We start from the raw sequence: 72,089 nt of genomic DNA, 5'->3' as shown, positions 1-72,089 counted from the left end.
TGGTCCAATCCCGGGTTTCGGCAAAATGCTTTTTCTTCACCGTTTACATTTTAAGGAGATATTAAACAAAGCACATGGACTGATCATGATCAAAAGGCCTAAAAATCTTAACTATCTACAGAAAACAAAATGTTAAAAATTTGAGAAACGGTAACTTTTTCCTTTTGAACACATGAATGTTTTTTAGTAATTTTTCCTCTATTTTGTTTTATTTCAGATTGACTTAGCTGTAAGAGAATTAAAAGGTAACCAGATAGCTGAAACAGACAGCACTTATCAGACACTAGCTGAATGATTATAGTCAGCTTGTTTGACTTTGAAACACTGAGGCATTACTGAGACAAATGTCCTTAAAAAAATATGCTGTGGACAAAGTCAAAAAGGCAAAAAACACAAGCTCCACGCAGGACCGTCATCTTTAATTTGAAATATAGGAGGTTTCTACTTTAATGGTGAGACAAAGCATCTACATATTTGACATTGCTCCAGTGAGTAGAGCCCACTTAAAACTGTATGGGTTGCTTGTCTCTGCAAGCAAAAGCTGGGCACTAAACTGGCATACTTGCAATGCTGGATGGTTCAGAGTGAAAACACCTATAGGCTGACAATAGTAATTGCAGGTGTTGATTAACTCATTGTGCAAAATAATTTCTAAAATGTGGTCACTTTGGGAGGTTTTCTGCTGTTTTGGTACTCTGCAAATTTCATCTGCAAGGTATTCCTGCAAAATCTGCATTGCAAAACCCAAATAGGGCTCTTCCTTTCAAAGCCCTGCTGTGTGGCCAAACAGTAGTTTCTGAAGAAATGTGGTGCATCACCGCATTTGTGAGAAATCTAACATTTCTAATATCAAAACAAAATAAATGGAGGTTTAAAAATTAATGCAGACGAAAAGTACGCATATAAAAAATGTTGTTTATTAACTTTTTTAGGGTGGTGTGACAAGTTTTTAATCACAAGAAATGATAACATTTCTGCTGACTACCATGGAAGTAGTTAAGTTCCATTTGCATATTGAAGTCAGGATGGCCGAGCGGTCTAAGGCGCTGCCTTTAAGTCGCAGTCTTCCCTTGAGGTGTGGGCTCAAATCCCACTTCTGACATCAACATTTAATTTCAAGAAACTTTATCTTCATTTATTGATTAGATGAGGTCAAACAAAACTTAGTAATGTGGTTTTGAAAAATTTCCTGAGAGTCTTTGGAGTGAATCTGAATTTGTCCTCTCAAAAAAGAACTCTAGGAACATCAAACAGATTTTTTGTGCATATGTCTGTTGTTCTTTTGGCACTAGAAAAATCCTTTGGACAGTCAATGAGGAGGGACTATTTCACCTCTTTGTGTTCTCTGTCCCTATTAGGGTAGGGAATCAACCTTCTACAGTGCTGTCATGAAATATATCTAGAAACGGATTTGCTGGTAAGTCTACTTTCATAGTTTTCACCTCATACATCAATAGACCATAACGATACTTAATAAACAAAAACGTAACAAGTAGGTAATCATAGTTTAAAAAATGTGAAATGCCCATGTCATTCTGACATGTTTCAGCACATTTTGGGACAAATGGTCTCACTTTTAACATTAAAAATCAATAAAATATTTTCTCTAAATTTTTGTCTCTTTTTTGCTCCAATTGTTTGCATCTCATAAAAAATAAAACTTGATGTAACATTATGCATGCAAATTTTGTTTTATGAGCGACCATGACCTATTCTAGAAGCACAGGGTCAGAATTATACTGGTGCATGGAGACAAACTGAAAATGTAAAAATTCAATGGCAAAATTGCTGTCTTTTTCTACTCATTCACAAATAGTTAATGAATGTTATTAAATATGTACAGCAAAATGGAAGGTGTTTCAAATAGAAATCATGCTTCAAAAAACAGTCAAATGAAAAATTATAATATATCCCTCCAGGTGTGACACTTGACATTTGCAGAGTGTCAAACCCCCCAGAAAATGTATAGTTATGGCCGAAATATCTCAGTTGCGAGAGCGTTAGACTGAAGATCTAAAGGTCCCTGGTCCAATCCCGGGTTTCGGCAAAATGCTTTTTCTTCACCGTTTACAAGTGGTTCAAATCCCACCTCTGACATCAACTTTTAATTTCAAGAAACTTTTTTCTTCATTTATTGATTAGATGAGGTCAAACAAAACTTAGTAATGTGGTTTTGAAAAATTTCCTGAGAGTCTTTGGAGTGAATCTGAATTTGTCCTCTCAAAAAAGAACTCTAGGAACATCAAACAGATTTTTTGTGCATATGTCTGTTGTTCTTTTGGCACTAGAAAAATCCTTTGGACAGTCAATGAGGAGGGACTATTTCACCTCTTTGTGTTCTCTGTCCCTATTAGGGTAGGGAATCAACCTTCTACAGTGCTGTCATGAAATATATCTAGAAACGGATTTGCTGGTAAGTCTACTTTCATAGTTTTCACCTCATACATCAATAGACCATAACGATACTTAATAAACAAAAACGTAACAAGTAGCTAATCATAGTTTAAAAAATGTGAAATGCCCATGTCATTCTGACATGTTTCAGCACATTTTGGGACAAATGGTCTCACTTTTAACATTAACAATCAATAAAATATTTTCTCTAAATTTTTGTCTCTTTTTTGCTCCAATTGTTTGCAGCTCATAAAAAATAAAACTTGATGTAACATTATGCATGCAAATTGTGTTTTATGTGCGACCATGACCTATTCTAGAAGCAGGGGGTCAGAATTATACTGGTGCATGGAGACAAACTGAAAATGTAAAAATTCAATGGCAAAATTGCTGTCTTTTTCTACTCATTCACAAATAGTTAATGAATGTTATTAAATATGTGCAGCAAAATGGAAGGCGTTTCAAATAGAAATCATGCTTCAAAAAACAGTCAAATGAAAAATTATAATATATCCCTCCAGGTGTGACACTTGACATTTGCAGAGTGTCAAACCCACCAGAAAATGTATAGATATGGCCGAAATAGCTCAGTTGGGAGAGCGTTAGACTGAAGATCTAAAGATCCCGGGTTTCTGCAAAATGCTTTTTCTTCACCGTTTACATTTTAAGGAGATATTAAACAAAGCACATGGACTGATCATGATCAAAAGGCCTAAAAATCTTAACTATCTACAGAAAACAAAATGTTAAAAATTTGAGAAACGGTAACTTTTTCCTTTTGAACACATGAATGTTTTTTAGTAATTTTTCCTCTATTTTGTTTTATTTCAGATTGACTTAGCTGTAAGAGGATTAAAAGGTAACCTGATAGCTGAAACAGTCAGCACTTATCAGACACTAGCTGAATGATTATAGTCAGCTTGTTTGACTTTGAAACACTGAGGCATTACTGAGACAAATGTCCTTAAAAAATATGCTGTGGACAAAGTCAAAAAGGCAAAAAACACAAGCTCCACACAGGTCCGTCATCTTTAATTTGAAATATAGGAGGTTTCTACTTTAATGGTGAGACAAAGCATCTACATATTTGACATTGCTCCAGTGAGTAGTGTAACGCTAGGGGTACCTAAGATAGAGAGTGGACCCTCTGGATCGCGGATCCGGAGCCCCAGGGTCGAGCACGCCAGGTGAAGACCGACCCCTATACAGGGATCGTTTGGGGCAGGACCACAGAGGACGGAGGCGCGACAGCCGGAACCAAATGGGACGGCTCCACGGACAGAAGGAGAGGGAAGGTAATGGTACGTGGGAGGACCTAGACGGGCAGAAGGAGGAGGACGGCACCGGAGATGGGAGACAGTGCACAGGCAGGCTGGGAGGGAAGGACGCAGGAGACAGAGAGCGACAGGGAGTGTCAGGCGGAACGCGGAAAGCTACAGTAGAACTGTAGAGGCCAGAGAGTGCAGGAAAACTACACGATCGTCAGGCGTCCTCCTAACTGCGAGGACGCCTGAAGTACAGCAGCCCCCGGATGCTCGTCACCCAAACCCGCCCCTCGGCGCCGCCCATCGCAGGGGAGACCAGGCCCGCCCCTCAGCGCCGCCCATCATGGGAGAGAGAGGAAAGACGGCGGCGAGCGCGAACCAGGGGGCGGGAAGGAGGAGCCGAGGAGAAGAGGAACTGACGGCGGGCACGTGACCGAGCGGGAGCGCGCAGGTGAGGGGATGCCGCAGCGGCCGCCGCAGCGAAAGGGGCATCGGCGGGCTTAACCACCGATGTCACAGTACCTCCCCCCTTACGGCTTCCCTTAGCGAGATTGGCCAAAAACTTTTTTAGAATGCGAGGGGCGTTGATATTCTCCCGGGGCTCCCAGGACCTCTCCTCGGGACCAAAACCCACCCAATCGATAAGAAAAAGGGTCTTACCCCGGGCTTTTTTCATAGCCAAGATGTCCTTGACCTCGAAGACGTTATCAGAGATGGCAGGAGGAGGAATGATGGAAACCGGTTGGAACCGGTTCAGGACTACGGGTTTCAGGAGCGAGACATGGAAGGCGTTGGGCACCCGGAGCGAAGCAGGCAACCTTAGTTTGTAAGCCACGGCATTAATACGTCCAATCACCTCAAACGGTCCAATGTACCGAGGACTCAGCTTGTAAGAGGGAACTCTCAGACGGATATGTCGAGTTGAAAGCCAGACCTTGTCACCAGGATGGTACGGGGGTACGTCCTTCCGTCTCTTGTCTGCATGCTTCTTGATTCGGTCGTTGGCACTTTTGAGCGCATCCCGGGTCTCTCTCCAAATCTGCGAGAATTTTTTAGCAAGAGAATCAGCTGCGGGTACCTCGGTAGAGGTAGAAAAAGGCAATGGAATATTTGGGTTCTGACCGGTTACCACAAAAAAAGGTGACCTGGTGGTAGATTCACTGGGATGATTATTGTGTGAGAATTCAGCCCAAGGTAAGAGCGCCACCCAGTCGTCTTGATGAGCGTTGGTAAAGTGACGTAGGAAGGTGGTTAACCCCTGATTAATTCGTTCCACTTGCCCGTTGGTCTGAGGATGATATGCGGAGGAAAAGTCGAGAGATGTACCCATAAGCCGGCAAAGTGCCCTCCAGAAGCGGGAGGTGAACTGGACCCCCCGATCCGACAGAATCCGCTGAGGAAGACCATGCAGCCTGAAGACCTGGTGGATGAAGATCTCAGCCAACTTTGGGGCGGACGGTAGTCCCGATAAGGGAATAAAATGGGCCATCTTAGAAAAGCGATCTGCCACGACTAAGATGGTGGTACATCCGGCCGAGCGGGGCAAATCGGTCACAAAGTCCATGGCGATCTGTTGCCAGGGGGCTTCAGGAACTGGCAACGGATGAAGAAGACCGGCGGGCAAGGTCCTAGCCACCTTGTTCTGGGCACAGATTGTGCAAGAGGCCACGTAGTCCATCACATCCTGGCGAAGCGTGGGCCACCAATAATACCGGGAAAGCAGTAAGAGAGTCTTCTTGGTCCCCACGTGTCCAGCAATTTTGGAGGAATGTCCCCAGCACAACACCTCTATACGTTTGCCTGGAGGGACGAAGGTCTTACCGGGCGGAGGGGTAGCAAAATTCACAGGAGCCACGGTGATCATCCTGGAAGGCTCGATGATACAGGATGGGATTTCGTCCCTCTCTGAAGACTGCAACGACCTGGAAAGGGCATCGGCCTTGATGTTCCTATTACCCGGTCGGAAGTGAAGTTGGAAGTCAAAGCGGGAAAAAAACAAGGCCCACCTGGCTTGTCGGGCATTGAGCCTTTGGGCGGATTGCAGATAGGCCAGGTTTTTGTGGTCTGTGAGGATGGTAAAGGGATGTACAGCTCCCTCGAGTAAATACCGCCATTCAGTTAAGGCCATCTTAATGGCCAGTAATTCACGGTCTCCAATGGAGTAGTTGCACTCCGCCGGTGAAAAGATTTTAGAGAAAAAACCGCATGGAACCAGCCGTCCGGACGAAGCCTGCTGGGACAAGACCGCCCCAGCTCCAGTGGAGGAGGCATCCACTTCCAGGACAAAGGGTCTGCTGGCCACAGGCCGATGCAAAATGGGTGCTGAGGCAAAAGAACGTTTCAGAGTTTGGAAAGCTTCCTCCGCTTCAGGGGACCAGCTGTTGGTCTTCGTTCCTTTACGGGTCAGGTTCGTGATGGGTTTGGTAACCGTGGAAAAGTGAGGCACAAACTGGCGGTAATAGTTTGCGAACCCAAGAAACCGCTGGATGGCCTTAATCCCCACAGGACGAGGCCACTTGAGAACCGCATCGAGTTTTTCGGGATCCATGCTTAGACCGGAGTCGGAAACGACATATCCCAAGAAGGGTAGTGACGACTGCTCAAAAAGGCATTTCTCGATCTTGGCGTAGAGTTGGTTCTCTCGGAGACGATGCAAGACCAAGCGTACACTCCTGCGATGAGAAGGCAGATCGGGGGAGAAAACGAGGATGTCGTCCAGGTAGATGACAACACAAGAATAGAGTAGATCCCGGAATACCTCATTGATAAATTCTTGGAACACAGCGGGGGCATTGCAAAGGCCAAATGGCATGACTAGATATTCATAATGCCCGTCACGAGTATTGAAGGCCGTTTTCCACTCGTCCCCAGCACGGATACGGACCAAATTGTAGGCTCCCCGCAGGTCTAACTTCGTGAAGATCCGGGCTCCTCTCAACCGGTCAAAAAGCTCCGGAATCAGCGGAAGAGGGTAACGATTCTTGATGGTGATTTTGTTCAGGCCCCGGTAATCAATGCAAGGCCGCAGTGATCCATCTTTCTTCCGGACGAAGAAAAAACCTGCGCCTGCAGGAGAGGAAGACTTTCGGATAAACCCCTTGGAGAGGTTTTCGTGGATGTATTCCGTCATGGCAGTGGTCTCGGCTGGAGAGAGAGGGTATGTTCTACCTCTGGGAGGAATCGCTCCAGGCATCAGGTCGATGGGGCAGTCATAAGACCGGTGCGGTGGCAGGGAATCCGCCTCTCTTTTGCAGAAAACATCAGCATAAGCGTGATATGGCACAGGAAGACCAGGGAGGTCTGTAGGCTTGCGCTGAGGCTGGGGACGAACCAGGTTACGTAAACAGCTTGCATGGCAGGCGTGCCCCCAGCGCAGGATCTCTCCGGAGCGCCAATCGATAACAGGCTCATGCCGCCTGAGCCAAGGTAGCCCCAAAAGAATGGCGTGGGACAACTGAGGCAAGACATAAAAGGCAATCCTTTCAGAGTGGAGGGCGCCAACTTGCAGGTTTACTTCAGTGGTTACCGAGGTGACGAGCCCAGGAAGAGGTTTGCCGTCAACGGAGGTGATTGCTCGAGGATTACTTAGGACGACCACGGGAATCTGGAGCCTGTCCACCTCCTCCTGGTGGATGAAGTTGCCTGCCGCACCCGAGTCCACATACGCCTCCACAGAGCTACGCCCCCGTCCTGAAATAAGCAGAGCTGAAACAGTAAGTGGTAGAGAGGGGGTAGAATCACCTAGGGGGCCCTCTCCTACCTGGCCTAGGCGGATGCGTTTCCCGGTCTCTCAGGACAAGTGCGTATGAAGTGGTTGGCCCCTCCACAATAGAGACAGAGTCCCTTGGACATTCTCTCCCTACGCCGTTGTTCAGACAACTTGATACGATCAACTTGCATGGGCTCAGGAGCGGTGTTACTAGGAGGGGCAACGGTGCGCGGAATAGGAGCTTGGTATAACCTAAAGGACCTCTTCTCCCTAGCCGACTCTCGGGCGCGCTCCTGAAAACGCAGATCAATACGAGTAGCCAAGGAGATGAGATCCTCCAGGGTGGTAGGGAGGTCACGCCCTGCCAACTCGTCTTTGATTTTACCAGAAAGTCCTCTCCAAAACGCACCAACCAGGGCTTCATTATTCCACCCCAGCTCCGAGGACAAGGTCCGAAAACGGATGGCGTATTGCCCTACCGTAAGGGACCCCTGGCAGAGGTTAAAAAGGGCCTCAGTGGAGGAAGCAAGGCGTCCAGGTTCATCGAAAACCTTGCGAAATGTCTCCAAAAAACACTGGATGTTGGTCACCACCGGGTCATCCCTCTCCCATAATGGATTCACCCAAGCCAACGCCTCCCCCTCAAGGTGGGAGATTATAAAGGCCACTTTAGCACGGTCCGTAGGATACTGTTGGGGCGAAAGATCAAAGTGCAACCTGCACTGATTTAAAAATCCCCTACACAATTTTGGGTCCCCACAGTACCTGGGTGGTTTACCGAGACGGGGAGGGGGAGTAGAGACGGTGTCCCGGGCTAGGGTGGAAGCGGCCGTAGAGGACTGCAAAGAAAGCAGCCTATCATCCACGGAGGCCATATACCCCAAAATGTGAGACTGAGCATCGTGCTGTTGTGCGAGCTCCTGCTGGAGACTGACTAATAGGGGTGCGTGTGCTGGGTCTGCGGTCTGAAGAGCGGAGAGCCGGGTGTCCATGGACTTCATGAATGACATGATACGGTTCTGATTTTCTCTAAGGAAGAGCAGTTCCTTTTGAGTGGCAGCCGCGGCACCGGCGGGGTCCATGGCCTGACGATACTGTAACGCTAGGGGTACCTAAGATAGAGAGTGGACCCTCTGGATCGCGGATCCGGAGCCCCAGGGTCGAGCACGCCAGGTGAAGACCGACCCCTATACAGGGATCGTTTGGGGCAGGACCACAGAGGACGGAGGCGCGACAGCCGGAACCAAGAGGGACGGCTCCACGGACAGAAGGAGAGGGAAGGCAATGGTACGTGGGAGGACCTAGACGGGCAGAAGGAGGAGGACGGCACCGGAGATGGGAGACAGTGCACAGGCAGGCTGGGAGGGAAGGACGCAGGAGACAGAGAGCGACAGGGAGTGTCAGGCGGAACGCGGAAAGCTACAGTAGAACTGTAGAGGCCAGAGAGTGCAGGAAAACTACACGATCGTCAGGCGTCCTCCTAACTGCGAGGACGCCTGAAGTACAGCAGCCCCCGGATGCTCGTCACCCAAACCCGCCCCTCGGCACCGCCCATCGCAGGGGAGACCAGGCCCGCCCCTCAGCGCCGCCCATCATGGGAGAGAGAGGAAAGACGGCGGCGAGCGCGAACCAGGGGGCGGGAAGGAGGAGCCGAGGAGAAGAGGAACTGACGGCGGGCACGTGACCGAGCGGGAGCGCGCAGGTGAGGGGATGCCGCAGCGGCCGCCGCAGCGAAAGGGGCATCGGCGGGCTTAACCGCCGATGTCACAAGTAGAGCCCACTTAAAAATGTATGGGTTGCTTGTCTCTGCAAGCAAAAGCTGGGCACTAAACTGGCATACTTGCAATGCTGGATGGTTCAGAGTGAAAACACCTATAGGCTGACAATAGTAATTGCAGGTGTTGATTAACTCATTGTGCAAAATAATTTCTAAAATGTGGTCACTTTGGGAGGTTTTCTGCTGTTTTGGTACTCTGCAAATTTCATCTGCAAGGTATTCCTGCAAAATCTGCATTGCAAAACCCAAATAGGGCTCTTCCTTTCAAAGCCCTTCTGTGTGGCCAAACAGTAGTTTCTTAAGAAATGTGGTGCATCACCGCATTTGTGAGAAATCTAACATTTCTAATATCCAAACAAAATAAATGGAGGTTTAAAAATTAATGCAGACGAAAAGTACGCATATAAAAAATGTTATTTGTTGACTTTTTTGGGGTGGTGTGACAAGTTTTTAATCACAAGGAATGGTAACATTTCTGCTGACTAGCATGGAAGGAGTTAAGTTCCAATTGCATGTCGAAGTCAGGATGGCGGAGCAGTCTAAGGCGCTGCGTACAGGTCGCAGTCTCCCCTGGAGACGTGGGTTCAAATCCCACTTCTGACATCAATATTTAATTTCAACAAACTTTATCTTCATTTATTGATTAGATGAGGTCAAACAAAACTTAGTAATGTGGTTTTGAAAAATTTCCTGAGAGTCTTTGGAGTGAATCTGAATTTGTCCTCTCAAAAAAGAACTCTAGGAACATCAAACAGATTTTTTGTGCATATGTCTGTTGTTCTTTTGGCACTAGAAAAATCCTTTGGACAGTCAATGAGGACTATTTCACCTCTTTGTGTTCTCTGTCCCTATTAGGGTAGGGAATCAACCTTCTACAGTGCTGTCATGAAATATATCTAGAAACGGATTTGCTGGTAAGTCTACTTTCATAGTTTTCACCTCATACATCAATAGACCATAACGATACTTAATAAACAAAAACGTAACAAGTAGGTAATCATAGTTTAAAAAATGTGAAATGCCCATGTCATTCTGACATGTTTCAGCACATTTTGGGACAAATGGTCTCACTTTTAACATTAAAAATCAATAAAATATTTTCTCTAAATTTTTGTCTCTTTTTTGCTCCAATTGTTTGCATCTCATAAAAAATAAAACTTGATGTAACATTATGCATGCAAATTTTGTTTTATGAGCGACCATGACCTATTCTAGAAGCACAGGGTCAGAATTATACTGGTGCATGGAGACAAACTGAAAATGTAAAAATTCAATGGCAAAATTGCTGTCTTTTTCTACTCATTCACAAATAGTTAATGAATGTTATTAAATATGTACAGCAAAATGGAAGGTGTTTCAAATAGAAATCATGCTTCAAAAACCAGTCAAATGAAAAATTATAATATATCCCTCCAGGTGTGACACTTGACATTTGCAGAGTGTCAAACCCACCAGAAAATGTATAGATATGGCCGAAATATCTCAGTTGGGAGAGCGTTAGACTGAAGATCTAAAGGTCCCTGGTCCAATCCCGGGTTTCGGCAAAATGCTTTTTCTTCACCGTTTACAAGTGGTTCAAATCCCACCTCTGACATCAACTTTTAATTTCAAGAAACTTTTTTCTTCATTTATTGATTAGATGAGGTCAAACAAAACTTAGTAATGTGGTTTTGAAAAATTTCCTGAGAGTCTTTGGAGTGAATCTGAATTTGTCCTCTCAAAAAAGAACTCTAGGAACATCAAACAGATTTTTTGTGCATATGTCTGTTGTTCTTTTGGCACTAGAAAAATCCTTTGGACAGTCAATGAGGAGGGACTATTTCACCTCTTTGTGTTCTCTGTCCCTATTAGGGTAGGGAATCAACCTTCTACAGTGCTGTCATGAAATATATCTAGAAACGGATTTGCTGGTAAGTCTACTTTCATAGTTTTCACCTCATACATCAATAGACCATAACGATACTTAATAAACAAAAACGTAACAAGTAGCTAATCATAGTTTAAAAAATGTGAAATGCCCATGTCATTCTGACATGTTTCAGCACATTTTGGGACAAATCGTCTCACTTTTAACATTAACAATCAATAAAATATTTTCTCTAAATTTTTGTCTCTTTTTTGCTCCAATTGTTTGCATCTCATAAAAAATAAAACTTGATGTAACATTATGCATGCAAATTGTGTTTTATGTGCGACCATGACCTATTCTAGAAGCACGGGGTCAGAATTATACTGGTGCATGGAGACAAACTGAAAATGTAAAAATTCAATGGCAAAATTGCTGTCTTTTTCTACTCATTCACAAATAGTTAATGAATGTTATTAAATATGTGCAGCAAAATGGAAGGCGTTTCAAATAGAAATCATGCTTCAAAAAACAGTCAAATGAAAAATTATAATATATCCCTCCACGTGTGACACTTGACATTTGCAGAGTGTCAAACCCACCAGAAAATGTATAGATATGGCCGAAATAGCTCAGTTGTGAGAGCGTTAGACTGAAGATCTAAAGGTCCCGGGTTTCGGCAAAATGCTTTTTCTTCACCGTTTACATTTTAAGGAGATATTAAACAAAGCACATGGACTGATCATGATCAAAAGGCCTAAAAATCTTAACTATCTACAGAAAACAAAATGTTAAAAATTTGAGAAACGGTAACTTTTTCCTTTTGAACACATGAATGTTTTTTAGTAATTTTTCCTCTATTTTGTTTTATTTCAGATTGACTTAGCTGTAAGAGGATTAAAAGGTAACCTGATAGCTGAAACAGACAGCACTTATCAGACACTAGCTGAATGATTATAGTCAGCTTGTTTGACTTTGAAACACTGAGGCATTACTGAGACAAATGTCCTTAAAAAAATATGCTGTGGACAAAGTCAAAAAGGCAAAAAACACAAGCTCCACGCAGGACCGTCATCTTTAATTTGAAATATAGGAGGTTTCTACTTTAATGGTGAGACAAAGCATCTACATATTTGACATTGCTCCAGTGAGTAGAGCCCACTTAAAACTGTATGGGTTGCTTGTCTCTGCAAGCAAAAGCTGGGCACTAAACTGGCATACTTGCAATGCTGGATGGTTCAGAGTGAAAACACCTATAGGCTGACAATAGTAATTGCAGGTGTTGATTAACTCATTGTGCAAAATAATTTCTAAAATGTGGTCACTTTGGGAGGTTTTCTGCTGTTTTGGTACTCTGCAAATTTCATCTGCAAGGTATTCCTGCAAAATCTGCATTGCAAAACCCAAATAGGGCTCTTCCTTTCAAAGCCCTGCTGTGTGGCCAAACAGTAGTTTCTGAAGAAATGTGGTGCATCACCGCATTTGTGAGAAATCTAACATTTCTAATATCAAAACAAAATAAATGGAGGTTTAAAAATTAATGCAGACGAAAAGTACGCATATAAAAAATGTTGTTTATTAACTTTTTTAGGGTGGTGTGACAAGTTTTTAATCACAAGAAATGATAACATTTCTGCTGACTAGCATGGAAGGAGTTAAGTTCCAATTGCATATCGAAGTCAGGATGGCCGAGCGGTCTAAGGCGCTGCGTGTCTCCCCTGGAGGAGTGGGTTCAAATCCCACTTCTGACATCAACATTTAATTTCAAGAAACTTTATCTTCATTTATTGATTAGATGAGGTCAAACAAAACTTAGTAATGTGGTTTTGAAAAATTTCCTGAGAGTCTTTGGAGTGAATCTGAATTTGTCCTCTCAAAAAAGAACTCTAGGAACCTCAAACAGATTTTTTGTGCATATGTCTGTTGTTCTTTTGGCACTAGAAAAATCCTTTGGACAGTCAATGAGGAGGGACTATTTTACCTCTTTGTGTTCTCTGTCCCTATTAGGTTAGGGATTCAACCTTCTACAGTGCTGTCATGAAATATATCTAGAAACGGATTTGCTGGTAAGTCTACTTTCATAGTTTTCACATCATACATCAATAGACCATAACGATACTTAATAAACAAAAACTTAACAAGTAGGTAATCATAGTTTAAAAAATGTGAAATGCCCATGTCCTTCTGACATGTTTCAGCACATTTTGGGACAAATGGTCTCACTTTTAACATTAACAATCAATAAAATATTTTCTCTAAATTTTTGTCTCTTTTTTGCTCCAATTGTTTGCATCTCATAAAAAATAAAACTTGATGTAACATTATGCATGCAAATTGTGTTTTATGTGCGACCATGACCTATTCTAGAAGCACAGGGTCAGAATTATACTGGTGCATGGAGACAAACTGAAAATGTAAAAATTCAATGGCAAAATTGCTGTCTTTTTCTACTCATTCACAAATAGTTAATGAATGTTATTAAATATGTACAGCAAAATGGAAGGCGTTTCAAATAGAAATCATGCTTCAAAAAACAGTCAAATGAAAAATTATAATATATCCCTCCAGGTGTGACACTTGACATTTGCAGAGTGTCAAACCCCCCAGACAATGTATAGATATGGCTGAAATAGCTCAGTTGGGAGAGCGTTAGACTGAAGATCTAAAGGTCCCGGGTTTCGGCAAAATGCTTTTTCTTCACCGTTTACATTTTAAGGAGATATTAAACAAAGCACATGGACTGATCATGATCAAAAGGCCTAAAAATCTTAACTATCTACAGAAAACAAAATGTTAAAAATTTGAGAAACGGTAACTTTTTCCTTTTGAACACATGAATGTTTTTTAGTAATTTTTCCTCTATTTTGTTTTATTTCAGATTGACTTAGCTGTAAGAGGATTAAAAGGTAACCTGATAGCTGAAACAGACAGCACTTATCAGACACTAGCTGAATGATTATAGTCAGCTTGTTTGACTTTGAAACACTGAGGCATTACTGAGACAAATGTCCTTAAAAAATATGCTGTGGACAAAGTCAAAAAGGCAAAAAACACAAGCTCCACACAGGTCCGTCATCTTTAATTTGAAATATAGGAGGTTTCTACTTTAATGGTGAGACAAAGCATCTACATATTTGACATTGCTCCAGTGAGTAGAGCCCACTTAAAAATGTATGGGTTGCTTGTCTCTGGAAGCAAAAGCTGGACACTAAACTGGCATACTTGCAATGCTGGATGGTTCAGAGTGAAAACACCTATAGGCTGACAATAGTAATTGCAGGTGTTGATTAACTCATTGTGCAAAATAATTTCTAAAATGTGGTCACTTTGGGAGGTTTTCTGCTGTTTTGGTACTCTGCAAATTTCATCTGCAAGGTATTCCTGCAAAATCTGCATTGCAAAACCCAAATAGGGCTCTTCCTTTCAAAGCCCTGCTGTGTGGCCAAACAGTAGTTTCTGAAGAAATGTGGTGCATCACCGCATTTGTGAGAAATCTAACATTTCTAATATCCAAACAAAATAAATGGAGGTTTAAAAATTAATGCAGACGAAAAGTACGCATATAAAAAATGTTATTTATTGACTTTTTTGGGGTGGTGTGACAAGTTTTTAATCACAAGGAATGGTAACATTTCTGCTGACTAGCATGGAAGGAGTTAAGTTCCAATTGCATATCAAAGTCAGGATGGCCGAGCGGTCTAAATCCCACTTCTGACATCAACATTTAATTTCAAGAAACTTTATCTTCATTTATTGATTAGATGAGGTCAAACAAAACTTAGTAATGTGGTTTTGAAAAATTTCCTGAGAGTCTTTGGAGTGAATCTGAATTTGTCCTCTCAAAAAAGAACTCTAGGAACATCAAACAGATTTTTTGTGCATATGTCTGTTGTTCTTTTGGCACTAGAAAAATCCTTTGGACAGTCAATGAGGAGGGACTATTTTACCTCTTTGTGTTCTCTGTCCCTATTAGGTTAGGGAATCAACCTTCTACAGTGCTGTCATGAAATATATCTAGAAACGGATTTGCTGGTAAGTCTACTTTCATAGTTTTCACATCATACATCAATAGACCATAACGATACTTAATAAACAAAAACTTAACAAGTAGGTAATCATAGTTTAAAAAATGTGAAATGCCCATGTCCTTCTGACATGTTTCAGCACATTTTGGGACAAATGGTCTCACTTTTAACATTAACAATCAATAAAATATTTTCTCTAAATTTTTGTCTCTTTTTTGCTCCAATTGTTTGCATCTCATAAAAAATAAAACTTGATGTAACATTATGCATGCAAATTGTGTTTTATGTGCGACCATGACCTATTCTAGAAGCACAGGGTCAGAATTATACTGGTGCATGGAGACAAACTGAAAATGTAAAAATTCAATAGCAAAATTGCTGTCTTTTTCTACTCAATCACAAATAGTTAATGAATGTTATTAAATATGTACAGCAAAATGGAAGGCGTTTCAAATAGAAATCATGCTTCAAAAAACAGTCAAATGAAAAATTATAATATATCCCTCCAGGTGTGACACTTGACATTTGCAGAGTGTCAAACCCCCCAGACAATGTATAGATATGGCTGAAATAGCTCAGTTGGGAGAGCGTTAGACTGAAGATCTAAAGGTCCCGGGTTTCGGCAAAATGCTTTTTCTTCACCGTTTACATTTTAAGGAGATATTAAACAAAGCACATGGACTGATCATGATCAAAAGGCCTAAAAATCTTAACTATCTACAGAAAACAAAATGTTAAAAATTTGAGAAACGGTAACTTTTTCCTTTTGAACACATGAATGTTTTTTAGTAATTTTTCCTCTATTTTGTTTTATTTCAGATTGACTTAGCTGTAAGAGGATTAAAAGGTAACCTGATAGCTGAAACAGACAGCACTTATCAGACACTAGCTGAATGATTATAGTCAGCTTGTTTGACTTTGAAACACTGAGGCATTACTGAGACAAATGTCCTTAAAAAATATGCTGTGGACAAAGTCAAAAAGGCAAAAAACACAAGCTCCACACAGATCCGTCATCTTTAATTTGAAATATAGGAGGTTTCTACTTTAATGGTGAGACAAAGCATGTACATATTTGACATTGCTCCAGTGAGTAGAGCCCACTTAAAAATGTATGGGTTGCTTGTCTCTGGAAGCAAAAGCTGGACACTAAACTGGCATACTTGCAATGCTGGATGGTTCAGAGTGAAAACACCTATAGGCTGACAATAGTAATTGCAGGTGTTGATTATCTCATTGTGCAAAATAATTTCTAAAATGTGATCACTTTGGGAGGTTTTCTGCTGTTTTGGTACTCTGCAAATTTCATCTGCAAGGTATTCCTGCAAAATCTGCATTGCAAAACCCAAATAGGGCTCTTCCTTTCAAAGCCCTGCTGTGTGGCCAAACAGTAGTTTCTGAAGAAATGTGGTGCATCACCGCATTTGTGAGAAATCTAACATTTCTAATATCCAAACAAAATAAATGGAGGTTTAAAAATTAATGCAGACGAAGAAAAGTACGCATATAAAAAATGTTATTTATTGACTTTTTTGGGGTGGTGTGACAAGTTTTTAATCACAAGGAATGGTAACATTTCTGCTGTCTAGCATGGAAGGAGTTAAGTTCCTATTGCACATTAAAGTCAGGATGGCCGAGCAGTCTAAGGCGCTGCGTTCAGTTTGCAGTCTCCCCTGGAGGCGTGGGTTCAAATCCCACTTCTGACATCAACATTTAATTTCAAGAAACTTTATCTTCATTTATTGATGAGATGAGGTCAAACAAAACTTAGTAATGTGGTTTTGAAAAATTTCCTGAGAGTCTTTGGAGTGAATCTGAATTTGTCCTCTCAAAAAAGAACATCAAACATATTTTTTGTGCATATGTCTGTTGTTCTTTTGGCACTAGAAAAATCCTTTGGACAGTCAATGAGGAGGGACTATTTCACCTCTTTGTGTTCTCTGTCCCTATTAGGGTAGGGAATCAACCTTCTACAGTGCTGTCATGAAATATATCTAGAAACGGATTTGCTGGTAAGTCTACTTTCAAAGTTTTCACCTCATACATCAATAGACCATAACGATACTTAATAAACAAAAACTTAACAAGTAGGTAATCATAGTTTAAAAAATGTGAAATGCCCATGTCCTTCTGACATGTTTCAGCACATTTTGGGACAAATGGTCTCACTTTTAACATTAACAATCAATAAAATATTTTCTCTAAATTTTTGTCTCCTTTTTGCTCCAATTGTTTGCATCTCATAAAAAATAAAACTTGATGTAACATTATGCATGCAAATTGTGTTTTATGTGCGACCATGACCTATTCTAGAAGCACAGGGTCAGAATTATACTGGTGCATGGAGACAAACTGAAAATGTAAAAATTCAATGGCAAAATTGCTGTCTTTTTCTACTCATTCACAAATAGTTAATGAATGTTATTAAATATGTACAGCAAAATGGAAGGCGTTTCAAATAGAAATCATGCTTCAAAAAACAGTCAAATGAAAAATTATAACATATCCCTCCAGGTGTGACACTTGACATTTGCAGAGTGTCAAACCCCCCAGAAAATGTATAGATATGGCTGAAATAGCTCAGTTGGGAGAGCGTTAGACTGAAGATCTAAAGGTCCCTGGTCCAATCCCGGGTTTCGGCAAAATGCTTTTTCTTCACCGTTTACATTTTAAGGAGATATTAAACAAAGCACATGGGCAGATCATGATCAAAAGGCCTAAAAATCTTAACTATCTACAGAAAACAAAATGTTAAACATTTGAGAAACGGTAACTGTTTCCTTTTGAACACATGAATATTTTTTAGTAATTTTTCCTCTATTTTGTTTTATTTCAGATTGACTTAGCTGTAAGAGGATTAAAAGGTAACCTGATAGCTGAAACAGACAGCACTTATCAGACACTAGCTGAATGATTATAGTCAGCTTGTTTGACTATGAAACACTGAGGCATTACTGAGACAAATGTCCTTAAAAAATATGCTGTGGACAAAGTCAAAAAGGCAAAAAACACAAGCTCCACACAGGTCCGTCATCTTTAATTTGAAATATAGGAGGTTTCTACTTTAATGGTGAGACAAAGCATCTACATATTTGACATTGCTCCAGTGAGTAGAGCCCACTTAAAAATGTATGGGTTGCTTGTCTCTGCAAGCAAAAGCTGGGCACTAAACTGGCATACTTGCAATGCTGGATGGTTCAGAGTGAAAACACCTATAGGCTGACAATAGTAATTGCAGGTGTTGATTAACTCATTGTGCAAAATAATTTCTAAAATGTGGTCACTTTGGGAGGTTTTCTGCTGTTTTGGTACTCTGCAAATTTCATCTGCAAGGTATTCCTGCAAAATCTGCATTGCAAAACCCAAATAGGGCTCTTCCTTTCAAAGCCCTGCTGTGTGGCCAAACAGTAGTTTCTGAAGAAATGTGGTGCATCACCGCATTTGTGAGAAATCTAACATTTCTAATATCCAAACAAAATAAATGGAGGTTTAAAAATTAATGCAGACGAAAAGTACGCATATAAAAAATGTTATTTATTGACTTTTTTGGGGTGGTGTGACAAGTTTTTAATCACAAGGAATGGTAACATTTCTGCTGACTAGCATGGAAGGAGTTAAGTTCCAATTGCATATCAAAGTCAGGATGGCCGAGCGGTCTAAATCCCACTTCTGACATCAACATTTAATTTCAAGAAACTTTATCTTCATTTATTGATTAGATGAGGTCAAACAAAACTTAGTAATGTGGTTTTGAAAAATTTCCTGAGAGTCTTTGGAGTGAATCTGAATTTGTCCTCTCAAAAAAGAACTCTAGGAACATCAAACAGATTTTTTGTGCATATGTCTGTTGTTCTTTTGGCACTAGAAAAATCCTTTGGACAGTCATTGAGGAGGGACTATTTCACCTCTTTGTGTTCTCTGTCCCTATTAGGGTAGGGAATCAACCTTCTACAGTGCTGTCATGAAATATATCTAGAAACAGATTTGCTGGTAAGTCTACTTTCATAGTTTTCACCTCATACATCAATAGACCATAACGATACTTAATAAACAAAAACTTAACAAGTAGGTAATCATAGTTTAAAAAATGTGAAATGCCCATGTCCTTCTGACATGTTTCAGCACATTTTGGGACAAATGGTCTCACTTTTAACATTAACAATCAATAAAATATTTTCTCTAAATTTTTGTCTCCTTTTTGCTCCAATTGTTTGCATCTCATAAAAAATAAAACTTGATGTAACATTATGCATGCAAATTGTGTTTTATGTGCGACCATGACCTATTCTAGAAGCACAGGGTCAGAATTATACTGGTGCATGGAGACAAACTGAAAATGTAAAAATTCAATGGCAAAATTGCTGTCTTTTTCTACTCATTCACAAATAGTTAATGAATGTTATTAAATATGTACAGCAAAATGGAAGGCGTTTCAAATAGAAATCATGCTTCAAAAAACAGTCAAATGAAAAATTATAACATATCCCTCCAGGTGTGACACTTGACATTTGCAGAGTGTCAAACCCCCCAGAAAATGTATAGATATGGCCGAAATAGCTCAGTTGGGAGAGCGTTAGACTGAAGATCTAAAGGTCCCTGGTCCAATCCCGGGTTTCGGCAAAATGCTTTTTCTTCACCGTTTACATTTTAAGGAGATATTAAACAAAGCACATGGACAGATCATGATCAAAAGGCCTAAAAATCTTAACTATCTACAGAAAACAAAATGTTAAACATTTGAGAAACGGTAACTGTTTCCTTTTGAACACATGAATATTTTTTAATAATTTTTCCTCTATTTTGTTTTATTTCAGATTGACTTAGCTGTAAGAGGATTAAAAGGTAACCTGATAGCTGAAACAGACAGCACTTATCAGACACTAGCTGAATGATTATAGTCAGCTTGTTTGACTATGAAACACTGAGGCATTACTGAGACAAATGTCCTTAAAAAATATGCTGTGGACAAAGTCAAAAAGGCAAAAAACACAAGCTCCACACAGGTCCGTCATCTTTAATTTGAAATATAGGAGGTTTCTACTTTAATGGTGAGACAAAGCATCTACATATTTGACATTGCTCCAGTGAGTAGAGCCCACTTAAAAATGTATGGGTTGCTTGTCTCTGCAAGCAAAAGCTGGGCACTAAACTGGCATACTTGCAATGCTGGATGGTTCAGAGTGAAAACACCTATAGGCTGACAATAGTAATTGCAGGTGTTGATTAACTCATTGTGCAAAATAATTTCTAAAATGTGGTCACTTTGGGAGGTTTTCTGCTGTTTTGGTACTCTGCAAATTTCATCTGCAAGGTATTCCTGCAAAATCTGCATTGCAAAACCCAAATAGGGCTCTTCCTTTCAAAGCCCTGCTGTGTGGCCAAACAGTAGTTTCTGAAGAAATGTGGTGCATCACCGCATTTGTGAGAAATCTAACATTTCTAATATCCAAACAAAATAAATGGAGGTTTAAAAATTAATGCAGACGAAAAGTACGCATATAAAAAATGTTATTTATTGACTTTTTTGGGGTGGTGTGACAAGTTTTTAATCACAAGGAATGGTAACATTTCTGCTGACTAGCATGGAAGGAGTTAAGTTCCAATTGCATATCAAAGTCAGGATGGCCGAGCGGTCTAAATCCCACTTCTGACATCAACATTTAATTTCAAGAAACTTTATCTTCATTTATTGATTAGATGAGGTCAAACAAAACTTAGTAATGTGGTTTTGAAAAATTTCCTGAGAGTCTTTGGAGTGAATCTGAATTTGTCCTCTCAAAAAAGAACTCTAGGAACATCAAACAGATTTTTTGTGCATATGTCTGTTGTTCTTTTGGCACTAGAAAAATCCTTTGGACAGTCATTGAGGAGGGACTATTTCACCTCTTTGTGTTCTCTGTCCCTATTAGGGTAGGGAATCAACCTTCTGAAGTGCTGTCATGAAATATATCTAGAAACGGATTTGCTGGTAAGTCTACTTTCATAGTTTTCACCTCATACATCAATAGACCATAACGATACTTAATAAACAAAAACTTAACAAGTAGGTAATCAGAGTTTAAAAAATGTGAAATGCCCATGTCCTTCTGACATGTTTCAGCACATTTTGGGACAAATGGTCTCACTTTTAACATTAACAATCAATAAAATATTTTCTCTAAATTTTTGTCTCCTTTTTGCTCCAATTGTTTGCATCTCATAAAAAATAAAACTTGATGTAACATTATGCATGCAAATTGTGTTTTATGTGCGACCATGACCTATTCTAGAAGCACAGGGTCAGAATTATACTGGTGCATGGAGACAAACTGAAAATGTAAAAATTCAATGGCAAAATTGCTGTCTTTTTCTACTCATTCACAAATAGTTAATGAATGTTATTAAATATGTACAGCAAAATGGAAGGCGTTTCAAATAGAAATCATGCTTCAAAAAACAGTCAAATGAAAAATTATAACATATCCCTCCAGGTGTGACACTTGACATTTGCAGAGTGTCAAACCCCCCAGAAAATGTATAGATATGGCCGAAATAGCTCAGTTGGGAGAGCGTTAGACTGAAGATCTAAAGGTCCCTGGTCCAATCCCGGGTTTCGGCAAAATGCTTTTTCTTCACCGTTTACATTTTAAGGAGATATTAAACAAAGCACATGGACAGATCATGATCAAAAGGCCTAAAAATCTTAACTATCTACAGAAAACAAAATGTTAAACATTTGAGAAACGGTAACTGTTTCCTTTTGAACACATGAATATTTTTTAGTAATTTTTCCTCTATTTTGTTTTATTTCAGATTGACTTAGCTGTAAGAGGATTAAAAGGTAACCTGATAGCTGAAACAGACAGCACTTATCAGACACTAGCTGAATGATTATAGTCAGCTTGTTTGACTTTGAAACACTGAGGCATTACTGAGACAAATGTCCTTAAAAAATATGCTGTGGACAAAGTCAAAAAGGCAAAAAACACAAGCTCCACACAGGTCCGTCATCTTTAATTTGAAATATAGGAGGTTTCTACTTTAATGGTGAGACAAAGCATCTACATATTTGACATTGCTCCAGTGAGTAGAGCCCACTTAAAAATGTATGGGTTGCTTGTCTCTGCAAGCAAAAGCTGGGCACTAAACTGGCATACTTGCAATGCTGGATGGTTCAGAGTGAAAACACCTATAGGCTGACAATAGTAATTGCAGGTGTTGATTAACTCATTGTGCAAAATAATTTCTAAAATGTGATCACTTTGGGAGGTTTTCTGCTGTTTTGGTACTCTGCAAATTTCATCTGCAAGGTATTCCTGCAAAATCTGCATTGCAAAACCCAAATAGGGCTCTTCCTTTCAAAGCCCTGCTGTGTGGCCAAACAGTAGTTTCTGAAGAAATGTGGTGCATCACCGCATTTGTGAGAAATCTAACATTTCTAATATCCAAACAAAATAAATGGAGGTTTAAAAATTAATGCAGACGAAAAGTACGCATATAAAAAATGTTATTTATTGACTTTTTTGGGGTGGTGTGACAAGTTTTTAATCACAAGGAATGGTAACATTTCTGCTGACTAGCATGGAAGGAGTTAAGTTCCAATTGCATATCTAAGGTAGGAAGGCCGAGCGGTCTAAGGCGCTGCGTTCAGGTCGCAGTCTCCCCTGGAGGCGTGGGTTCAAATCCCACTTCTGACATCAACATTTAATTTCAAGATACTTTATCTTCGTTTATTGATTAGATGAGGTCAAACAAAACTTAGTAATGTGGTTTTGAAAAATTTCCTGAGAGTCTTTGGAGTGAATCTGAATTTGTCCTCTCAAAAAAGAACATCAAACAGATTTTTTGTGCATATGTCTGTTGTTCTTTTGGCACTAGAAAAATCCTTTGGACAGTCAATGAGGAGGGACTATTTCTCCTCTTTGTGTTCTCTGTCCCTATTAGGGTAGGGAATCAACCTTCTACAGTGCTGTCATGAAATATATCTAGAAACGGATTTGCTGGTAAGTCTACTTTCATAGTTTTCACCTCATACATCAATAGACCATAACGATACTTAATAAACAAAAACTTAACAAGTAGGTAATCATAGTTTAAAAAATGTGAAATGCCCATGTCATTCTGACATGTTTCAGCACATTTTGGGACAAATGGTCTCACTTTTAACAATCAATAAAATATTTTCTCTAAATTTTTGTCTCTTTTTTGCTCCAATTGTTTGCATCTCATAAAAAATAAAACTTGATGTAACATTATGCATGCAAATTGTGTTTTATGTGCAACCATGACCTATTCTAGAAGCACAGGGTCAGAATTATACTTGTGCATGGAGACAAACTGAAAATGTAAAAATTCAATGGCAAAATTGCTGTCTTTTTCTACTCATTCACAAATAGTTAATGAATGTTATTAAATATGTACAGCAAAATGGAAGGCGTTTCAAATAGAAATCATGCTTCAAAAAACAGTCAAATGAAAAATTATAATATATCCCTCCAGGTGTGACACTTGACATTTGCAGAGTGTCAAACCCCCCAGAAAATGTATAGATATGGCCGAAATAGCTCATTTGGGAGAGCGTTAGACAGAAGATCTAAAGGTCCCTGGTCCAATCCCGGGGTTTCGGCAAAATGCTTTTTCTTCACCGTTTACATTTTAAGGAGATATTAAACAAAGCACATGGACTGATCATGATCAAAAGGCCTAAAAATCTTAACTATCTACAGAAAACAAAATGTTAAAAATTTGAGAAACGGTAACTTTTTCCTTTTGAACACATGAATGTTTTTTAGTAATTTTTCCTCTATTTTGTTTTATTTCAGATTGACTTAGCTGTAAGAGGATTAAAAGGTAACCTGATAGCTGAAACAGACAGCACTTATCAGACACTAGCTGAATGATTATAGTCAGCTTGTTTGACTTTGAAACACTGAGGCATTACTGAGACAAATGTCCTTAAAAAATATGCTGTGGACAAAGTCAAAAAGGCAAAAAACACAAGCTCCACACAGGTCCGTCATCTTTAATTTGAAATATAGGAGGTTTCTACTTTAATGGTGAGACAAAGCATCTACATATTTGACATTGCTCCAGTGAGTAGAGCCCACTTAAAAATGTATGGGTTGCTTGTCTCTGCAAGCAAAAGCTGGGCACTAAACTGGCATACTTGCAATGCTGGATGGTTCAGAGTGAAAACACCTATAGGCTGGCAATAGTAATTGCAGGTGTTGATTAACTCATTGTGCAAAATAATTTCTAAAATGTGGTCACTTTGGGAGGTTTTCTGCTGTTTTGGTACTCTGCAAATTTCATCTGCAAGGTATTCCTGCAAAATCTGCATTGCAAAACCCAAATAGGGCTCTTCCTTTCAAAGCCCTGCTGTGTGGCCAAACAGTAGTTTCTGAAGAAATGTGGTGCATCACCGCATTTGTGAGAAATCTAACATTTCTAATATCCAAACAAAATAAATGGAGGTTTAAAAATTAATGCAGACGAAAAGTACGCATATAAAAAATGTTATTTATTGACTTTTTTGGGGTGGTGTGACAAGTTTTTAATCACAAGGAATGGTAACATTTCTGCTGACTAGCATGGAAGGAGTTAAGTTCCAATTGCATATCGAAGTCAGGATGGCCAAGTGGTCTAAGGCGCTGCGTTCAGGTGGCAGTCTCTGTTAAAAATTTGAGAAACGGTAACTTTTTCCTTTTGAACACATGAATGTTTTTTAGTAATTTTTCCTCTATTTTGTCGCAGTCGCAGGTTGCAGTCTCCCCTGGAGGCGTGGGTTCAAATCCCACTTCTGACATCAACATTTAATTTCAAGAAACTTTATCTTCATTTATTGATTAGATGAGGTCAAACAAAACTTAGTAATGTGGTTTTGAAAAATTTCCTGAGAGTCTTTGGAGTGAATCTGAATTTGTCCTCTCAAAAAAGAACTCTAGGAACATCAAACAGATTTTTTGTGCATATGTCTGTTGTTCTTTTGGCACTAGAAAAATCCTTTGGACAGTCAATGAGGAGGGACTATTTCACCTCTTTGTGTTCTCTGTCCCTATTAGGGTAGGGAATCAACCTTCTACAGTGCTGTCATGAAATATATCTAGAAACGGATTTGCTGGTAAGTCTACTTTCATAGTTTTCACCTCATACATCAATAGACCATAACGATACTTAATAAACAAAAACTTAACAAGTAGGTAATCATAGTTTAAAAAATGTGAAATGCCCATGTCATTCTGACATGTTTCAGCACATTTTGGGACAAATGGTCTCACTTTTAACAATCAATAAAATATTTTCTCTAAATTTTTGTCTCTTTTTTGCTCCAATTGTTTGCATCTCATAAAAAATAAAACTTGATGTAACATTATGCATGCAAATTGTGTTTTATGTGCAACCATGACCTATTCTAGAAGCACAGGGTCAGAATTATACTTGTGCATGGAGACAAACTGAAAATGTAAAAATTCAATGGCAAAATTGCTGTCTTTTTCTACTCATTCACAAATAGTTAATGAATGTTATTAAATATGTACAGCAAAATGGAAGGCGTTTCAAATAGAAATCATGCTTCAAAAAACAGTCAAATGAAAAATTATAATATATCCCTCCAGGTGTGACACTTGACATTTGCAGAGTGTCAAACCCCCCAGAAAATGTATAGATATGGCTGAAATAGCTCATTTGGGAGAGCGTTAGACAGAAGATCTAAAGGTCCCTGGTCCAATCCCAGGTTTCGGCAAAATGCTTTTTCTTCACCGTTTACATTTTAAGGAGATATTAAACAAAGCACATGGACTGATCATGATCTAAAGGCCTAAAAATCTTAACTATCTACAGAAAACAAAATGTTAAAAATTTGAGAAACGGTAACTTTTTCCTTTTGAACACATGAATGTTTTTTAGTAATTTTTCCTCTCTTTTGTTTTATTTCAGATTGACTTAGCTGTAAGAGGATTAAAAGGTAACCTGATAGCTGAAACAGACAGCACTTATCAGACACTAGCTGAATGATTATAGTCAGCTTGTTTGACTTTGAAACACTGAGGCATTACTGAGACAAATGTCCTTAAAAAATATGCTGTGGACAAAGTCAAAAAGGCAAAAAACACAAGCTCCACACAGGTCCGTCATCTTTAATTTGAAATATAGGAGGTTTCTACTTTAATGGTGAGACAAAGCATCTACATATTTGACATTGCTCCAGTGAGTAGAGCCCACTTAAAAATGTATGGGTTGCTTGTCTCTGCAAGCAAAAGCTGGGCACTAAACTGGCATACTTGCAATGCTGGATGGTTCAGAGTGAAAACACCTATAGGCTGACAATAGTAATTGCAGGTGTTGATTAACTCATTGTGCAAAATAATTTCTAAAATGTGGTCACTTTGGGAGGTTTTCTGCTGTTTTGGTACTCTGCAAATTTCATCTGCAAGGTATTCCTGCAAAATCTGCATTGCAAAACCCAAATAGGGCTCTTCCTTTCAAAGCCCTGCTGTGTGGCCAAACAGTAGTTTCTGAAGAAATGTGGTGCATCACCGCATTTGTGAGAAATCTAACATTTCTAATATCCAAACAAAATAAATGGAGGTTTAAAAATTAATGCAGACGAAAAGTACGCATATAAAAAATGTTATTTATTGACTTTTTTGGGGTGGTGTGACAAGTTTTTAATCACAAGGGATGGTAACATTTCTGCTGACTAGCATGGAAGGAGTTAAGTTCCAATTGCATGTCGAAGTCAGGATGGCCGAGCGGTCTAAGGCGCTGCGTTCAGGTCGCAGTCTTCCCTGGAGGCGTGGGTTCAAATCCCACTTCTGACATCAACATTTAATTTCAAGAAACTTTATCTTCATTTATTGATTAGATGAGGTCAAACAAAACTTAGTAATGTGGTTTTGAAAAATTTCCTGAGAGTCTTTGGAGTGAATCTGAATTTGTCCTCTCAAAAAAGAACTCTAGGAACATCAAACAGGTTTTTTTGTGCATATGTCTGTTGTTCTTTTGGCACTAGAAAAATCCTTTGGACAGTCAATGAGGAGGGACTATTTCACCTCTTTGTGTTCTCTGTCCCTATTAGGGTAGGGAATCAACCTTCTACAGTGCTGTCATGAAATATATCTAGAAACGGATTTGCTGGTAAGTCTACTTTCATAGTTTTCACCTCATACATCAATAGACCATAACGATACTTAATTAACAAAAACTTAACAAGTAGGTAATCATAGTTTAAAAAATGTGAAATGCCCATGTCCTTCTGACATGTTTCAGCACATTTTGGGACAAATGGTCTCACTTTTAACAATCAATAAAATATTTTCTCTAAATTTTTGTCTCTTTTTTGCTCCAATTGTTGGCAGCTCATAAAAAATAAAACTTGATGTAACATTATGCATGCAAATTGTGTTTTATGTGCGACCATGACCTATTCTAGAAGCACAGGGTCAGAATTATACTGGTGCATGGAGACAAACTGAAAATGTAAAAATTCAATGGCAAAATTGCTGTCTTTTTCTACTCATTCACAAATAGTTAATGAATGTTATTAAATATGTACAGCAAAATGGAAGGCGTTTCAAATAGAAATCATGCTTCAAAAAACAGTCAAATGAAAAATTATAATATATCCCTCCAGGTGTGACACTTGACATTTGCAGAGTGTCAAACCCCCCAGAAAATGTATAGATATGGCCGAAATAGCTCAGTTGGGAGAGCGTTAGACTGAAGATCTAAAGGTCCCTGGTCCAATCCCGGGTTTCGGCAAAATGCTTTTTCTTCACCGTTTACATTTTAAGGAGATATTAAACAAAGCACATGGACTGATCATGATCAAAAGGCCTAAAAATCTTAACTATCTACAGAAAACAAAATGTTAAAAATTTGAGAAACGGTAACTTTTTCCTTTTGAACACATGAATGTTTTTTAGTAATTTTTCCTCTATTTTGTTTTATTTCAGATTGACTTAGCTGTAAGAGGATTAAAAGGTAACCTGATAGCTGAAACAGACAGCACTTATCAGACACTAGCTGAATGATTATAGTCAGCTTGTTTGACTTTGAAACACTGAGGCATTACTGAGACAAATGTCCTTAAAAAATATGCTGTGGACAAAGTCAAAAAGGCAAAAAACACAAGCTCCACACAGGTCCGTCATCTTTAATTTGAAATATAGGAGGTTTCTACTTTAATGGTGAGACAAAGCATCTACATATTTGACATTGCTCCAGTGAGTAGAGCCCACTTAAAAATGTATGGGTTGCTTGTCTCTGCAAGCAAAAGCTGGGCACTAAACTGGCATACTTGCAATGCTGGATGGTTCAGAGTGAAAACACCTATAGGCTGACAATAGTAATTGCAGGTGTTGATTAACTCATTGTGCAAAATAATTTCTAAAATGTGGTCACTTTGGGAGGTTTTCTGCTGTTTTGGTACTCTGCAAATTTCATCTGCAAGGTATTCCTGCAAAATCTGCATTGCAAAACCCAAATAGGGCTCTTCCTTTCAAAGCCCTGCTGTGTGGCCAAACAGTAGTTTCTGAAGAAATGTGGTGCATCACCGCATTTGTGAGAAATCTAACATTTCTAATATCCAAACAAAATAAATGGAGGTTTAAAAATTAATGCAGACGAAAAGTACGCATATAAAAAATGTTATTTATTGACTTTTTTGGGGTGGTGTGACAAGTTTTTAATCACAAGGGATGGTAACATTTCTGCTGACTAGCATGGAAGGAGTTAAGTTCCAATTGGATATCGAAGTCAGGATGGCCGAGCGGTCTAAGGCGCTGCGTTCAGGTGGCAGTCTCTGTTAAAAATTTGAGAAACGGTAACTTTTTCCTTTTGAACACATGAATGTTTTTTAGTAATTTTTCCTCTATTTTGTCGCAGTCGCAGGTCGCAGTCTCCCCTGGAGGCGTGGGTTCAAATCCCACTTCTGACATCAACATTTAATTTCAAGAAACTTTATCTTCATTTATTGATTAGATGAGGTCAAACAAAACTTAGTAATGTGGTTTTGAAAAATTTCCTGAGAGTCTTTGGAGTGAATCTGAATTTGTCCTCTCAAAAAATAACTCTAGGAACTTCAAACAGATTTTTTGTGCATATGTCTGTTGTTCTTTTGGCACTAGAAAAATCCTTTGGACAGTCAATGAGGAGGGACTATTTCACCTCTTTGTGTTCTCTGTCCCTATTAGGGTAGGGAATCAACCTTCTACAGTGCTGTCATGAAATATATCTAGAAACAGATTTGCTGGTAAGTCTACTTTCATAGTTTTCACCTCATACATCAATAGACCATAACGATACTTAATAAACAAAAACTTAACAAGTAGGTAATCATAGTTTAAAAAATGTGAAATGCCCATGTCCTTCTGACATGTTTCAGCACATTTTGGGACAAATGGTCTCACTTTTAACAATCAATAAAATATTTTCTCTAAATTTTTGTCTCTTTTTTGCTCCAATTGTTTGCATCTCATAAAAAATAAAACTTGATGTAACATTATGCATGCAAATTGTGTTTTATGTGCGACCATGACCTATTCTAGAAGCACAGGGTCAGAATTATACTGGTGCATGGAGACAAACTGAAAATGTAAAAATTCAATGGCAAAATTGCTGTCTTTTTCTACTCATTCACAAATAGTTAATGAATGTTATTAAATATGTACAGCAAAATGGAAGGCGTTTCAAATAGAAATCATGCTTCAAAAAACAGTCAAATTAAAAATTATAATATATCCCTCCAGGTGTGACACTTGACATTTGCAGAGTGTCAAACCCCCCAGAAAATGTATGGATAAGGCCGAAATAGCTCAGTTGGGAGAGCGTTAGACTGAAGATCTAAAGGTCCCTGGTCCAATCCCGGGTTTCGGCAAAATGCTTTTTCTTCACCGTTTACATTTTAAGGAGATATTAAACAAAGCACATGGACTGATCATGATCAAAAGGCCTAAATATTTTAACTATCTACAGAAAACAAAATGTTAAAAATTTGAGAAACGGTAACTTTTTCCTTTTGAACACATGAATGTTTTTTAGTAATTTTTCCTCTATTTTGTTTTATTTCAGATTGACTTAGCTGTAAGAGGATTAAAAGGTAACCTGATAGCTGAAACAGACAGCACTTATCAGACACTAGCTGAATGATTATAGTCAGCTTGTTTGACTTTGAAACACTGAGGCATTACTGAGACAAATGTCCTTAAAAAATATGCTGTGGACAAAGTCAAAAAGGCAAAAAACACAAGCTCCACACAGGTCCGTCATCTTTAATTTGAAATATAGGAGGTTTCTACTTTAATGGTGAGACAAAGCATCTACATATTTGACATTGCTCCAGTGAGTAGAGCCCACTTAAAAATGTATGGGTTGCTTGTCTCTGCAAGCAAAAGCTGGGCACTAAACTGGCATACTTGCAATGCTGGATGGTTCAGAGTGAAAACACCTATAGGCTGACAATAGTAATTGCAGGTGTTGATTAACTCATTGTGCAAAATAATTTCTAAAATGTGGTCACTTTGGGAGGTTTTCTGCTGTTTTGGTACTCTGCAAATTTCATCTGCAAGGTATTCCTGCAAAATCTGCATTGCAAAACCCAAATAGGGCTCTTCCTTTCAAAGCCCTGCTGTGTGGCCAAACAGTAGTTTCTGAAGAAATGTGGTGCATCACCACATTTGTGAGAAATCTAACATTTCTAATATCCAAACAAAATAAATGGAGGTTTAAAAATTAATGCAGACGAAGAAAAGTACGCATATAAAAAATGTTATTTATTGACTTTTTTGGGGTGGTGTGACAAGTTTTTAATCACAAGGAATGGTAACATTTCTGCTGACTAGCATGGAAGGAGTTAAGTTCCAATTGCATATCGAAGTCAGGATGGCCAAGTGGTCTAAGGCGCTGCGTTCAGGTGGCAGTCTCTGTTAAAAATTTGAGAAACGGTAACTTTTTCCTTTTGAACACATGAATGTTTTTTAGTAATTTTTCCTCTATTTTGTCGCAGTCGCAGGTCGCAGTCTCCCCTGGAGGCGTGGGTTCAAATCCCACTTCTGACATCAACATTTAATTTCAAGAAACTTTATCTTCATTTATTGATTAGATGAGGTCAAACAAAACTTAGTAATGTGGTTTTGAAAAATTTCCTGAGAGTCTTTGGAGTGAATCTGAATTTGTCCTCTCAAAAAAGAACTCTAGGAACATCAAACAGATTTTTTGTGCATATGTCTGTTGTTCTTTTGGCACTAGAAAAATCCTTTGGACAGTCAATGAGGAGGGACTATTTCACCTCTTTGTGTTCTCTGTCCCTATTAGGGTAGGGAATCAACCTTCTACAGTGCTGTCATGAAATATATCTAGAAACGGATTTGCTGGTAAGTCTACTTTCATAGTTTTCACCTCATACATCAATAGACCATAACGATACTTAATTAACAAAAACTTAACAAGTAGGTAATCATAGTTTAAAAAATGTGAAATGCCCATGTCCTTCTGACATGTTTCAGCACATTTTGGGACAAATGGTCTCACTTTTAACAATCAATAAAATATTTTCTCTAAATTTTTGTCTCTTTTTTGCTCCAATTGTTTGCAGCTCATAAAAAATAAAACTTGATGTAACATTATGCATGCAAATTGTGTTTTATGTGCGACCATGACCTATTCTAGAAGCACAGGGTCAGAATTATACTGGTGCATGGAGACAAACTGAAAATGTAAAAATTCAATGGCAAAATTGCTGTCTTTTTCTACTCATTCACAAATAGTTAATGAATGTTATTAAATATGTACAGCAAAATGGAAGGCGTTTCAAATAGAAATCATGCTTCAAAAAACAGTCAAATGAAAAATTATAATATATCCCTCCAGGTGTGACACTTGACATTTGCAGAGTGTCAAACCCCCCAGAAAATGTATAGATATGGCAGAAATAGCTCAGTTGGGAGAGCGTTAGACTGAAGATCTAAAGATCCCGGGTTTCAGCAAAATGCTTTTTCTTCACCGTTTACATTTTAAGGAGATATTAAACAAAGCACATGGACTGATCATGATCTAAAGGCCTAAAAATCTTAACTATCTACAGAAAACAAAATGTTAAAAATTTGAGAAACGGTAACTTTTTCCTTTTGAACACATGAATGTTTTTTAGTAATTTTTCCTCTATTTTGTTTTATTTCAGATTGACTTAGCTGTAAGAGGATTAAAAGGTAACCTGATAGCTGAAACAGACAGCACTTATCAGACACTAGCTGAATGATTATAGTCAGCTTGTTTGACTTTGAAACACTGAGGCATTACTGAGACAAATGTCCTTAAAAAATATGCTGTGGACAAAGTCAAAAAGGCAAAAAACACAAGCTCCACACAGGTCCGTCATCTTTAATTTGAAATATAGGAGGTTTCTACTTTAATGGTGAGACAAAGCATCTACATATTTGACATTGCTCCAGTGAGTAGAGCCCACTTAAAAATGTATGGGTTGCTTGTCTCTGCAAGCAAAAGCTGGGCACTAAACTGGCATACTTGCAATGCTGGATGGTTCAGAGTGAAAACACCTATAGGCTGACAATAGTAATTGCAGGTGTTGATTAACTCATTGTGCAAAATAATTTCTAAAATGTGGTCACTTTGGGAGGTTTTCTGCTTGTTTGGTACTCTGCAAATTTCATCTGCAAGGTATTCCTGCAAAATCTGCATTGCAAAACCCAAATAGGGCTCTTCCTTTCAAAGCCCTGCTGTGTGGCCAAACAGTAGTTTCTGAAGAAATGTGGTGCATCACCGCATTTGTGAGAAATCTAACATTTCTAATATCCAAACAAAATAAATGGAGGTTTAAAAATTAATGCAGACGAAAAGTACGCATATAAAAAATGTTATTTATTGACTTTTTTGGGGTGGTGTGACAAGTTTTTAATCACAAGGAATGGTAACATTTCTGCTGACTAGCATGGAAAGAGTTAAGTTCCAATTGCATATCGAAGGTAGGATGGCCGAGCGGTCTAAGGTGCTGCGTTCAGGTCGCAGTCTCCCCTGGAGGCGTGGGTTCAAATCCCACTTCTGACATCAACATTTAATTTCAAGATACTTTATCTTCGTTTATTGATTAGATGAGGTCAAACAAAACTTAGTAATGTGGTTTTGAAAAATTTCCTGAGAGTCTTTGGAGTGAATCTGAATTTGTCCTCTCAAAAAAGAACTCTAGGAACATCAAACAGATTTTTTGTGCATATGTCTGTTGTTCTTTTGGCACTAGAAAAATCCTTTGGACAGTCAATGAGGAGGGACTATTTCACCTCTTTGTGTTCTCTGTCCCTATTAGGGTAGGGAATCAACCTTCTACAGTGCTGTCATGAAATATATCTAGAAACGGATTTGCTGGTAAGTCTACTTTCATAGTTTTCACCTCATACATCAATAGACCATAACGATACTTAATAAACAAAAACTTAACAAGTAGGTAATCATAGTTTAAAAAATGTGAAATGCCCATGTCATTCTGACATGTTTCAGCACATTTTGGGACAAATGGTCTCACTTTTAACAATCAATAAAATATTTTCTCTAAATTTTTGTCTCTTTTTTGCTCCAATTGTTTGCATCTCATAAAAAATAAAACTTGATGTAACATTATGCATGCAAATTGTGTTTTATGTGCAACCATGACCTATTCTAGAAGCACAGGGTCAGAATTATACTTGTGCATGGAGACAAACTGAAAATGTAAAAATTCAATGGCAAAATTGCTGTCTTTTTCTACTCATTCACAAATAGTTAATGAATGTTATTAAATATGTACAGCAAAATGGAAGGCGTTTCAAATAGAAATCATGCTTCAAAAAACAGTCAAATGAAAAATTATAATATATCCCTCCAGGTGTGACACTTGACATTTGCAGAGTGTCAAACCCCCCAGAAAATGTATAGATATGGCCGAAATAGCTCAGTTGGGAGAGCGTTAGACTGAACATCTAAAGGTCCCTGGTCAAATCCCGGGTTTTGGCAAAATGCTTTTTCTTCACCGTTTACAAGTGGTTCAAATCCCACCTCTGACATCAACTTTTAATTTCAAGAAACTTTTTTCTTCATTTATTGATTAGATGAGGTCAAACAAAACTTAGTAATGTGGTTTTGAAAAATTTCCTGAGAGTCTTTGGAGTGAATCTGAATTTGTCCTCTCAAAAAAGAACTCTAGGAACATCAAACAGATTTTTTGTGCATATGTCTGTTGTTCTTTTGGCACTAGAAAAATCCTTTGGACAGTCAATGAGGAGGGACTATTTCACCTCTTTGTGTTCTCTGTCCCTATTAGGGTAGGGAATCAACCTTCTACAGTGCTGTCATGAAATATATCTAGAAACGGATTTGCTGGTAAGTCTACTTTCATAGTTTTCACCTCATACATCAATAGACCATAACGATACTTAATAAACAAAAATGTAACAAGTAGCTAATCATAGTTTAAAAAATGTGAAATGCCCATGTCATTCTGACATGTTTCAGCACATTTTGGGACAAATGGTCTCACTTTTAACATTAACAATCAATATAATATTTTCTCTAAATTTTTGTCTCTTTTTTGCTCCAATTGTTTGCATCTCATAAAAAATAAAACTTGATGTAACATTATGCATGCAAATTGTGTTTTATGTGCGACCATGACCTATTCTAGAAGCACAGGGTCAGAATTATACTGGTGCATGGAGACAAACTGAAAATGTAAAAATTCAATGGCAAAATTGCTGTCTTTTTCTACTCATTCACAAATAGTTAATGAATGTTATTAAATATGTACAGCAAAATGGAAGGCGTTTCAAATAGAAATCATGCTTCAAAAAACAGTCAAATGAAAAATTATAATATATCCCTCCAGGTGTGACACTTGACATTTGCAGAGTGTCAAACCCCCCAGAAAATGTATAGATATGGCCGAAATAGCTCAGTTGGGAGAGCGTTAGACTGAATATCTAAAGGTCCCAGGTTTCGGCAAAATGCTTTTTCTTCACCGTTTACATTTTAAGGAGATATTAAACAAAGCACATGGACTGATCATGATCAAAAGGCCTAAAAATCTTAACTATCTACAGAAAACAAAATGTTAAAAATTTGAGAAACGGTAACTTTTTCCTTTTGAACACATGAATGTTTTTTAGTAATTTTTCCTCTATTTTGTTTTATTTCAGATTGACTTAGCTGTAAGAGGATTAAAAGGTAACCTGATAGCTGAAACAGACAGCACTTATTAGACACTAGCTGAATGATTATAGTCAGCTTGTTTGACTTTGAAACACTGAGGCATTACTGAGACAAATGTCCTTAAAAAATATGCTGTGGACAAAGTCAAAAAGGCAAAAAACACAAGCTCCACACAGGTCCGTCATCTTTAATTTGAAATATAGGAGGTTTCTACTTTAATGGTGAGACAAAGCATCTACATATTTGACATTGCTCCAGTGAGTAGAGCCCACTTAAAAATGTATGGGTTGCTTGTCTCTGCAAGCAAAAGCTGGGCACTAAACTGGCATACTTGCAATGCTGGATGGTTCAGAGTGAAAACACCTATAGGCTGACAATAGTAATTGCAGGTGTTGATTAACTCATTGGGCAAAATAATTTCTAAAATGTGGTCACTTTGGGAGGTTTTCTGCTGTTTTGGTACTCTGCAAATTTCATCTGCAAGGTATTCCTGCAAAATCTGCATTGCAAAACCCAAATAGGGCTCTTCCTTTCAAAGCCCTGCTGTGTGGCCAAACAGTAGTTTCTGAAGAAATGTGGTGCATCACTGCATTTGTGAGAAATATAACATTTCTAATATCCAAACAAAATAAATGGAGGTTTAAAAATTAATGCAGACGAAAAGTACGCATATAAAAAATGTTATTTATTGACTTTTTTGGGGTGGTGTGACAAGTTTTTAATCACAAGGAATGGTAACATTTCTGCTGACTAGCATGGAAGGAGTTAAGTTGCAATTGCATATCCAAGTCAGGATGGCCGAGCGGTCTAAGGCGCTGCGTTCAGGTCGCAGTCTCCCCTGGAGGTGACATCAACATATAATTTCTAGAAACTTTATCTTCATTTATTGATTAGATGAGGTCAAACAAAACTTAGTAATGTGGTTTTGAAAAATTTCCTGAGAGTCTTTGGAGTGAATCTGAATTTGTCCTCTCAAAAAAGAACTCTAGGAACATCAAACAGATTTTTTGTGCATATGTCTGTTGTTCTTTTGGCACTAGAAAAATCCTTTGGACAGTCAATGAGGAGGGACTATTTCACCTCTTTGTGTTCTCTGTCCCTATTAGGGTAGGGAATCAACCTTCTACAGTGCTGTCATGAAATATATCTAGAAACGGATTTGCTGGTAAGTCTACTTTCATAGTTTTCACCTCATACATCAATAGACCATAACGATACTTAATAAACAAAAATTTAACAAGTAGGTAATCATAGTTTAAAAAATGTGAAATGCCCATGTCATTCTGACATGTTTCAGCACATTTTGGGACAAATGGTCTCACTTTTAACATTAACAATCAATATAATATTTTCTCTAAATTTTTGTCTCTTTTTTGCTCCAATTGTTTGCATCTCATAAAAAATAAAACTTGATGTAACATTATGCATGCAAATTGTGTTTTATGTGCGACCATGACCTATTCTAGAAGCACAGGGTCAGAATTATACTGGTGCATGGAGACAAACTGAAAATGTAAAAATTCAATGGCAAAATTGCTGTCTTTTTCTACTCATTCACAAATAGTTAATGAATGTTATTAAATATGTACAGCAAAATGGAAGGCGTTTCAAATAGAAATCATGCTTCAAAAAACAGTCAAATGAAAAATTATAATATATCCCTCCAGGTGTGACACTTGACATTTGCAGAGTGTCAAACCCCCCAGAAAATGTATAGATATGGCCGAAATAGCTCAGTTGGGAGAGCGTTAGACTGAAGATCTAAAGGTCCCTGGTCCAATCCCGGGTTTTGGCAAAATGCTTTTTCTTCACCGTTTACAAGTGGTTCAAATCCCACCTCTGACATCAACTTTTAATTTCAAGAAACTTTTTTCTTCATTTATTGATTAGATGAGGTCAAACAAAACTTAGTAATGTGGTTTTGAAAAATTTCCTGAGAGTCTTTGGAGTGAATCTGAATTTGTCCTCTCAAAAAAGAACTCTAGGAACATCAAACAGATTTTTTGTGCATATGTCTGTTGTTCTTTTGGCACTAGAAAAATCCTTTGGACAGTCAATGAGGAGGGACTATTTCACCTCTTTGTGTTCTCTGTCCCTACTAGGGTAGGGAATCAACCTTCTACAGTGCTGTCATGAAATATATCTAGAAACGGATTTGCTGGTAAGTCTACTTTCATAGTTTTCACCTCATACATCAATAGACCATAACGATACTTAATAAACAAAAACGTAACAAGTAGCTAATCATAGTTTAAAAAATGTGAAATGCCCATGTCATTGTGACATGTTTCAGCACATTTTGGGACAAATGGTCTCACTTTTAACATTAACAATCAATAAAATATTTTCTCTAAATTTTTGTCTCTTTTTTGCTCCAATTGTTTGCATCTCATAAAAAATAAAACTTGATGTAACATTATGCATGCAAATTGTGTTTTATGTGCGACCATGACCTATTCTAGAAGCAGGGGGTCAGAATTATACTGGTGCATGGAGACAAACTGAAAATGTAAAAATTCAATGGCAAAATTGCTGTCTTTTTCTACTCATTCACAAATAGTTAATGAATGTTATTAAATATGTGCAGCAAAATGGAAGGCGTTTCAAATAGAAATCATGCTTCAAAAAACAGTCAAATGAAAAATTATAATATATCCCTCCAGGTGTGACACTTGACATTTGCAGAGTGTCAAACCCACCAGAAAATGTATAGATATGGCCGAAATAGCTCAGTTGGGAGAGCGTTAGACTGAAGATCTAAAGGTCCTTGGTCCAATCCCGGGTTTCGGCAAAATGCTTTTTCTTCACCGTTTACATTTTAAGGAGATATTAAACAAAGCACATGGACTGATCATGATCAAAAGGCCTAAAAATCTTAACTATCTACAGAAAACAAAATGTTAAAAATTTGAGAAACGGTAACTTTTTCCTTTTGAACACATGAATGTTTTTTAGTAATTTTTCCTCTATTTTGTTTTATTTCAGATTGACTTAGCTGTAAGAGAATTAAAAGGTAACCTGATAGCTGAAACAGACAGCACTTATCAGACACTAGCTGAATGATTATAGTCAGCTTGTTTGACTTTGAAACACTGAGGCATTACTGAGACAAATGTCCTTAAAAAAATATGCTGTGGACAAAGTCAAAAAGGCAAAAAACACAAGCTCCACGCAGGACCGTCATCTTTAATTTGAAATATAGGAGGTTTCTACTTTAATGGTGAGACAAAGCATCTACATATTTGACATTGCTCCAGTGAGTAGAGCCCACTTAAAACTGTATGGGTTGCTTGTCTCTGCAAGCAAAAGCTGGGCACTAAACTGGCATACTTGCAATGCTGGATGGTTCAGAGTGAAAACACCTATAGGCTGACAATAGTAATTGCAGGTGTTGATTAACTCATTGTGCAAAATAATTTCTAAAATGTGGTCACTTTGGGAGGTTTTCTGCTGTTTTGGTACTCTGCAAATTTCATCTGCAAGGTATTCCTGCAAAATCTGCATTGCAAAACCCAAATAGGGCTCTTCCTTTCAAAGCCCTGCTGTGTGGCCAAACAGTAGTTTCTGAAGAAATGTGGTGCATCACCGCATTTGTGAGAAATCTAACATTTCTAATATCAAAACAAAATAAATGGAGGTTTAAAAATTAATGCAGACGAAAAGTACGCATATAAAAAATGTTGTTTATTAACTTTTTTAGGGTGGTGTGACAAGTTTTTAATCACAAGAAATGATAACATTTCTGCTGACTACCATGGAAGTAGTTAAGTTCCATTTGCATATTGAAGTCAGGATGGCCGAGCGGTCTAAGGCGCTGCCTTTAAGTCGCAGTCTTCCCTTGAGGTGTGGGCTCAAATCCCACTTCTGACATCAACATTTAATTTCAAGAAACTTTATCTTCATTTATTGATTAGATGAGGTCAAACAAAACTTAGTAATGTGGTTTTGAAAAATTTCCTGAGAGTCTTTGGAGTGAATCTGAATTTGTCCTCTCAAAAAAGAACTCTAGGAACATCAAACAGATTTTTTGTGCATATGTCTGTTGTTCTTTTGGCACTAGAAAAATCCTTTGGACAGTCAATGAGGAGGGACTATTTCACCTCTTTGTGTTCTCTGTCCCTATTAGGGTAGGGAATCAACCTTCTACAGTGCTGTCATGAAATATATCTAGAAACGGATTTGCTGGTAAGTCTACTTTCATAGTTTTCACCTCATACATCAATAGACCATAACGATACTTAATAAACAAAAACGTAACAAGTAGGTAATCATAGTTTAAAAAATGTGAAATGCCCATGTCATTCTGACATGTTTCAGCACATTTTGGGACAAATGGTCTCACTTTTAACATTAAAAATCAATAAAATATTTTCTCTAAATTTTTGTCTCTTTTTTGCTCCAATTGTTTGCATCTCATAAAAAATAAAACTTGATGTAACATTATGCATGCAAATTTTGTTTTATGAGCGACCATGACCTATTCTAGAAGCACAGGGTCAGAATTATACTGGTGCATGGAGACAAACTGAAAATGTAAAAATTCAATGGCAAAATTGCTGTCTTTTTCTACTCATTCACAAATAGTTAATGAATGTTATTAAATATGTACAGCAAAATGGAAGGTGTTTCAAATAGAAATCATGCTTCAAAAAACAGTCAAATGAAAAATTATAATATATCCCTCCAGGTGTGACACTTGACATTTGCAGAGTGTCAAACCCCCCAGAAAATGTATAGTTATGGCCGAAATATCTCAGTTGCGAGAGCGTTAGACTGAAGATCTAAAGGTCCCTGGTCCAATCCCGGGTTTCGGCAAAATGCTTTTTCTTCACCGTTTACAAGTGGTTCAAATCCCACCTCTGACATCAACTTTTAATTTCAAGAAACTTTTTTCTTCATTTATTGATTAGATGAGGTCAAACAAAACTTAGTAATGTGGTTTTGAAAAATTTCCTGAGAGTCTTTGGAGTGAATCTGAATTTGTCCTCTCAAAAAAGAACTCTAGGAACATCAAACAGATTTTTTGTGCATATGTCTGTTGTTCTTTTGGCACTAGAAAAATCCTTTGGACAGTCAATGAGGAGGGACTATTTCACCTCTTTGTGTTCTCTGTCCCTATTAGGGTAGGGAATCAACCTTCTACAGTGCTGTCATGAAATATATCTAGAAACGGATTTGCTGGTAAGTCTACTTTCATAGTTTTCACCTCATACATCAATAGACCATAACGATACTTAATAAACAAAAACGTAACAAGTAGCTAATCATAGTTTAAAAAATGTGAAATGCCCATGTCATTCTGACATGTTTCAGCACATTTTGGGACAAATGGTCTCACTTTTAACATTAACAATCAATAAAATATTTTCTCTAAATTTTTGTCTCTTTTTTGCTCCAATTGTTTGCAGCTCATAAAAAATAAAACTTGATGTAACATTATGCATGCAAATTGTGTTTTATGTGCGACCATGACCTATTCTAGAAGCAGGGGGTCAGAATTATACTGGTGCATGGAGACAAACTGAAAATGTAAAAATTCAATGGCAAAATTGCTGTCTTTTTCTACTCATTCACAAATAGTTAATGAATGTTATTAAATATGTGCAGCAAAATGGAAGGCGTTTCAAATAGAAATCATGCTTCAAAAAACAGTCAAATGAAAAATTATAATATATCCCTCCAGGTGTGACACTTGACATTTGCAGAGTGTCAAACCCACCAGAAAATGTATAGATATGGCCGAAATAGCTCAGTTGGGAGAGCGTTAGACTGAAGATCTAAAGATCCCGGGTTTCTGCAAAATGCTTTTTCTTCACCGTTTACATTTTAAGGAGATATTAAACAAAGCACATGGACTGATCATGATCAAAAGGCCTAAAAATCTTAACTATCTACAGAAAACAAAATGTTAAAAATTTGAGAAACGGTAACTTTTTCCTTTTGAACACATGAATGTTTTTTAGTAATTTTTCCTCTATTTTGTTTTATTTCAGATTGACTTAGCTGTAAGAGGATTAAAAGGTAACCTGATAGCTGAAACAGTCAGCACTTATCAGACACTAGCTGAATGATTATAGTCAGCTTGTTTGACTTTGAAACACTGAGGCATTACTGAGACAAATGTCCTTAAAAAATATGCTGTGGACAAAGTCAAAAAGGCAAAAAACACAAGCTCCACACAGGTCCGTCATCTTTAATTTGAAATATAGGAGGTTTCTACTTTAATGGTGAGACAAAGCATCTACATATTTGACATTGCTCCAGTGAGTAGTGTAACGCTAGGGGTACCTAAGATAGAGAGTGGACCCTCTGGATCGCGGATCCGGAGCCCCAGGGTCGAGCACGCCAGGTGAAGACCGACCCCTATACAGGGATCGTTTGGGGCAGGACCACAGAGGACGGAGGCGCGACAGCCGGAACCAAATGGGACGGCTCCACGGACAGAAGGAGAGGGAAGGTAATGGTACGTGGGAGGACCTAGACGGGCAGAAGGAGGAGGACGGCACCGGAGATGGGAGACAGTGCACAGGCAGGCTGGGAGGGAAGGACGCAGGAGACAGAGAGCGACAGGGAGTGTCAGGCGGAACGCGGAAAGCTACAGTAGAACTGTAGAGGCCAGAGAGTGCAGGAAAACTACACGATCGTCAGGCGTCCTCCTAACTGCGAGGACGCCTGAAGTACAGCAGCCCCCGGATGCTCGTCACCCAAACCCGCCCCTCGGCGCCGCCCATCGCAGGGGAGACCAGGCCCGCCCCTCAGCGCCGCCCATCATGGGAGAGAGAGGAAAGACGGCGGCGAGCGCGAACCAGGGGGCGGGAAGGAGGAGCCGAGGAGAAGAGGAACTGACGGCGGGCACGTGACCGAGCGGGAGCGCGCAGGTGAGGGGATGCCGCAGCGGCCGCCGCAGCGAAAGGGGCATCGGCGGGCTTAACCACCGATGTCACAGTACCTCCCCCCTTACGGCTTCCCTTAGCGAGATTGGCCAAAAACTTTTTTAGAATGCGAGGGGCGTTGATATTCTCCCGGGGCTCCCAGGACCTCTCCTCGGGACCAAAACCCACCCAATCGATAAGAAAAAGGGTCTTACCCCGGGCTTTTTTCATAGCCAAGATGTCCTTGACCTCGAAGACGTTATCAGAGATGGCAGGAGGAGGAATGATGGAAACCGGTTGGAACCGGTTCAGGACTACGGGTTTCAGGAGCGAGACATGGAAGGCGTTGGGCACCCGGAGCGAAGCAGGCAACCTTAGTTTGTAAGCCACGGCATTAATACGTCCAATCACCTCAAACGGTCCAATGTACCGAGGACTCAGCTTGTAAGAGGGAACTCTCAGACGGATATGTCGAGTTGAAAGCCAGACCTTGTCACCAGGATGGTACGGGGGTACGTCCTTCCGTCTCTTGTCTGCATGCTTCTTGATTCGGTCGTTGGCACTTTTGAGCGCATCCCGGGTCTCTCTCCAAATCTGCGAGAATTTTTTAGCAAGAGAATCAGCTGCGGGTACCTCGGTAGAGGTAGAAAAAGGCAATGGAATATTTGGGTTCTGACCGGTTACCACAAAAAAAGGTGACCTGGTGGTAGATTCACTGGGATGATTATTGTGTGAGAATTCAGCCCAAGGTAAGAGCGCCACCCAGTCGTCTTGATGAGCGTTGGTAAAGTGACGTAGGAAGGTGGTTAACCCCTGATTAATTCGTTCCACTTGCCCGTTGGTCTGAGGATGATATGCGGAGGAAAAGTCGAGAGATGTACCCATAAGCCGGCAAAGTGCCCTCCAGAAGCGGGAGGTGAACTGGACCCCCCGATCCGACAGAATCCGCTGAGGAAGACCATGCAGCCTGAAGACCTGGTGGATGAAGATCTCAGCCAACTTTGGGGCGGACGGTAGTCCCGATAAGGGAATAAAATGGGCCATCTTAGAAAAGCGATCTGCCACGACTAAGATGGTGGTACATCCGGCCGAGCGGGGCAAATCGGTCACAAAGTCCATGGCGATCTGTTGCCAGGGGGCTTCAGGAACTGGCAACGGATGAAGAAGACCGGCGGGCAAGGTCCTAGCCACCTTGTTCTGGGCACAGATTGTGCAAGAGGCCACGTAGTCCATCACATCCTGGCGAAGCGTGGGCCACCAATAATACCGGGAAAGCAGTAAGAGAGTCTTCTTGGTCCCCACGTGTCCAGCAATTTTGGAGGAATGTCCCCAGCACAACACCTCTATACGTTTGCCTGGAGGGACGAAGGTCTTACCGGGCGGAGGGGTAGCAAAATTCACAGGAGCCACGGTGATCATCCTGGAAGGCTCGATGATACAGGATGGGATTTCGTCCCTCTCTGAAGACTGCAACGACCTGGAAAGGGCATCGGCCTTGATGTTCCTATTACCCGGTCGGAAGTGAAGTTGGAAGTCAAAGCGGGAAAAAAACAAGGCCCACCTGGCTTGTCGGGCATTGAGCCTTTGGGCGGATTGCAGATAGGCCAGGTTTTTGTGGTCTGTGAGGATGGTAAAGGGATGTACAGCTCCCTCGAGTAAATACCGCCATTCAGTTAAGGCCATCTTAATGGCCAGTAATTCACGGTCTCCAATGGAGTAGTTGCACTCCGCCGGTGAAAAGATTTTAGAGAAAAAACCGCATGGAACCAGCCGTCCGGACGAAGCCTGCTGGGACAAGACCGCCCCAGCTCCAGTGGAGGAGGCATCCACTTCCAGGACAAAGGGTCTGCTGGCCACAGGCCGATGCAAAATGGGTGCTGAGGCAAAAGAACGTTTCAGAGTTTGGAAAGCTTCCTCCGCTTCAGGGGACCAGCTGTTGGTCTTCGTTCCTTTACGGGTCAGGTTCGTGATGGGTTTGGTAACCGTGGAAAAGTGAGGCACAAACTGGCGGTAATAGTTTGCGAACCCAAGAAACCGCTGGATGGCCTTAATCCCCACAGGACGAGGCCACTTGAGAACCGCATCGAGTTTTTCGGGATCCATGCTTAGACCGGAGTCGGAAACGACATATCCCAAGAAGGGTAGTGACGACTGCTCAAAAAGGCATTTCTCGATCTTGGCGTAGAGTTGGTTCTCTCGGAGACGATGCAAGACCAAGCGTACACTCCTGCGATGAGAAGGCAGATCGGGGGAGAAAACGAGGATGTCGTCCAGGTAGATGACAACACAAGAATAGAGTAGATCCCGGAATACCTCATTGATAAATTCTTGGAACACAGCGGGGGCATTGCAAAGGCCAAATGGCATGACTAGATATTCATAATGCCCGTCACGAGTATTGAAGGCCGTTTTCCACTCGTCCCCAGCACGGATACGGACCAAATTGTAGGCTCCCCGCAGGTCTAACTTCGTGAAGATCCGGGCTCCTCTCAACCGGTCAAAAAGCTCCGGAATCAGCGGAAGAGGGTAACGATTCTTGATGGTGATTTTGTTCAGGCCCCGGTAATCAATGCAAGGCCGCAGTGATCCATCTTTCTTCCGGACGAAGAAAAAACCTGCGCCTGCAGGAGAGGAAGACTTTCGGATAAACCCCTTGGAGAGGTTTTCGTGGATGTATTCCGTCATGGCAGTGGTCTCGGCTGGAGAGAGAGGGTATGTTCTACCTCTGGGAGGAATCGCTCCAGGCATCAGGTCGATGGGGCAGTCATAAGACCGGTGCGGTGGCAGGGAATCCGCCTCTCTTTTGCAGAAAACATCAGCATAAGCGTGATATGGCACAGGAAGACCAGGGAGGTCTGTAGGCTTGCGCTGAGGCTGGGGACGAACCAGGTTACGTAAACAGCTTGCATGGCAGGCGTGCCCCCAGCGCAGGATCTCTCCGGAGCGCCAATCGATAACAGGCTCATGCCGCCTGAGCCAAGGTAGCCCCAAAAGAATGGCGTGGGACAACTGAGGCAAGACATAAAAGGCAATCCTTTCAGAGTGGAGGGCGCCAACTTGCAGGTTTACTTCAGTGGTTACCGAGGTGACGAGCCCAGGAAGAGGTTTGCCGTCAACGGAGGTGATTGCTCGAGGATTACTTAGGACGACCACGGGAATCTGGAGCCTGTCCACCTCCTCCTGGTGGATGAAGTTGCCTGCCGCACCCGAGTCCACATACGCCTCCACAGAGCTACGCCCCCGTCCTGAAATAAGCAGAGCTGAAACAGTAAGTGGTAGAGAGGGGGTAGAATCACCTAGGGGGCCCTCTCCTACCTGGCCTAGGCGGATGCGTTTCCCGGTCTCTCAGGACAAGTGCGTATGAAGTGGTTGGCCCCTCCACAATAGAGACAGAGTCCCTTGGACATTCTCTCCCTACGCCGTTGTTCAGACAACTTGATACGATCAACTTGCATGGGCTCAGGAGCGGTGTTACTAGGAGGGGCAACGGTGCGCGGAATAGGAGCTTGGTATAACCTAAAGGACCTCTTCTCCCTAGCCGACTCTCGGGCGCGCTCCTGAAAACGCAGATCAATACGAGTAGCCAAGGAGATGAGATCCTCCAGGGTGGTAGGGAGGTCACGCCCTGCCAACTCGTCTTTGATTTTACCAGAAAGTCCTCTCCAAAACGCACCAACCAGGGCTTCATTATTCCACCCCAGCTCCGAGGACAAGGTCCGAAAACGGATGGCGTATTGCCCTACCGTAAGGGACCCCTGGCAGAGGTTAAAAAGGGCCTCAGTGGAGGAAGCAAGGCGTCCAGGTTCATCGAAAACCTTGCGAAATGTCTCCAAAAAACACTGGATGTTGGTCACCACCGGGTCATCCCTCTCCCATAATGGATTCACCCAAGCCAACGCCTCCCCCTCAAGGTGGGAGATTATAAAGGCCACTTTAGCACGGTCCGTAGGATACTGTTGGGGCGAAAGATCAAAGTGCAACCTGCACTGATTTAAAAATCCCCTACACAATTTTGGGTCCCCACAGTACCTGGGTGGTTTACCGAGACGGGGAGGGGGAGTAGAGACGGTGTCCCGGGCTAGGGTGGAAGCGGCCGTAGAGGACTGCAAAGAAAGCAGCCTATCATCCACGGAGGCCATATACCCCAAAATGTGAGACTGAGCATCGTGCTGTTGTGCGAGCTCCTGCTGGAGACTGACTAATAGGGGTGCGTGTGCTGGGTCTGCGGTCTGAAGAGCGGAGAGCCGGGTGTCCATGGACTTCATGAATGACATGATACGGTTCTGATTTTCTCTAAGGAAGAGCAGTTCCTTTTGAGTGGCAGCCGCGGCACCGGCGGGGTCCATGGCCTGACGATACTGTAACGCTAGGGGTACCTAAGATAGAGAGTGGACCCTCTGGATCGCGGATCCGGAGCCCCAGGGTCGAGCACGCCAGGTGAAGACCGACCCCTATACAGGGATCGTTTGGGGCAGGACCACAGAGGACGGAGGCGCGACAGCCGGAACCAAGAGGGACGGCTCCACGGACAGAAGGAGAGGGAAGGCAATGGTACGTGGGAGGACCTAGACGGGCAGAAGGAGGAGGACGGCACCGGAGATGGGAGACAGTGCACAGGCAGGCTGGGAGGGAAGGACGCAGGAGACAGAGAGCGACAGGGAGTGTCAGGCGGAACGCGGAAAGCTACAGTAGAACTGTAGAGGCCAGAGAGTGCAGGAAAACTACACGATCGTCAGGCGTCCTCCTAACTGCGAGGACGCCTGAAGTACAGCAGCCCCCGGATGCTCGTCACCCAAACCCGCCCCTCGGCACCGCCCATCGCAGGGGAGACCAGGCCCGCCCCTCAGCGCCGCCCATCATGGGAGAGAGAGGAAAGACGGCGGCGAGCGCGAACCAGGGGGCGGGAAGGAGGAGCCGAGGAGAAGAGGAACTGACGGCGGGCACGTGACCGAGCGGGAGCGCGCAGGTGAGGGGATGCCGCAGCGGCCGCCGCAGCGAAAGGGGCATCGGCGGGCTTAACCGCCGATGTCACAAGTAGAGCCCACTTAAAAATGTATGGGTTGCTTGTCTCTGCAAGCAAAAGCTGGGCACTAAACTGGCATACTTGCAATGCTGGATGGTTCAGAGTGAAAACACCTATAGGCTGACAATAGTAATTGCAGGTGTTGATTAACTCATTGTGCAAAATAATTTCTAAAATGTGGTCACTTTGGGAGGTTTTCTGCTGTTTTGGTACTCTGCAAATTTCATCTGCAAGGTATTCCTGCAAAATCTGCATTGCAAAACCCAAATAGGGCTCTTCCTTTCAAAGCCCTTCTGTGTGGCCAAACAGTAGTTTCTTAAGAAATGTGGTGCATCACCGCATTTGTGAGAAATCTAACATTTCTAATATCCAAACAAAATAAATGGAGGTTTAAAAATTAATGCAGACGAAAAGTACGCATATAAAAAATGTTATTTGTTGACTTTTTTGGGGTGGTGTGACAAGTTTTTAATCACAAGGAATGGTAACATTTCTGCTGACTAGCATGGAAGGAGTTAAGTTCCAATTGCATGTCGAAGTCAGGATGGCGGAGCAGTCTAAGGCGCTGCGTACAGGTCGCAGTCTCCCCTGGAGACGTGGGTTCAAATCCCACTTCTGACATCAATATTTAATTTCAACAAACTTTATCTTCATTTATTGATTAGATGAGGTCAAACAAAACTTAGTAATGTGGTTTTGAAAAATTTCCTGAGAGTCTTTGGAGTGAATCTGAATTTGTCCTCTCAAAAAAGAACTCTAGGAACATCAAACAGATTTTTTGTGCATATGTCTGTTGTTCTTTTGGCACTAGAAAAATCCTTTGGACAGTCAATGAGGACTATTTCACCTCTTTGTGTTCTCTGTCCCTATTAGGGTAGGGAATCAACCTTCTACAGTGCTGTCATGAAATATATCTAGAAACGGATTTGCTGGTAAGTCTACTTTCATAGTTTTCACCTCATACATCAATAGACCATAACGATACTTAATAAACAAAAACGTAACAAGTAGGTAATCATAGTTTAAAAAATGTGAAATGCCCATGTCATTCTGACATGTTTCAGCACATTTTGGGACAAATGGTCTCACTTTTAACATTAAAAATCAATAAAATATTTTCTCTAAATTTTTGTCTCTTTTTTGCTCCAATTGTTTGCATCTCATAAAAAATAAAACTTGATGTAACATTATGCATGCAAATTTTGTTTTATGAGCGACCATGACCTATTCTAGAAGCACAGGGTCAGAATTATACTGGTGCATGGAGACAAACTGAAAATGTAAAAATTCAATGGCAAAATTGCTGTCTTTTTCTACTCATTCACAAATAGTTAATGAATGTTATTAAATATGTACAGCAAAATGGAAGGTGTTTCAAATAGAAATCATGCTTCAAAAACCAGTCAAATGAAAAATTATAATATATCCCTCCAGGTGTGACACTTGACATTTGCAGAGTGTCAAACCCACCAGAAAATGTATAGATATGGCCGAAATATCTCAGTTGGGAGAGCGTTAGACTGAAGATCTAAAGGTCCCTGGTCCAATCCCGGGTTTCGGCAAAATGCTTTTTCTTCACCGTTTACAAGTGGTTCAAATCCCACCTCTGACATCAACTTTTAATTTCAAGAAACTTTTTTCTTCATTTATTGATTAGATGAGGTCAAACAAAACTTAGTAATGTGGTTTTGAAAAATTTCCTGAGAGTCTTTGGAGTGAATCTGAATTTGTCCTCTCAAAAAAGAACTCTAGGAACATCAAACAGATTTTTTGTGCATATGTCTGTTGTTCTTTTGGCACTAGAAAAATCCTTTGGACAGTCAATGAGGAGGGACTATTTCACCTCTTTGTGTTCTCTGTCCCTATTAGGGTAGGGAATCAACCTTCTACAGTGCTGTCATGAAATATATCTAGAAACGGATTTGCTGGTAAGTCTACTTTCATAGTTTTCACCTCATACATCAATAGACCATAACGATACTTAATAAACAAAAACGTAACAAGTAGCTAATCATAGTTTAAAAAATGTGAAATGCCCATGTCATTCTGACATGTTTCAGCACATTTTGGGACAAATCGTCTCACTTTTAACATTAACAATCAATAAAATATTTTCTCTAAATTTTTGTCTCTTTTTTGCTCCAATTGTTTGCATCTCATAAAAAATAAAACTTGATGTAACATTATGCATGCAAATTGTGTTTTATGTGCGACCATGACCTATTCTAGAAGCACGGGGTCAGAATTATACTGGTGCATGGAGACAAACTGAAAATGTAAAAATTCAATGGCAAAATTGCTGTCTTTTTCTACTCATTCACAAATAGTTAATGAATGTTATTAAATATGTGCAGCAAAATGGAAGGCGTTTCAAATAGAAATCATGCTTCAAAAAACAGTCAAATGAAAAATTATAATATATCCCTCCACGTGTGACACTTGACATTTGCAGAGTGTCAAACCCACCAGAAAATGTATAGATATGGCCGAAATAGCTCAGTTGTGAGAGCGTTAGACTGAAGATCTAAAGGTCCCGGGTTTCGGCAAAATGCTTTTTCTTCACCGTTTACATTTTAAGGAGATATTAAACAAAGCACATGGACTGATCATGATCAAAAGGCCTAAAAATCTTAACTATCTACAGAAAACAAAATGTTAAAAATTTGAGAAACGGTAACTTTTTCCTTTTGAACACATGAATGTTTTTTAGTAATTTTTCCTCTATTTTGATTTATTTCAGATTGACTTAGCTGTAAGAGGATTAAAAGGTAACCTGATAGCTGAAACAGACAGCACTTATCAGACACTAGCTGAATGATTATAGTCAGCTTGTTTGACTTTGAAACACTGAGGCATTACTGAGACAAATGTCCTTAAAAAAATATGCTGTGGACAAAGTCAAAAAGGCAAAAAACACAAGCTCCACGCAGGACCGTCATCTTTAATTTGAAATATAGGAGGTTTCTACTTTAATGGTGAGACAAAGCATCTACATATTTGACATTGCTCCAGTGAGTAGAGCCCACTTAAAACTGTATGGGTTGCTTGTCTCTGCAAGCAAAAGCTGGGCACTAAACTGGCATACTTGCAATGCTGGATGGTTCAGAGTGAAAACACCTATAGGCTGACAATAGTAATTGCAGGTGTTGATTAACTCATTGTGCAAAATAATTTCTAAAATGTGGTCACTTTGGGAGGTTTTCTGCTGTTTTGGTACTCTGCAAATTTCATCTGCAAGGTATTCCTGCAAAATCTGCATTGCAAAACCCAAATAGGGCTCTTCCTTTCAAAGCCCTGCTGTGTGGCCAAACAGTAGTTTCTGAAGAAATGTGGTGCATCACCGCATTTGTGAGAAATCTAACATTTCTAATATCAAAACAAAATAAATGGAGGTTTAAAAATTAATGCAGACGAAAAGTACGCATATAAAAAATGTTGTTTATTAACTTTTTTAGGGTGGTGTGACAAGTTTTTAATCACAAGAAATGATAACATTTCTGCTGACTACCATGGAAGTAGTTAAGTTCCATTTGCATATCGAAGTCAGGATGGCCGAGTGGTCTAAGGTGCTGCCTTCAGGTCGCAGTCTTCCCTTGAGGTGTGGGCTCAAATCCCACTTCTGACATCAACATTTAATTTCAAGAAACTTTATCTTCATTTATTGATTAGATGAGGTCAAACAAAACTTAGTAATGTGGTTTTGAAAAATTTCCTGAGAGTCTTTGGAGTGAATCTGAATTTGTCCTCTCAAAAAAGAACTCTAGGAACATCAAACAGATTTTTTGTGCATATGTCTGTTGTTCTTTTGGCACTAGAAAAATCCTTTGGACAGTCAATGAGGAGGGACTATTTCACCTCTTTGTGTTCTCTGTCCCTATTAGGGTAGGGAATCAACCTTCTACATTGCTGTCATGAAATATATCTAGAAACGGATTTGCTGGTAAGTCTACTTTCATAGTTTTCACCTCATACATCAATAGACCATAACGATACTTAATAAACAAAAATTTAACAAGTAGGTAATCATAGTTTAAAAAATGTGAAATGCCCATGTCATTCTGACATGTTTCAGCACATTTTGGGACAAATGGTCTCACTTTTAACATTAACAATCAATATAATATTTTCTCTAAATTTTTGTCTCTTTTTTGCTCCAATTGTTTGCATCTCATAAAAAATAAAACTTGATGTAACATTATGCATGCAAATTGTGTTTTATGTGCGACCATGACCTATTCTAGAAGCACAGGGTCAGAATTATACTGGTGCATGGAGACAAACTGAAAATGTAAAAATTCAATGGCAAAATTGCTGTCTTTTTCTACTCATTCACAAATAGTTAATGAATGTTATTAAATATGTACAGCAAAATGGAAGGCGTTTCAAATAGAAATCATGCTTCAAAAAACAGTCAAATGAAAAATTATAATATATCCCTCCAGGTGTGACACTTGACATTTGCAGAGTGTCAAACCCCCCAGAAAATGTATAGATATGGCCGAAATAGCTCAGTTGGGAGAGCGTTAGACTGAATATCTAAAGGTCCCGGGTTTCGGCAAAATGCTTTTTCTTCACCGTTTACATTTTAAGGAGATATTAAACAAAGCACATGGACTGATCATGATCAAAAGGCCTAAAAATCTTAACTATCTACAGAAAACAAAATGTTAAAAATTTGAGAAACGGTAACTTTTTCCTTTTGAACACATGAATGTTTTTTAGTAATTTTTCCTCTATTTTGTTTTATTTCAGATTGACTTAGCTGTAAGAGGATTAAAAGGTAACCTGATAGCTGAAACAGACAGCACTTATTAGACACTAGCTGAATGATTATAGTCAGCTTGTTTGACTTTGAAACACTGAGGCATTACTGAGACAAATGTCCTTAAAAAATATGCTGTGGACAAAGTCAAAAAGGCAAAAAACACAAGCTCCACACAGGTCCGTCATCTTTAATTTGAAATAAAGGAGGTTTCTACTTTAATGGTGAGACAAAGCATCTACATATTTGACATTGCTCCAGTGAGTAGAGCCCACTTAAAAATGTATGGGTTGCTTGTCTCTGCAAGCAAAAGCTGGGCACTAAACTGGCATACTTGCAATGCTGGATGGTTCAGAGTGAAAACACCTATAGGCTGACAATAGTAATTGCAGGTGTTGATTAACTCATTGGGCAAAATAATTTCTAAAATGTGGTCACTTTGGGAGGTTTTCTGCTGTTTTGGTACTCTGCAAATTTCATCTGCAAGGTATTCCTGCAAAATCTGCATTGCAAAACCCAAATAGGGCTCTTCCTTTCAAAGCCCTGCTGTGTGGCCAAACAGTAGTTTCTGAAGAAATGTGGTGCATCACTGCATTTGTGAGAAATATAACATTTCTAATATCCAAACAAAATAAATGGAGGTTTAAAAATTAATGCAGACGAAAAGTACGCATATAAAAAATGTTATTTATTGACTTTTTTGGGGTGGTGTGACAAGTTTTTAATCACAAGGAATGGTAACATTTCTGCTGACTAGCATGGAAGGAGTTAAGTTCCAATTGCATATCCAAGTCAGGATGGCCGAGCGGTCTAAGGCGCTGCGTTCAGGTCGCAGTCTCCCCTGGAGGTGACATCAACATTTAATTTCAAGAAACTTTATCTTCATTTATTGATTAGATGAGGTCAAACAAAACTTAGTAATGTGGTTTTGAAAAATTTCCTGAGAGTCTTTGGAGTGAATCTGAATTTGTCCTCTCAAAAAAGAACTCTAGGAACATCAAACAGATTTTTTGTGCATATGTCTGTTGTTCTTTTGGCACTAGAAAAATCCTTTGGACAGTCAATGAGGAGGGACTATTTCACCTCTTTGTGTTCTCTGTCCCTATTAGGGTAGGGAATCAACCTTCTACAGTGCTGTCATGAAATATATCTAGAAACGGATTTGCTGGTAAGTCTACTTTCATAGTTTTCACCTCATACATCAATAGACCATAACGATACTTAATAAACAAAAATTTAACAAGTAGGTAATCATAGTTTAAAAAATGTGAAATGCCCATGTCATTCTGACATGTTTCAGCACATTTTGGGACAAATGGTCTCACTTTTAACATTAACAATCAATATAATATTTTCTCTAAATTTTTGTCTCTTTTTTGCTCCAATTGTTTGCATCTCATAAAAAATAAAACTTGATGTAACATTATGCATGCAAATTGTGTTTTATGTGCGACCATGACCTATTCTAGAAGCACAGGGTCAGAATTATACTGGTGCATGGAGACAAACTGAAAATGTAAAAATTCAATGGCAAAATTGCTGTCTTTTTCTACTCATTCACAAATAGTTAATGAATGTTATTAAATATGTACAGCAAAATGGAAGGCGTTTCAAATAGAAATCATGCTTCAAAAAACAGTCAAATGAAAAATTATAATATATCCCTCCAGGTGTGACACTTGACATTTGCAGAGTGTCAAACCCCCCAGAAAATGTATAGATATGGCCGAAATAGCTCAGTTGGGAGAGCGTTAGACTGAAGATCTAAAGGTCCCTGGTCCAATCCCGGGTTTTGGCAAAATGCTTTTTCTTCACCGTTTACAAGTGGTTCAAATCCCACCTCTGACATCGACTTTTAATTTCAAGAAACTTTTTTCTTCATTTATTGATTAGATGAGGTCAAACAAAACTTAGTAATGTGGTTTTGAAAAATTTCCTGAGAGTCTTTGGAGTGAATCTGAATTTGTCCTCTCAAAAAAGAACTCTAGGAACATCAAACAGATTTTTTGTGCATATGTCTGTTGTTCTTTTGGCACTAGAAAAATCCTTTGGACAGTCAATGAGGAGGGACTATTTCACCTCTTTGTGTTCTCTGTCCCTATTAGGGTAGGGAATCAACCTTCTACAGTGCTGTCATGAAATATATCTAGAAACGGATTTGCTGGTAAGTCTACTTTCATAGTTTTCACCTCATACATCAATAGACCATAACGATACTTAATAAACAAAAACGTAACAAGTAGCTAATCATAGTTTAAAAAATGTGAAATGCCCATGTCATTCTGACATGTTTCAGCACATTTTGGGACAAATGGTCTCACTTTTAACATTAACAATCAATATAATATTTTCTCTAAATTTTTGTCTCTTTTTTGCTCCAATTGTTTGCATCTCATAAAAAATAAAACTTGATGTAACATTATGCATGCAAATTGTGTTTTATGTGCGACCATGACCTATTCTAGAAGCACAGGGTCAGAATTATACTGGTGCATGGAGACAAACTGAAAATGTAAAAATTCAATGGCAAAATTGCTGTCTTTTTCTACTCATTCACAAATAGTTAATGAATGTTATTAAATATGTACAGCAAAATGGAAGGCGTTTCAAATAGAAATCATGCTTCAAAAAACAGTCAAATGAAAAATTATAATATATCCCTCCAGGTGTGACACTTGACATTTGCAGAGTGTCAAACCCCCCAGAAAATGTATAGATATGGCCGAAGTAGCTCAGTTGGGAGAGCGTTAGACTGAAGATCTAAAGGTCCCTGGTCCAATCCCGGGTTTCGGCAAAATGCTTTTTCTTCACCGTTTACATTTTAAGGAGATATTAAACAAAGCACATGGACTGATCATGATCAAAAGGCCTAAAAATCTTAACTATCTACAGAAAACAAAATGTTAAAAATTTGAGAAACGGTAACTTTTTCCTTTTGAACACATGAATGTTTTTTAGTAATTTTTCCTCTATTTTGTTTTATTTCAGATTGACTTAGCTGTAAGAGGATTAAAAGGTAACCTGATAGCTGAAACAGACAGCACTTATCAGACACTAGCTGAATGATTATAGTCAGCTTGTTTGACTTTGAAACACTGAGGCATTACTGAGACAAATGTCCTTAAAAAAATATGCTGTGGACAAAGTCAAAAAGGCAAAAAACACAAGCTCCACGCAGGACCGTCATCTTTAATTTGAAATATAGGAGGTTTCTACTTTAATGGTGAGACAAAGCATCTACATATTTGACATTGCTCCAGTGAGTAGAGCCCACTTAAAACTGTATAGGTTGCTTGTCTCTGCAAGCAAAAGCTGGGCACTAAACTGGCATACTTGCAATGCTGGATGGTTCAGAGTGAAAACACCTATAGGCTGACAATAGTAATTGCAGGTGTTGATTAACTCATTGTGCAAAATAATTTCTAAAATGTGGTCACTTTGGGAGGTTTTCTGCTGTTTTGGTACTCTGCAAATTTCATCTGCAAGGTATTCCTGCAAAATCTGCATTGCAAAACCCAAATAGGGCTCTTCCTTTCAAAGCCCTGCTGTGTGGCCAAACAGTAGTTTCTGAAGAAATGTGGTGCATCACCGCATTTGTGAGAAATCTAACATTTCTAATATCAAAACAAAATAAATGGAGGTTTAAAAATTAATGCAGACGAAAAGTACGCATATAAAAAATGTTGTTTATTAACTTTTTTAGGGTGGTGTGACAAGTTTTTAATCACAAGAAATGATAACATTTCTGCTGACTACCATGGAAGTAGTTAAGTTCCATTTGCATATCGAAGTCAGGATGGCCGAGCGGTCTAAAGGGGGTTTTACACTAAGCGATATCGCTAGCAATATCGCTAAAACGTCACTGGTTTTGTGACGTTATAGCGATATTGCTAGTGATATCGCTATGTGTGATACTTACCAGCGACCGGCTCCCCCGCTGTCCATCGCTGATCGCGCGAGAATGTCCGGCTCCATTTCTCGTCGGGCGCTTCCTGCTGAGACTTCCTGCTGTGACGACGAGCGACGCTGGACGCGGGCGGGAGGACGCAGGATCGCTGTGTGTGAATGGTAAGTATCGTGCGCTGCGTCGCTGCTGCATCGCTGTGAGATCTTTCTGTATGAAAGCTCACTAGCGATCATTTAGCGATGCACCAGCGATCCTGACCGGGTCGGATCGCTGGTCGGATCGCTGGTGCATCGCTAAATGTAAAAGGGCCTTTAGGCGCTGCCTTTAAGTCGCAGTCTTCCCTTGAGGTGTGGGCTCAAATCCCACTTCTGACATCAACATTTAATTTCAAGAAACTTTATCTTCATTTATTGATTAGATGAGGTCAAACAAAACTTAGTAATTTGGTTTTGAAAAATTTCCTGAGAGTCTTTGGAGTGAATCTGAATTTGTCCTCTCAAAAAAGAACTCTAGGAACATCAAACAGATTTTTTGTGCATATGTCTGTTGTTCTTTTGGCACTAGAAAAATCCTTTGGACAGTCAATGAGGAGGGACTATTTCACCTCTTTGTGTTCTCTGTCCCTATTAGGGTAGGGAATCAACCTTCTACAGTGCTGTCATGAAATATATCTAGAAACGGATTTGCTGGTAAGTCTACTTTCATAGTTTTCACCTCATACATCAATAGACCATAACGATACTTAATAAACAAAAATTTAACAAGTAGGTAATCATAGTTTAAAAAATGTGAAATGCCCATGTCATTCTGACATGTTTCAGCACATTTTGGGACAAATGGTCTCACTTTTAACATTAACAATCAATATAATATTTTCTCTAAATTTTTGTCTCTTTTTTGCTCCAATTGTTTGCATCTCATAAAAAATAAAACTTGATGTAACATTATGCATGCAAATTGTGTTTTATGTGCGACCATGACCTATTCTAGAAGCACAGGGTCAGAATTATACTGGTGCATGGAGACAAACTGAAAATGTAAAAATTCAATGGCAAAATTGCTGTCTTTTTCTACTCATTCACAAATAGTTAATGAATGTTATTAAATATGTACAGCAAAATGGAAGGCGTTTCAAATAGAAATCATGCTTCAAAAAACAGTCAAATGAAAAATTATAATATATCCCTCCAGGTGTGACACTTGACATTTGCAGAGTGTCAAACCCCCCAGAAAATGTATAGATATGGCCGAAATAGCTCAGTTGGGAGAGCGTTAGACTGAATATCTAAAGGTCCCGGGTTTCGGCAAAATGCTTTTTCTTCACCGTTTACATTTTAAGGAGATATTAAACAAAGCACATGGACTGATCATGATCAAAAGGCCTAAAAATCTTAACTATCTACAGAAAACAAAATGTTAAAAATTTGAGAAACGGTAACTTTTTCCTTTTGAACACATGAATGTTTTTTAGTAATTTTTCCTCTATTTTGTTTTATTTCAGATTGACTTAGCTGTAAGAGGATTAAAAGGTAACCTGATAGCTGAAACAGACAGCACTTATTAGACACTAGCTGAATGATTATAGTCAGCTTGTTTGACTTTGAAACACTGAGGCATTACTGAGACAAATGTCCTTAAAAAATATGCTGTGGACAAAGTCAAAAAGGCAAAAAACACAAGCTCCACACAGGTCCGTCATCTTTAATTTGAAATATAGGAGGTTTCTACTTTAATGGTGAGACAAAGCATCTACATATTTGACATTGCTCCAGTGAGTAGAGCCCACTTAAAAATGTATGGGTTGCTTGTCTCTGCAAGCAAAAGCTGGGCACTAAACTGGCATACTTGCAATGCTGGATGGTTCAGAGTGAAAACACCTATAGGCTGACAATAGTAATTGCAGGTGTTGATTAACTCATTGGGCAAAATAATTTCTAAAATGTGGTCACTTTGGGAGGTTTTCTGCTGTTTTGGTACTCTGCAAATTTCATCTGCAAGGTATTCCTGCAAAATCTGCATTGCAAAACCCAAATAGGGCTCTTCCTTTCAAAGCCCTGCTGTGTGGCCAAACAGTAGTTTCTGAAGAAATGTGGTGCATCACTGCATTTGTGAGAAATATAACATTTCTAATATCCAAACAAAATAAATGGAGGTTTAAAAATTAATGCAGACGAAAAGTACGCATATAAAAAATGTTATTTATTGACTTTTTTGGGGTGGTGTGACAAGTTTTTAATCACAAGGAATGGTAACATTTCTGCTGACTAGCATGGAAGGAGTTAAGTTCCAATTGCATATCCAAGTCAGGATGGCCGAGCGGTCTAAGGCGCTGCGTTCAGGTCGCAGTCTCCCCTGGAGGTGACATCAACATTTAATTTCAAGAAACTTTATCTTCATTTATTGATTAGATGAGGTCAAACAAAACTTAGTAATGTGGTTTTGAAAAATTTCCTGAGAGTCTTTGGAGTGAATCTGAATTTGTCCTCTCAAAAAAGAACTCTAGGAACATCAAACAGATTTTTTGTGCATATGTCTGTTGTTCTTTTGGCACTAGAAAAATCCTTTGGACAGTCAATGAGGAGGGACTATTTCACCTCTTTGTGTTCTCTGTCCCTATTAGGGTAGGGAATCAACCTTCTACAGTGCTGTCATGAAATATATCTAGAAACGGATTTGCTGGTAAGTCTACTTTCATAGTTTTCACCTCATACATCAATAGACCATAACGATACTTAATAAACAAAAATTTAACAAGTAGGTAATCATAGTTTAAAAAATGTGAAATGCCCATGTCATTCTGACATGTTTCAGCACATTTTGGGACAAATGGTCTCACTTTTAACATTAACAATCAATATAATATTTTCTCTAAATTTTTGTCTCTTTTTTGCTCCAATTGTTTGCATCTCATAAAAAATAAAACTTGATGTAACATTATGCATGCAAATTGTGTTTTATGTGCGACCATGACCTATTCTAGAAGCACAGGGTCAGAATTATACTGGTGCATGGAGACAAACTGAAAATGTAAAAATTCAATGGCAAAATTGCTGTCTTTTTCTACTCATTCACAAATAGTTAATGAATGTTATTAAATATGTACAGCAAAATGGAAGGCGTTTCAAATAGAAATCATGCTTCAAAAAACAGTCAAATGAAAAATTATAATATATCCCTCCAGGTGTGACACTTGACATTTGCAGAGTGTCAAACCCCCCAGAAAATGTATAGATATGGCCGAAATAGCTCAGTTGGGAGAGCGTTAGACTGAAGATCTAAAGGTCCCTGGTCCAATCCCGGGTTTTGGCAAAATGCTTTTTCTTCACCGTTTACAAGTGGTTCAAATCCCACCTCTGACATCAACTTTTAATTTCAAGAAACTTTTTTCTTCATTTATTGATTAGATGAGGTCAAACAAAACTTAGTAATGTGGTTTTGAAAAATTTCCTGAGAGTCTTTGGAGTGAATCTGAATTTGTCCTCTCAAAAAAGAACTCTAGGAACATCAAACAGATTTTTTGTGCATATGTCTGTTGTTCTTTTGGCACTAGAAAAATCCTTTGGACAGTCAATGAGGAGGGACTATTTCACCTCTTTGTGTTCTCTGTCCCTATTAGGGTAGGGAATCAACCTTCTACGGTGCTGTCATGAAATATATCTAGAAACGGATTTGCTGGTAAGTCTACTTTCATAGTTTTCACCTCATACATCAATAGACCATAACGATACTTAATAAACAAAAACGTAACAAGTAGCTAATCATAGTTTAAAAAATGTGAAATGCCCATGTCATTCTGACATGTTTCAGCACATTTTGGGACAAATGGTCTCACTTTTAACATTAACAATCAATATAATATTTTCTCTAAATTTTTGTCTCTTTTTTGCTCCAATTGTTTGCATCTCATAAAAAATAAAACTTGATGTAACATTATGCATGCAAATTGTGTTTTATGTGCGACCATGACCTATTCTAGAAGCACAGGGTCAGAATTATACTGGTGCATGGAGACAAACTGAAAATGTAAAAATTCAATGGCAAAATTGCTGTCTTTTTCTACTCATTCACAAATAGTTAATGAATGTTATTAAATATGTACAGCAAAATGGAAGGCGTTTCAAATAGAAATCATGCTTCAAAAAACAGTCAAATGAAAAATTATAATATATCCCTCCAGGTGTGACACTTGACATTTGCAGAGTGTCAAACCCCCCAGAAAATGTATAGATATGGCCGAAATAGCTCAGTTGGGAGAGCGTTAGACTGAATATCTAAAGGTCCCGGGTTTCGGCAAAATGCTTTTTCTTCACCGTTTACATTTTAAGGAGATATTAAACAAAGCACATGGACTGATCATGATCAAAAGGCCTAAAAATCTTAACTATCTACAGAAAACAAAATGTTAAAAATTTGAGAAACGGTAACTTTTTCCTTTTGAACACATGAATGTTTTTTAGTAATTTTTCCTCTATTTTGTTTTATTTCAGATTGACTTAGCTGTAAGAGGATTAAAAGGTAACCTGATAGCTGAAACAGACAGCACTTATTAGACACTAGCTGAATGATTATAGTCAGCTTGTTTGACTTTGAAACACTGAGGCATTACTGAGACAAATGTCCTTAAAAAATATGCTGTGGACAAAGTCAAAAAGGCAAAAAACACAAGCTCCACACAGGTCCGTCATCTTTAATTTGAAATATAGGAGGTTTCTACTTTAATGGTGAGACAAAGCATCTACATATTTGACATTGCTCCAGTGAGTAGAGCCCACTTAAAAATGTATGGGTTGCTTGTCTCTGCAAGCAAAAGCTGGGCACTAAACTGGCATACTTGCAATGCTGGATGGTTCAGAGTGAAAACACCTATAGGCTGACAATAGTAATTGCAGGTGTTGATTAACTCATTGGGCAAAATAATTTCTAAAATGTGGTCACTTTGGGAGGTTTTCTGCTGTTTTGGTACTCTGCAAATTTCATCTGCAAGGTATTCCTGCAAAATCTGCATTGCAAAACCCAAATAGGGCTCTTCCTTTCAAAGCCCTGCTGTGTGGCCAAACAGTAGTTTCTGAAGAAATGTGGTGCATCACTGCATTTGTGAGAAATATAACATTTCTAATATCCAAACAAAATAAATGGAGGTTTAAAAATTAATGCAGACGAAAAGTACGCATATAAAAAATGTTATTTATTGACTTTTTTGGGGTGGTGTGACAAGTTTTTAATCACAAGGAATGGTAACATTTCTGCTGACTAGCATGGAAGGAGTTAAGTTCCAATTGCATATCCAAGTCAGGATGGCCGAGCGGTCTAAGGCGCTGCGTTCAGGTCGCAGTCTCCCCTGGAGGTGACATCAACATTTAATTTCAAGAAACTTTATCTTCATTTATTGATTAGATGAGGTCAAACAAAACTTAGTAATGTGGTTTTGAAAAATTTCCTGAGAGTCTTTGGAGTGAATCTGAATTTGTCCTCTCAAAAAAGAACTCTAGGAACATCAAACAGATTTTTTGTGCATATGTCTGTTGTTCTTTTGGCACTAGAAAAATCCTTTGGACAGTCAATGAGGAGGGACTATTTCACCTCTTTGTGTTCTCTGTCCCTATTAGGGTAGGGAATCAACCTTCTACAGTGCTGTCATAAAATATATCTAGAAACGGATTTGCTGGTAAGTCTACTTTCATAGTTTTCACCTCATACATCAATAGACCATAACGATACTTAATAAACAAAAATTTAACAAGTAGGTAATCATAGTTTAAAAAATGTGAAATGCCCATGTCATTCTGACATGTTTCAGCACATTTTGGGACAAATGGTCTCACTTTTAACATTAACAATCAATATAATTTTTTCTCTAAATTTTTGTCTCTTTTTTGCTCCAATTGTTTGCATCTCATAAAAAATAAAACTTGATGTAACATTATGCATGCAAATTGTGTTTTATGTGCGACCATGACCTATTCTAGAAGCACAGGGTCAGAATTATACTGGTGCATGGAGACAAACTGAAAATGTAAAAATTCAATGGCAAAATTGCTGTCTTTTTCTACTCATTCACAAATAGTTAATGAATGTTATTAAATATGTACAGCAAAATGGAAGGCGTTTCAAATAGAAATCATGCTTCAAAAAACAGTCAAATGAAAAATTATAATATATCCCTCCAGGTGTGACACTTGACATTTGCAGATTGTCAAACCCCCCAGAAAATGTATAGATATGGCCGAAATAGCTCAGTTGGGAGAGCGTTAGACTGAATATCTAAAGGTCCCGGGTTTCGGCAAAATGCTTTTTCTTCACCGTTTACATTTTAAGGAGATATTAAACAAAGCACATGGACTGATCATGATCAAAAGGCCTAAAAATCTTAACTATCTACAGAAAACAAAATGTTAAAAATTTGAGAAACGGTAACTTTTTCCTTTTGAACACATGAATGTTTTTTAGTAATTTTTCCTCTATTTTGTTTTATTTCAGATTGACTTAGCTGTAAGAGGATTAAAAGGTAACCTGATAGCTGAAAAAGACAGCACTTATTAGACACTAGCTGAATGATTATAGTCAGCTTGTTTGACTTTGAAACACTGAGGCATTACTGAGACAAATGTCCTTAAAAAATATGCTGTGGACAAAGTCAAAAAGGCAAAAAACACAAGCTCCACACAGGTCCGTCATCTTTAATTTGAAATATAGGAGGTTTCTACTTTAATGGTGAGACAAAGCATCTACATATTTGACATTGCTCCAGTGAATAGAGCCCACTTAAAAATGTATGGGTTGCTTGTCTCTGCAAGCAAAAGCTGGGCACTAAACTGGCATACTTGCAATGCTGGATTGTTCAGAGTGAAAACACCTATAGGCTGACAATAGTAATTGCAGGTGTTGATTAACTCATTGGGCAAAATAATTTCTAAAATGTGGTCACTTTGGGAGGTTTTCTGCTGTTTTGGTACTCTGCAAATTTCATCTGCAAGGTATTCCTGCAAAATCTGCATTGCAAAACCCAAATAGGACTCTTCCTTTCAAAGCCCTGCTGTGTGGCCAAACAGTAGTTTCTGAAGAAATGTGGTGCATCACTGCATTTGTGAGAAATCTAACATTTCTAATATCCAAACAAAATAAATGGAGGTTTAAAAATTAATGCAGACGAAAAGTACGCATATAAAAAATGTTATTTATTGACTTTTTTGGGGTGGTGTGACAAGTTTTTAATCACAAGGAATGGTAACATTTCTGCTGACTAGCATGGAAGGAGTTAAGTTCCAATTGCATATCCAAGTCAGGATGGCCGAGCGGTCTAAGGCGCTGCGTTCAGGTCGCAGTCTCCCCTGGAGGTGTGGGTTCAAATCCCACTTCTGACATCAACATTTAATTTCAAGAAACTTTATCTTGAAATTTATTGATTAGATGAGGTCAAACAAAACTTAGTAATGTGGTTTTGAAAAATTTCCTGAGAGTCTTTGGAGTGAATCTGAATTTGTCCTCTCAAAAAAGAATTCTAGGAACATCAAACAGATTTTTTGTGCATATGTCTTTTGGCACTAGAAAAATCCTTTGGACAGTCAATGAGGAGGGACTATTTCACCTCTTTGTGTTCTCTGTCCCTATTAGGGTAGGGAATCAACCTTCTACAGTGCTGTCATGAAATATATCTAGAAACGGATTTGCTGGTAAGTCTACTTTCATAGTTTTCACCTCATACATCAATAGACCATAACGATACTTAATAAACAAAAACTTAACAAGTAGGTAATCATAGTTTAAAAAATGTGAAATGCCCATGTCATTCTGACATGTTTCAGCACATTTTGGGACAAATGGTCTCACTTATAACAATCAATAAAATATTTTCTCTAAATTTTTGTCTCTTTTTTGCTCCAATTGTTTGCATCTCATTAAAAATAAAACTTGATGTAACATTATGCATGCAAATTGTGTTTTATGTGCGACCATGACCTATTCTAGAAGCACAGGGTCAGAATTATACTGGTGCATGGAGACAAACTGAAAATGTAAAAATTCAATGGCAAAATTGCTGTCTTTTTCTACTCATTCACAAATAGTTAATGAATGTTATTAAATATGTACAGCAAAATGGAAGGCGTTTCAAATAGAAATCATGCTTCAAAAAACAGTCAAATGAAAAATTATAATATATCCCTCCAGGTGTGACACTTGACATTTGCAAAGTGTCAAACCCCCCAGAAAATGTATAGATATGGCCAAAATATCTCAGTTGGGAGAGCGTTAGACTGACAGATCTAAAGGTCCCTGGTCCAATCCCGGGTTTCGGCAAAATGCTTTTTCTTCACCGTTTACATTTTAAGGAGATATTAAACAAAGCACATGGAATGATCATGATCAAAAGGCCTAAAAATCTTAACTATCTACAGAAAACAAAATGTTAAAAATTTGAGAAACGGTAACTTTTTCCTTTTGAACACATGAATGTTTTTTAGTAATTTTTCCTCTATTTTGTTTTATTTCAGATTGACTTAGCTGTAAGAGGATTAAAAGGTAACCTGATAGCTGAAACAGACAGCACTTATTAGACACTAGCTGAATGATTATAGTCAGCTTGTTTGACTTTGAAACACTGAGGCATTACTGAGACAAATGTCCTTAAAAAATATGCTGTGGACAAAGTCAAAAAGGCAAAAAACACAAGCTCCACACAGGTCCGTCATCTTTAATTTGAAATATAGGAGGTTTCTACTTTAATGGTGAGACAAAGCATCTACATATTTGACATTGCTCCAGTGAGTAGAGCCCACTTAAAAATGTATGGGTTGCTTGTCTCTGCAAGCAAAAGCTGGGCACTAAACTGGCATACTTGCAATGCTGGATGGTTCAGAGTGAAAACACCTATAGGCTGACAATAGTAATTGCAGGTGTTGATTAACTCATTGTGCAAAATAATTTCTAAAATGTGGTCACTTTGGGAGGTTTTCTGCTGTTTTGGTACTCTGCAAATTTCATCTGCAAGGTATTCCTGCAAAATCTGCATTGCAAAACCCAAATAGGGCTCTTCCTTTCAAAGCCCTGCTGTGTGGCCAAACAGTAGTTTCTGAAGAAATGTGGTGCATCACTGCATTTGTGAGAAATCTAACATTTCTAATATCCAAACAAAATAAATGGAGGTTTAAAAATTAATGCAGACGAAAAGTACGCATATAAAAAATGTTATTTATTGACTTTTTTGGGGTGGTGTGACAAGTTTTTAATCACAAGGAATGGTAACATTTCTGCTGACTAGCATGGAAGGAGTTAAGTTCCAGTTGCATATCCAAGTCAGGGTGGCCGAGCGGTCTAAGGCGCTGCGTTCAGGTCGCAGTCTCCCCTGGAGGTGTGGGTTCAAATCCAACTTCTGACATCAACATTTAATTTCAAGAAACTTTATCTTCATTTATTGATTAGATGAGGTCAAACAAAACTTAGTAATGTGGTTTTGAAAAATTTCCTGAGAGTCTTTGGAGTGAATCTGAATTTGTCCTCTCAAAAAAGAACTCTAGGAACATCAAACAGATTTTTTGTGCATATGTCTTTTGGCACTAGAAAAATCCTTTGGACAGTCAATGAGGAGGGACTATTTCACCTCTTTGTGTTCTCTGTCCCTATTAGGGTAGGGAATCAACCTTCTACAGTGCTATCATGAAATATATCTAGAAACGGATTTGCTGGTAAGTCTACTTTCATAGTTTTCACCTCATACATCAATAGACCATAACGATACTTAATTAACAAAAACTTAACAAGTAGGTAATCATAGTTTAAAAAATGTGAAATGCCCATGTCCTTCTGACATGTTTCATCACATTTTGGGACAAATGGTCTCACTTTTAACAATCAATAAAATATTTTCTCTAAATTTTTGTCTCTTTTTTGCTCCAATTGTTTGCATCTCATAAAAAATAAAACTTGATGTAACATTATGCATGCAAATTGTGTTTTATGTGCGACCATGACCTATTCTAGAAGCACAGGGTCAGAATTATACTGGTGCATGGAGACAAACTGAAAATGTAAAAATTCAATGGCAAAATTGCTGTCTTTTTCTACTCATTCACAAATAGTTAATGAATGTTATTAAATATGTACAACAAAATGGAAGGCGTTTCAAATAGAAATCATGCTTCAAAAAACAGTCAAATGAAAAATTATAATATATCCCTCCAGGTGTGACACTTGACATTTGCAGAGTGTCAAACCCCCCAGAAAATGTATAGATATGGCTGAAATAGCTCAGTTGGGAGAGCGTTAGACTGAACATCTAAAGGTCCCGGGTTTCGGCAAAATGCTTTTTCTTCACCGTTTACATTTTAAGGAGATATTAAACAAAGCACATGGACTGATCATGATCAAAAGGCCTAAAAATCTTAACTATCTACAGAAAACAAAATGTTAAAAATTTGAGAAACTGTAACTTTTTCCTTTTGAACACATGAATGTTTTTTAGTAATTTTTCCTCTATTTTGTTTTATTTCAGATTGACTTAGCTGTAAGAGGATTAAAAGGTAACCTGATAGCTGAAACAGACAGCACTTATCAGACACTAGCTGAATGATTATAGTCAGCTTGTTTGACTTTGAAACACTGAGGCATTACTGAGACAAATGTCCTTAAAAAATATGCTGTGGACAAAGTCAAAAAGGCAAAAAACACAAGCTCCACACAGGTCCGTCATCTTTAATTTGAAATATAGGAGGTTTCTACTTTAATGGTGAGACAAAGCATCTACATATTTGACATTGCTCCAGTGAGTAGAGCCCACTTAAAAATGTATGGGTTGCTTGTCTCTGCAAGCAAAAGCTGGGCACTAAACTGGCATACTTGCAATGCTGGATGGTTCAGAGTGAAAACACCTATAGGCTGACAATAGTAATTGCAGGTGTTGATTAACTCATTGTGCAAAATAATTTCTAAAATGTGGTCACTTTGGGAGGTTTTCTGCTGTTTTGGTACTCTGCAAATTTCATCTGCAAGGTATTCCTGCAAAATCTGCATTGCAAAACCCAAATAGGGCTCTTCCTTTCAAAGCCCTGCTGTGTGGCCAAACAGTAGTTTCTGAAGAAATGTGGTGCATCACCGCATTTGTGAGAAATCTAACATTTCTAATATCCAAACAAAATAAATGGAGGTTTAAAAATTAATGCAGACGAAAAGTACGCATATAAAAAATGTTATTTATTGACTTTTTTGGGGTGGTGTGACAAGTTTTTAATCACAAGGAATGGTAACATTTCTGCTGACTAGCATGGAAGGAGTTAAGTTCCAATTGCATATCGAAGTCAGGATGGCTGAGCGGTCTAAGGTGCTGCGTTCAGGTCGCAGTCTCCCCTGAAGATGTGGGTTCAAATCCCACTTCTGACATCAACATTTAATTTCAAGAAACTTTATCTTCATTTATTGATTAGATGAGGTCAAACAAAACTTAGTAATGTGGTTTTGAAAAATTTCCTGAGAGTCTTTGGAGTGAATCTGAATTTGTCCTCTCAAAAAAGAACTCTAGGAACATCAAACAGATTTTTTGTGCATATGTCTGTTGTTCTTTTGGCACTAGAAAAATCCTTTGGACAGTAAATGAGGAGGGACTATTTCACCTCTTTGTGTTCTCTGTCCCTATTAGGGTAGGAAATCAACCTTCTACAGTGCTGTCATGAAATATATCTAGAAACGGATTTGCTGGTAAGTCTACTTTCATAGTTTTCACCTCATACATCAATAGACCATAACGATACTTAATAAACAAAAACGTAACAAGTAGCTAATCATAGTTTAAAAAATGTGAAATGCCCATGTCATTCTGACATGTTTCAGCACATTTTGGGACAAATCGTCTCACTTTTAACATTAACAATCAATAAAATATTTTCTCTAAATTTTTGTCTCTTTTTTGCTCCAATTGTTTGCATCTCATAAAAAATAAAACTTGATGTAACATTATGCATGCAAATTGTGTTTTATGTGCGACCATGACCTATTCTAGAAGCACGGGGTCAGAATTATACTGGTGCATGGAGACAAACTGAAAATGTAAAAATTCAATGGCAAAATTGCTGTCTTTTTCTACTCATTCACAAATAGTTAATGAATGTTATTAAATATGTGCAGCAAAATGGAAGGCGTTTCAAATAGAAATCATGCTTCAAAAAACAGTCAAATGAAAAATTATAATATATCCCTCCAGGTGTGACACTTGACATTTGCAGAGTGTCAAACCCACCAGAAAATGTATAGATATGGCCGAAATAGCTCAGTTGTGAGAGCGTTAGACTGAAGATCTAAAGGTCCCTGGTCCAATCCCGGGTTTCGGCAAAATGCTTTTTCTTCACCGTTTACATTTTAAGGAGATATTAAACAAAGCACATGGACTGATCATGATCAAAAGGCCTAAAAATCTTAACTATCTACAGAAAACAAAATGTTAAAAATTTGAGAAACGGTAACTTTTTCCTTTTGAACACATGAATGTTTTTTAGTAATTTTTCCTCTATTTTGTTTTATTTCAGATTGACTTAGCTGTAAGAGGATTAAAAGGTAACCTGATAGTTGAAACAGTCAGCACTTATCAAACACTAGCTGAATGATTATAGTCAGCTTGTTTGACTTTGAAACACTGAGGCATTACTGAGACAAATGTCCTTAAAAAATATGCTGTGGACAAAGTCAAAAAGGCAAAAAACACAAGCTCCACAAAGGTCCGTCATCTTTAATTTGAAATATAGGAGGTTTCTACTTTAATGGTGAGACAAAGCATCTACATATTTGACATTGCTCCAGTGAGTAGAGCCCACTTAAAAATGTATGGGTTGCTTGTCTCTGCAAGCAAAAGCTGGGCACTAAACTGGCATACTTGCAATGCTGGATGGTTCAGAGTGAAAACACCTATAGGCTGACAATAGTAATTGCAGGTGTTGATTAACTCATTGTGCAAAATAATTTCTAAAATGTGGTCACTTTGGGAGGTTTTCTGCTGTTTTGGTACTCTGCAAATTTCATCTGCAAGGTATTCCTGCAAAATCTGCATTGCAAAACCCAAATAGGGCTCTTCCTTTCAAAGCCCTGCTGTGTGGCCAAACAGTAGTTTCTGAAGAAATGTGGTGCATCACCGCATTTGTGAGAAATCTAACATTTCTAATATCCAAACAAAATAAATGGAGGTTTAAAAATTAATGCAGACGAAAAGTACGCATATAAAAAATGTTATTTATTGACTTTTTTGGGGTGGTGTGACAAGTTTTTAATCACAAGAAATGGTAACATTTCTGCTGACTAGCATGGAAGGAGTTAAGTTCCAATTGCATATCTAAGTCAGGATGGCCGAGCGGTCTAAGGCGCTGCGTTCATGTCGCAGACTCCTACTTCTCCCACTTCTGACATCAACATTTAATTTCAAGAAACTTTATCTTCATTTATTGATTAGATGAGGTCAAACAAAACTTAGTAATGTGGTTTTGAAAAATTTCCTCAGAGTCTTTGGAGTGAATCTGAATTTGTCCTCTCAAAAAAGAACTCTAGGAACATCAAACAGATTTTTTGTGCATATGTCTGTTGTTCTTTTGGCACTAGAAAAATCCTTTGGACAGTCAATGAGGAGAGACTATTTCACCTCTTTGTGTTCTCTGTCCCTATTAGGGTAGGGAATCAACCTTCTACAGTGCTGTCATGAAATATATCTAGAAACGGATTTGCTGGTAAGTCTACTTTCATAGTTTTCACCTCATACATCAATAGACCATAACGATACTTAATAAACAAAAACTTAACAAGTAGTTAATCATAGTTTAAAAAATGTGAAATGCCCATGTCATTCTGACATGTTTCAGCACATTTTGGGACAAATGGTCTCACTTTTAACATTAACAATCAATAAAATATTTTCTCTAAATTTTTGTCTCTATTTTGCTCCAATTGTTTGCATCTCATAAAAAATAAATCTTGATGTAACATTATGCATGCAAATTGTGTTTTATGTACGACCATGACCTATTCTAGAAGCACATGGTCAGAATTATACTGGTGCATGGAGACAAACTGAAAATGTAAAACTTCAATGGCAAAATTGCTGTCTTTTTCTACTAATTCACAAATAGTTAATGAATGTTATTAAATATGTACAGCAAAATGGAAGGCGTTTCAAATAGAAATCATGCTTCAAAAAACAGTCAAATGAAAAATTATAATATATCCCTCCAGGTGTGACACTTGACATTTGCAGAGTGTCAAACCCCCCAGAAAATGTATAGATATGGCCGAAATAGCTCAGTTGGGAGAGCGTTAGACTGAAGATCTAAAGGTCCCTGGTCCAATCCCGGGTTTCGGCAAAATGCTTTTTCTTCACCGTTTACAAGTGGTTCAAATCCCACCTCTGACATCAACTTTTAATTTCAAGAAACTTTTTTCTTCATTTATTGATTAGATGAGGTCAAACAAAACTTAGTAATGTGGTTTTGAAAAATTTCCTGAGAGTCTTTGGAGTGAATCTGAATTTGTCCTCTCAAAAAAGAACTCTAGGAACATCAAACAGATTTTTTGTGCATATGTCTGTTGTTCTTTTGGCACTAGAAAAATCCTTTGGACAGTCAATGAGGAGGGACTATTTCACCTCTTTGTGTTCTCTGTCCCTATTAGGGTAGGGAATCAACCTTCTACAGTGCTGTCATGAAATATATCTAGAAACGGATTTGCTGGTAAGTCTACTTTCATAGTTTTCACCTCATACATCAATAGACCATAACGATACTTAATAAACAAAAACTTAACAAGTAGGTAATCATAGTTTAAAAAATGTGAAATGCCCATGTCATTCTGACATGTTTCAGCACATTTTGGGACAAATGGTCTCACTTTTAACATTAACAATCAATAAAATATTTTCTCTAAATTTTTGTCTCTATTTTGCTCCAATTGTTTGCATCTCATAAAAAATAAAACTTGATGTAACATTATGCATGCAAATTGTGTTTTATGTGCGACCATGACCTATTCTAGAAGCACAGGGTCAGAATTATACTGGTGCATGGAGACAAACTGAAAATGTAAAAATTCAATGGCAAAATTGCTGTCTTTTTCTACTCATTCACAAATAGTTAATGAATGTTATTAAATATGTACAGCAAAATGGAAGGTGTTTCAAATAGAAATCATGCTTCAAAAAACAGTCAAATGAAAAATTATAATATATCCCTCCAGGTGTGACACTTGACATTTGCAGAGTGTCAAACCCCCCAGAAAATGTATAGATATGGCCGAAATAGCGCAGTTGGGAGAGCGTTAGACTGAAGATCTAAAGGTCCCTGGTCCAATCCCGGGTTTCGGCAAAATGCTTTTTCTTCACCGTTTACAAGTGGTTCAAATCCCACCTCTGACATCAACTTTTAATTTCAAGAAACTTTTTTCTTCATTTATTGATTAGATGAGGTCAAACAAAACTTAGTAATGTGGTTTTGAAAAATTTCCTGAGAGTCTTTGGAGTGAATCTGAATTTATCCTCTCAAAAAAGAACTCTATGAACATCAAACAGATTTTTTGTGCGTATGTCTGTTGTTCTTTTGGCACTAGAAAAATCCTTTGGACAGTCAATGAGGAGGGACTATTTCACCTCTTTGTGTTCTCTGTCCCTATTAGGGTAGGGAATCAACCTTCTACAGTGCTGTCATGAAATATATCTAGAAACGGATTTGCTGGTAAGTCTACTTTCATAGTTTTCACCTCATACATCAATAGACCATAACGATACTTAATAAACAAAAACGTAACAAGTAGCTAATCATAGTTTAAAAAATGTGAAATGCCCATGTCATTCTGACATGTTTCAGCACATTTTGGGACAAATGGTCTCACTTTTAACATTAACAATCAATAAAATATTTTCTCTAAATTTTTGTCTCTTTTTTGCTCCAATTGTTTGCATCTCATAAAAAATAAAACTTGATGTAACATTATGCATGCAAATTGTGTTTTATGTGGGACCATGACCTATTCTAGAAGCACGGGGTCAGAATTATACTGGTGCATGGAGACAAACTGAAAATGTAAAAATTCAATGGCAAAATTGCTGTCTTTTTCTACTCATTCACAAATAGTTAATGAATGTTATTAAATATGTGCAGCAAAATGGAAGGCGTTTCAAATAGAAATCATGCTTCAAAAAACAGTCAAATGAAAAATTATAATATATCCCTCCAGGTGTGACACTTGACATTTGCAGAGTGTCAAACCCACCAGAAAATGTATAGATATGGCCGAAATAGCTCAGTTGGGAGAGCGTTAGACTGAAGATCTAAAGATCCCTGGTTTCGGCAAAATGCTTTTTCTTCACCGTTTACATTTTAAGG

At 38.7% G+C, this 72,089-nt stretch overlaps 14 non-coding genes across 14 annotated transcripts in view; all 14 read left to right on the top strand.

Annotated features, from left to right (window-relative positions):
- Window positions 1–23, top strand: part of TRNAF-GAA (transfer RNA phenylalanine (anticodon GAA)) — a 73-nt gene extending 50 nt beyond the window's left edge. Inside the window, exon 1 of the tRNA in view lies at window positions 1–23. This exon is cut by the window's left edge and continues 50 nt beyond it. This is a non-coding gene — a tRNA (tRNA-Phe).
- A 19,540-nt stretch (window positions 24–19,563) lies between these two features.
- TRNAF-GAA (transfer RNA phenylalanine (anticodon GAA)) lies at window positions 19,564–19,636 on the top strand. Its single transcript has one exon. It is a non-coding gene; the product is annotated as a tRNA-Phe (tRNA).
- Window positions 19,637–21,541: 1,905 nt separating this feature from the next.
- On the top strand, window positions 21,542–21,614 carry TRNAF-GAA (transfer RNA phenylalanine (anticodon GAA)). Its single transcript has one exon. It is a non-coding gene; the product is annotated as a tRNA-Phe (tRNA).
- A 5,120-nt stretch (window positions 21,615–26,734) lies between these two features.
- TRNAL-CAG (transfer RNA leucine (anticodon CAG)) lies at window positions 26,735–26,817 on the top strand. The gene has a single exon. It is a non-coding gene; the product is annotated as a tRNA-Leu (tRNA).
- An 867-nt stretch (window positions 26,818–27,684) lies between these two features.
- Window positions 27,685–27,757, top strand: TRNAF-GAA (transfer RNA phenylalanine (anticodon GAA)). Its single transcript has one exon. It is a non-coding gene; the product is annotated as a tRNA-Phe (tRNA).
- Window positions 27,758–29,800: 2,043 nt separating this feature from the next.
- On the top strand, window positions 29,801–29,873 carry TRNAF-GAA (transfer RNA phenylalanine (anticodon GAA)). Its single transcript has one exon. It is a non-coding gene; the product is annotated as a tRNA-Phe (tRNA).
- Window positions 29,874–36,910: 7,037 nt separating this feature from the next.
- Window positions 36,911–36,983, top strand: TRNAF-GAA (transfer RNA phenylalanine (anticodon GAA)). Its single transcript has one exon. It is a non-coding gene; the product is annotated as a tRNA-Phe (tRNA).
- Window positions 36,984–37,906: 923 nt separating this feature from the next.
- TRNAF-GAA (transfer RNA phenylalanine (anticodon GAA)) lies at window positions 37,907–37,979 on the top strand. Its single transcript has one exon. It is a non-coding gene; the product is annotated as a tRNA-Phe (tRNA).
- Window positions 37,980–53,570: 15,591 nt separating this feature from the next.
- Window positions 53,571–53,643, top strand: TRNAF-GAA (transfer RNA phenylalanine (anticodon GAA)). The gene has a single exon. It is a non-coding gene; the product is annotated as a tRNA-Phe (tRNA).
- A 923-nt stretch (window positions 53,644–54,566) lies between these two features.
- Window positions 54,567–54,639, top strand: TRNAF-GAA (transfer RNA phenylalanine (anticodon GAA)). Its single transcript has one exon. It is a non-coding gene; the product is annotated as a tRNA-Phe (tRNA).
- A 4,349-nt stretch (window positions 54,640–58,988) lies between these two features.
- On the top strand, window positions 58,989–59,061 carry TRNAF-GAA (transfer RNA phenylalanine (anticodon GAA)). The gene has a single exon. It is a non-coding gene; the product is annotated as a tRNA-Phe (tRNA).
- A 3,969-nt stretch (window positions 59,062–63,030) lies between these two features.
- On the top strand, window positions 63,031–63,113 carry TRNAL-CAG (transfer RNA leucine (anticodon CAG)). The gene has a single exon. It is a non-coding gene; the product is annotated as a tRNA-Leu (tRNA).
- An 860-nt stretch (window positions 63,114–63,973) lies between these two features.
- Window positions 63,974–64,047, top strand: TRNAV-GAC (transfer RNA valine (anticodon GAC)). The gene has a single exon. It is a non-coding gene; the product is annotated as a tRNA-Val (tRNA).
- Window positions 64,048–70,003: 5,956 nt separating this feature from the next.
- Window positions 70,004–70,076, top strand: TRNAF-GAA (transfer RNA phenylalanine (anticodon GAA)). Its single transcript has one exon. It is a non-coding gene; the product is annotated as a tRNA-Phe (tRNA).
- The last annotated feature ends 2,013 nt before the right edge of the window (window positions 70,077–72,089 follow it).

The sequence above is a fragment of the Dendrobates tinctorius genome, unplaced genomic scaffold (genome assembly GCF_039654945.1).
Source record: "Dendrobates tinctorius isolate UK_male_01 unplaced genomic scaffold, ASM3965494v1 ptg000184l, whole genome shotgun sequence".
In the NCBI taxonomy this organism is placed as follows: Eukaryota; Metazoa; Chordata; class Amphibia; order Anura; family Dendrobatidae; genus Dendrobates; species Dendrobates tinctorius.
This window is presented reverse-complemented; position numbering and strand designations above follow the sequence as displayed.